Here is a 72089-nt window from a genome sequence, read left to right as displayed (position 1 = left end):
TCCTACTTTGTTAACAGCTGCTTAATTTAGGATAAATAATTTGCTAAGTGTAAACTCACAGTTTTCTATATTGCTTTAACTACCTTGTTGGGAGGCTATTAAAATAGAAACACTTGATTCTTATTAGCCTTTCATTTTTTTCTTGGTAGCTTCCTAAAGAAACCCAATAATTTCCTAGAAATATTGTTACTATAAAAAAAAATCTATGATTGTGTGCTAAGAAGTAACAGAAAGGAAGGCCCATTCATAGACTCTGAGCAAGTGAAAACAGGCATTGCGTATCAGGCTTTGTACTGCCTACCTGTGAGATCATGAACAGCTTGGCTTAGCCTTTCTTAAACTTGAATTTTATCATTTGTAAAAAGGGATAATGGCTCCTGAATGACTCTTGATACATAGTATTTGCTCTTTTTAAAAAATTATAGTTCTTTCCTCACTTTTCAGCATTATGTCATCTGTGGCAACAGAGAATGAATCAACTTCCTCTTCTGCAGGACAGCATTTTCAAAGTTCATTCATTCATTTATTCATTTGAAAATATCCACAGAACACTTAGTTCTAGGGAATGCACCATATAGAGAAGCTAAATATATGAATAGGTACAATTTTTAATTTGCAGTTAAGTAGGGAGGTATATGTATAGAGAAAAAATTTTAACAGTGTTATCTTGGTTCAAGCTGCTATAACAAAATACCAGGCAGCTTAAACAACAAATCTTTGTTTTTCTATTTTTGAGGTTAGGAATTTCAAGATTAAGGTGTTGGCAACTTCAGCATCTGGAGAAGGCCTTCCTTCTGGTTTTCAGATGGTTGTTCTCTTGCTGCAGCTTCACATAGTGGGAACAAAGCGCTCTGGTTTCTTCCCCTTCTGATAAAAGCACAAATCTTATCATGGGGGCTCTACTTTCAACTGAACCTAATTTCCTCCCAAAGACTTCATATATAAACACCATTTTATTGAGGATTAGGTCTTTAATATATAAATATTGAGGAGACAGAAACATCCAGTCTATAGCAAAAATTAAAATGCAATGGTAAAGTTATGTGTCAGGTATTATCAGAGCACAGAAGAAATGTAATTCACAATAGAGATAGGAGAAAAATGCTGTGATGGTTAATTTTTGTGTCAATTTGACTCAGCTCAGGGATACCCAGAGAGCTGGTTAAAAAAAAAATAATAATTAATTAATTAAAAAAATATATATATAATTTTTAACTGTTTTTTTAAAGATTTTTTTAAATTTATTTTTATTTATTTATGATAGTCACACACAGAGAGAGAGAGAGAGAGAGAGAGAGAGAGAAAGAGAGGCAAGAGACATAGGCAGAGGGAGAAGCAGGCTCCATGCACTGGGAGCCCGACGTGGGATTCGATCCCGGGTCTCCAGGATCACGCCCTGGGCCAAAGGCAGGCGCTAAACTGCTGCGCCACCCAGGGATCCCAATTTTTTAACTGTTAATATCTTCCAGTAGCACATTCACATTTAATCTATAGACTAAGCAAAGAAAATCAATTTCATCAATAGGGGTGAGAATCATACAATTGGTTGGGGGCATGGATAGAATAAGGCGGCAAAGAAAGAGCAAATTCTTCTTTGCTTGAGCTGAGACATCCATCTTCTGCCCTTGTACATCAGTGCGCAGGTTCTCTGGCATTCAGACCCCGGTTGGGACTTACACCATTGGCTGCCCTGTTGTTAAGCCCTTGGGTTTGGACTTAGAACTACACCACCGGCATTATTGGGCCTCCAACTTGCAGATGGTAGATAGTGGGAGCTTTCAACCTCCATAATCAAGAGTCAATCTCTCTTAGTAAATCTCTTTCTATATATCTGTATCTATCCAAATGGTTCTGTTTCTCTGGAAAACTGATTAATAAAAAGTCACTCCATGCAGAAAATCAGAAGAGCAATATTATTTTCTATTGTCAAGGCATTACACTCTGCACTTTACTAGCATGATCCCATTTAGCCTCCAGGTCACCTGGAGGAAAGATACCACTAAACTTAGTTTACAGATGAGTGAGCTAAGATTTTGTAAGTAAGTGAATATTGTCATATGACCAGTAGAGCCAGGATTTGAAATAAGACTCTTTAATTCTAAAGTCCAAATGTTAGTCTAGTACAATATACTTTAAGTTCAAGACACAAAGTTCTGTAGGCTATGTGCAAAGAAATATAAGTAGTTGTACATTTCTGGGATATAAGTTAGAGACCCAACATGGGAGCACCCAAATATATAAGACAATAACAAACACAGAGGAACTAATTGATAACAATACAATAGTAGTAGGGGACTTTAACTCCCCACTTACATCAACGGACAGATTATCTAAGCAGAAAATAAACAAGGAAACAATGGCTTTGAATGGCACACTGGACCAGATAGACATAACAGATATATTCAGAATGTTCCATCCTAAAACAGCAGAGTACACATTCTTTTCAAGTATACATGGAACATTCTCCAGAATAGATCATATGTTAGATCACAAAACAGGCTTCAGTAAATACAAAGAGATTGAAACCATACCACCCAATTTTTCTGACCACAAAATTGAAACTAGAAGTCAACCACAAGAAAAAATCTAGAAAGACCACAAAGACACGGAGCTTAAATATCATGCTGCTAAACAATGAAAGGTCAATCAGGAAATCAAAGAAGGCATTTAAAGAATACATGGAAGCAAATGAAAATGAAAACACAATGATTCAAAACCTTAGAACTCAGTGTCCTAACAAGGAAGTATACAGCAATCCAGGCCTACCTCAAGAAGAAAGAAAAAAATCTTAGATAAACAACATAACCTTCCACCTAAAGAAGAGAGAAAAAAAAAGACAACTCTTAAAGCCAGTGGAAGGAAAGACATAATAAAGATTAGAGCAGAAATAAATGATACAGAAACTAAGAAAACAGAAGAGATCAATGAAACCAGAAGCTGGTTCTTTGAAAAAATTAATAAAATTGATAAACTTCTAGCTATACTTACCAAAAAGAAAAGAGAAGGGACCCAAAAAAAAATCACAAATGAGAGAGGAGATATAACAACCAACACCACAGAAATTCAAACAATTTTAAGAGAATATTATGAAAAACTATATGCCAACCAACTGGGCAACTTGGAAGAAATGGATAAATTCATAGAAACATGGAAATTACCAAAATGAAACAGAGAGAAATAGAAAACTTAAACAGACTGGTAACCAGAAAAGAAATTGAAAAAAAAGAAAAGAAATTAGTAATTTTAAAAATCTCAACAAATAAAAGTCCATGGCCAGAAGACTTCACAGATTTCTACCAATCATTTAAAGAAAAGTTAATATCTATTCTCCTAAAACTATCCCAAAGAAAAAAAAATAACTTCCAAATTCATTCTATGAAGCCAGCATATTGTGATACCAAAACCAGATAATGACACTATAGAAAAAGAAAACTCAAACCAACATCCCTAAATAACACAGAAGTAAAAATCTTCAATAAAATACTAGCAAGCCAAATTCAACAATATATATTTTTTAACAATATATTTTTAAACAATTCACTACTATTGAGTGGCATTTACTCCTGGGATGCAAGGGTGGTTCAATATTCACAAATCAATCAACATTATACATTACATCAATAAGAAAAAGGCTAATAACCATGTGATCACTTCAATAGATGCAGAAAAAGCACTTGACAAAGTATAACATCCATTCGTGGTTAAAAAAAAAAATTTTTTTTCAACAAAGTAGGTTTAGAGAAAATATTCCTCAACATAAACAAAGGCCACACATGAAAACCCATAACCAACATTATACTCAACAGGGAAAAACTGAGAGCTTTTCCTCTACAGTCAAGAAGAAGACATGGATGCCCACTCTCAGCACTTTTATTCAACATGGTACCGTCCTGAAAGTCCTCGCCACAGCAATCAGACAATGAAAAGAAATAAAAGGCAACCAAATCAGCAAAGCAGAAGTAAAAATCTGTTTACAGATGACATGATACTATATATAGTAAACCCAAAAGACTCTACCAAAAAAAGCCTGCTAGAACTGATAGCCTAATTCAGTAAGGTCACAGGATACAAAATCAACATAAGGAAATCTGTTGCATTTCTATACACCATAATGAAGCAGAAGAAAGAGAAATTGAGGAATCAGTACTATTTAAAATTGCACCAAAAGCCATAAGATACTTAGGAAATAACCTAATCAAAGAAATGAAAGAACTGTAGCCTGAAAACTGTAAGACACTGATGAAAGAAATTGAAGAGGACACCAAGAAATGGAAAGACATTCCATGCTCATGGACTGGAAGAACAAATACTGCTACAATGTCCATACTGCCCAAAGCAATCTGCGCATTCAATGCAGTCACAATCAAAATAACACCAGCATTGTTCACAGAGCTGGCACAAACAATCCTAAATTTGTATGGAACCACAAAAGACCCCGAATACCCCGAGCAACCTTGAAAAAGAAAGAAAGAAAGAAAGAAAGAAAGAAAGAAAGAAAGAAAGAAAGAAAGAAAGAAAAGAAAGAAAAGAAAGAAAGAAAGAAAGAAAGAAAGAAGAAGAAAGAAAAAAGGAAAGAAAAGAAAAGGAAAGAAAGAAAGAAAGAAAAAAAGAAAAGAAAAGAAAGAAAAGAAAAGAAAGAAAAGAAAAGAAAAGAAAAGAAAAGAAAAGAAAAGAAAAGAAAAGAAAAGAAAAGAAAAAACAAAAAACAAAGCAGGAGGCATCACAATCCCAGACTTCAAGTAATGTTATGAAGCTGTAGTGATCAAAGCAGGATGATACTGGTACAGAAAGAGACACCCAGGAGAATGGTTTAGAGAACCCAGAAATGGGCCCTCAACCATATGGTCAACTATTCTTCGGCAAAACAGGAAAGAATATAAAATGGGGGAAAAAAGTCTCTTCGACAAATGGTGTTGGGAAAACTGGACAGCCACGTGAAGAATGAAATGGACCACTTTCTTACACCATACACAAAAATAAATTTAAAAAGTCGAAAGACATGATGTGACGCCTGAAACTATAAGAATTATAAAAGAGAACACAGGCAGTGACTTCTTTCTTCCAATGCCATCCTTTTGGCCTGTGCCATCAACACGATAAAGAGAGAGCAATCGGGGACAGGATCAAGAGTTCAATTCTGGATGTGTTAAGTTTGAGGCAGAAAGATGTTTAGCAGGTATCAAGCAGGGTTTAGGAGACACAGCTCTTTGTTCTTTCTTGCAACTGCAGTCTTGCTCGAAGTAAATGCATAGTGATCACGGTCATCTTTCCCAAAGTGTATCAATCACACGTTAATATGGAAAATACCAACAGGGAACACCAGCAACCTTACAGAAATTTCAAAAAGGCATGTCCCGTCCGTCAACATATGCACATTTTCTTATTCCTAGCTTTCTGTACTTCCCCATAAGTCTTTCAGGAATCACTGACAAGTTTCCTCTATGCCTTCAACTAATTCTTACAAGCCCCTGGTCCTAAAATAGTTCATCAAGGTACTTGATGTCATCTTACTACCCCTCAACTTAAGTTTCATTCACTCCTTAATGAAATATTTTCTGCTCTTTAGGTCTTAAAATTGTTTCAGTGATAAAGTAGGAGTTGTGTCCTGCTTTCCTTTTCCCATCTTTTCAGTACCATCTTCCCACAGGCAATACACCCAATCTATGCTTGTTCCTCTTCTCACTTAAGACATGAGTTCAAAATATCTTCTCATTTGTATCATGCAAAAAAAAAAAAATCAAATTCTGCCTCTTGCCATCTAAACACTTTTTATTCAAACTCCTCCCATATTATTAAATATTTGACTCCTTCCAACTCTATGTTACACATTTTTTAAAAGATCTTATTTCCCTTTGCATCAAACTATACACATATCAATAACAATTTTTTCTCAAATTTTTAAATACAGCTGAACACATTCTCTTTTTGTGATTCCTCTCATCAGAATGCAGCTATTTTTTACACTTTACATTTTCACAGTGTATTTTGAGGAAGATGAGAATATCTTTTGTAATGATTAAATAGTTTCTTCTTTGCTATATGTTTCTCCAAAATAACATGACTTCTTTCTTTTTTTTTTTTTAACATGACTCTTTTCTCCTAAGAGCTGTGTCACATCTACATTTCTATTCGTTTTGTCTTTGGCTGTCACAATTACCCCAAAACAGCTATTTTCTCAATGTTCCTATTATTTTCCAGGAGAAGTTAAGGATTTATCAAATCCTCTGTTTTTAGTAGAACGACACATGCAGCATATGTTTAAATCCTTGATTCCTACTACCCCTTGCTTCTGTGAAGCTGCCTTTGCAATCCTTGTTAGAAAAGACTTGAGCTTATCACCCACCTGATCAAGCAGACCACAAACCACTTCCTTAACAATGCCATCTTTGTGTCATTCTTTTCATCCTGTTTCGTGTGTGTGTGTGTGTGTGTGTGTGTGTGTGTGTGTGTGTCTGTGTGTGTCTGTGTATCAGCCATATTACTCTTAGGTGCTTAGAATTCCAAACAGGATTATGATAAAATCACTTAAATTTCTGGCCATGATCTCTCATTTCATCTCTTTGGTAATATCTTATTTTCTATGGTTTCTGATTTTCTGAACCACTCTTGAAAAACCTCCATTTAAAGAAGGAAAAAACATCCTATGCATTGATGTGTAGTTATCCATAAGTATTCCAGTCACTCATGGGAAGTCATGACGCCTAATGAACCTCTCTATCATTGGCTTCCTTAATATGTCTTTTCTTTCTTAATTTCTCACTTCTCTCTACTTTTTAGTCTATCTCTAAGACCTCACGTTGATAGCATGTTCTTGAAAATGCTCCATTCACCACATTCATACCAGTCATGTCCATATTGCTTGTATTTTACTTGTTTATCTCATGTCTCCTATTGAATCAAAGTTCTAAGGGGAAATACACCTAGTTTTTCCTTCAGTATCCTTAACAGTACCCACTACATATTCCAAGTGCTTTGCAGTTATAAACCAAATGAATAAATAAATCTGTAAGAATATCCCTATCTTTTCCTGTCCAACTATCAAAATGATTGTATTAGAAGTGAAAAAATCAGCAGTCCATTTTATAGTGGTCACTTACTAATTCACATGCACTAAATCCAGAAAATAGCAATCAGAACAATCGATTAAAAGGAATGAATTGGACTCTGTTACTGTGCTTTAAAGTAAAATATTAAGCATAATTTTTCTGTTTCTGGCACACTTGGGTGGCTTAGCAGTTGAACATCTGCCTTTGGCTCAGGGTGTGATCCTGGGTCCTGGGATCAAGTCCTGCATCGGGCTCCCTGCATGGAGTCTGCTTCTCCCTCTGCCTATCTCTCTGCCTCTCTGTGTCTCTCATGAATAAATAAATAAATAAATACTTAAAAAAATAAATTTTCTGTTTCCTGTATTGAACGTCAACACAAATCCAGACAGATGTAATCATGTTAATATCTTCAACATATCAGCAGATACAAAGAACTGCTTGAGTCACTTACTTTAGTCAATACTTAAATAGGAAGCTGACTCCTTAAAATATACTCCTTCAATTTTCTATTTGCATAATTAAAGCTATGAAAGCAGCTCATTTGCACAGTTTGTTTTCCCAAGATAAGTAGTTACCATGACAATGGTTATTGTTTGAGGATGATCAGGATATTAGTATGAGTATTATTCAGTGCAGAATGATCAGAGAATGATCCTACTCAATTAACTCAGTGCATCTAAATATATATATATATATATATATATATATATATATATATATATTCACCATTCTGAGCTTTTCTTAAGTGAGATTTTTAAATTACATTTTAGGAAAGATGGATTTTTTTTTCCCAAAAAGCACAGTACTACTAATTTATTCAAATGTCCCCGAACACCAGCTTAGATCAGGTGATGCACAAGCTCTGTTCTCTATAGAAGGACAATGTCTTCTGTTCATAATTACCTGCTGTGACAGTGTCACAAAAAGAACATTTCAGCAGAAACTACATCATCAAGAATAATTCACACTTAGAATTATGATTATAGGATTAGGAATGTGTTCCTTTTTTCCATAAATAATTGAATTGTATAAAATGAAGTATATAGTATGTAGCAGGTAACAGGATTAAAAACAACATCAACAACCTAGGGGTTTCTGAGCTTTGTTTTAATATCCTACTTCTTTGCTACTTTGAGCATTTATATAGAGACTGAAACTGAGACTTTGTACCTCTAAATTGAGGAAAATAATTCTTAACCTATTCCACAGATGTTTGTGCTACCTACAACATATGCTTAAAATTGTCGATAAACATCTCTCACGTCTATGTCACTAATTATATCTTCTCTTATTGACAGGCAAGGCTGCCAAATATGGTCACTCAAGAGGTCTGCTGAAAATCACCAAATGAAATATATACATAGGAACAATGTGGTATCCCTACAATTTGTCCCTGTACCACTGAAGTTTGTTATCAATTACAGGAGATCTTTATTTACTAGGATAGAAACTTGTTTCAAAATGAAAAAAAAAAAATAAATTCTAACTTACTTGCTCTTTGAAACGATTACAATTTCCAGAAGACATATTTCTGCTATTTCTTGAGTGGTGTGTATTATTTCTACATTTCAAAATAGCTGGTTATCTAGTTGCATTCCTTTTGAATTACATATACTTTTTGACTATAAATAATTTGAAGCAAAATTAGAAAAATTTGAATCATTACTTTCAGATTATAAATACATGTAGCTCTGTTACATAATAAAAAGAAAATGTCAACCAACTTTTAAAAGTAAAATTTATTTTTCAAGAAATGTCCTATTTTGTGGTAGGTTTTACTGCTCTCTGCCCCACCTCACATCATCCCAAATGGACTGGGTGTGCCCCTTTCTATAGCAAGGGACACTTTGGTTGTAAAATCAGAGCCTTTGTTTCACCTTTAACTGCTTAGACTTGAATGGCTTTGCTGTGACTTCTATATCGCCCATTCTAAAGAAACTTAAAATACTACTTAAAAAATAACTTTCCTTTTTGAAAATGAGACACCAGCTTTGCCTCAAGATAGAAATAAGTTTTTTTTTAAATGATAATATTCAAGTCTAAAAAAATTTGCATAAGAAAGATCAGCCCATACATCTCCAATAGAACTAAAGCTTGCTCATCTAGAAAGTAATTGTGAAATGCGCATCAAGGGTCTTAAATATATTTTTTGTCCTACTAATTCCATATTTAAAAATCTCTCTCCCATATAAGAATTCTATTACTAAGAATCTCTTACATCTCTTTAGGGAAATAATCCTGAAATACAAAGAATGACTGCTGCACAAAGACATGCTAACATTGTCAATATATTAGAAAAACCTAAAGTCTTACATTATTATTAAATTTAAATAATTGACTATGTAGAGTTCATGTATCAAGACACTTTCCATAATACAGAAATCCCCACTCAAACTTAAACAAAACCAAACATACGTACATCAACAAAAGAAATCAATGCACATGGGTAAAATCATCAAGGACGTATCAGGAAGACTTGCAAGTACCGGGGAACAAAACAACCTACCTGTTCAGCCTCATCTAAGTGACTTGTTCTCTTGAAGTGTCAACATGGCTCCTATTAGCACCAGAAAACTTTTATTTGCTGTACACTCAAAAGGCATCTCATGCTATCACATCCGTTCGCATATGTCAAAGTCCAGCATAAGAAATTAAAGGACCTTTTGTGGCTTTTATATGGGTTCTAGAATGTATTCCTAATACACCATATTGTTTCAGTGAAGTATTCCTGAAGCAAGCAGTGTGAGTAGCAAAATTACCCCAGCTGGCCAAACTTTGATCACGTGCCTCCCCTGAATGAATTTTTATAACAAGGGACGCACTGTCATTTTTTGTTTGATTTTTGGGTTCTCAAAACTCTCTGCCATTGGAAAAACATACTAACCTCATAGGAATTAGTTTCCCTTCTATCTAATGGGAAGTTTGGACCATAGATTATTTGGATCATTTTGAATCCCTTCTAACCATATCTATGATATTATAAGGTTGGCTATGGACTGAGTTGTGACACGAAAACATTTCCTGGTCAGGAACTAGCATTTCAGAATAAACTATAAACCTGAAGCTTGTGTTCTGTTACCCAACATGTCTTGCAAAAATATCACAGTTAACTTGAAAGACTTGTGCCAAGAAGAACAGGAACTACGTTTTTAAAAGTATTTTAAAATACTGACTTAATCAGATTAGACCATACCATTTTTGGTGAGAACACAATGGGGAGACCTATCAAAGCCGTAGATAGATCCAATCTATAGATCTTATATCTTGAAGAAATGTTATTCTTTAGATTTGTGTAAATGGCACAATTTGTAATGCAGATAGCTTTCTACCTGGATGCTGTGTTATAATCATATCAGCTCATGTTTCCATACGTTGCTATGTAACTTGGGAGCTGAGTTTTTAGAAGACACCCAGGCCAAGAGATTTCTCTGCTCCTCTAAACTCCATTCTGTCTCTTAAATAGGAAATGTTAAAATTAAGATATATTGCTAAGGTCCTATCCTTTGGATACACAAGAATGAATGAGCTCTTGTACTGATGTGAAAGCTTTTTCCCAAGAAATATTTTTTAAAAAATATTTTCATTGTGTCAATAATCCATTTCCCCTATTATTCGCATACATCAAATCTCAAGTTTCCAAGAAATGGGGGTACTGGGGTAAGGTGGGAGATACTGAAGCAAAGAGTAAGAAAAAACTAAGAATTTAATCTTCCCTATCCTAAAATTCACTTGCTAGTTTAATTTTTTGGTGCATAGTGTACTGTGTGTGAAATGGTACAGTTGGCACCTTTATTCCCTTTTTTTAGACTATGTGATGTTTTATATAGTTATGTATCATGATTTACCAAAAGTGGAGTCAGAGATATAAAAGGAAAATGTCTGAAGTGAAAAATTGCAGCCGGTATCAAATCTACGGGGGCCCTATTTTTAGGAATGAGGGTTTCTTCACAAGCTTTTGGATGACAAATGACTCATCACACGTATACTACATATTTGGCAAATCTTTCTAGAAACTGTATGGATAATTAGAAACCCTTATTAAAAAGTCACTGTAGTTTATAAAATATTTAAAATAATTACATATGATTATGAAATTACTTCATAAAGCACAGAGCAAAATCATAAAGTTCCTGCATGAGTCACTCATGCCTAAACCCAGTTTTTTTTGAGGCAAATGATTCTTATTCACTGATTATAAGTTTTGATTAAGTTGGATGAATAAAGAATGCCTTGTGAGTCTATTGGTTTTGCCAAAGACAGTTTTTTTTTTTTTTCCTCCTGGCAGAAAAACAAGACTAGATACAGAAGTATACAAATTTCATTCTACTGATGAGAAACATGACGAGCAGAGAAATATATCACTTAGGAGAAGCTTTTGGTGCAATATTTATAGGAAAATTTATACTTCTCTAGGGATATATATTTTTTGCCTGCATTTAATGAGATTTTTATCATATGTGTCTGTAATGTAATACAGCTAATTTTATACCAGCTTTTTAGTATTGACTCAGCCAAAGGAAACCAAGCCCTTTGAGGTAGCCATCTTGGTAGGCTACACATGGATTCCAACAGCTCTGCTCTTACAGTGCTCCTGGGAAGAGGAGAGAGTTAGCAAGAAGCAACAGGAAAAGAAAAAAGAAAAATAGACAAAAGGAAGGAAGGAAAGGTGAAGAAAAAGGGAATAAACATATTATCCCTCTTTGAGAATTTGCTATATGCCAGGCGCCACCACATAACAACGCTGAGTCAGTTATCACTAGCTTTGTCTTATAGATGAGAAAGTTGATCAAGGGGGTTACATAACTTCCCTTTAGTCATTTATGTCTGTCACCTGGTCACTGTGTAACAAATGTTTACCTCAAAATCTAGTGGCTTACAATGACCACCATCTTGATTGACTCATAGTTCTCCGATTAGTAATTTGGGATGGGATCAGAGGGGCAGGTCTTCTGTTGATCTTGACTGAGGACACTAATGTGGCTGCAGTCGTCAGATGGCTTGTCTGGGCTGAATGGTCTAGGATAATGAACTCCCATGTTTGATTGGTGGGGATGGCTATTGGCCAGGCCACATTTCTCCAGCAGGGTGTCTTAAATGTCTTGATATAGTGGCCGCATTCCAAGAGAGGAAGCTCCAATATTTGCAATATTACAATATTTGCTCTTTAAGATTCTGCTTGTGTTATGTCTGCTGTAACAGCACCTGGTGTAAGTATTACACATTTAAAGAGTGGTAAGAGTAAGATTCAAATCCAGGCTTTTCTGGTAACAATCCTGTCTGTTCTAGTGTCCCATACCAGAAGTTGTTGCTAACGTAGGCAAGATGTGCTTCCATTTTTTTCAATAAATGTTGCAGAGACCAAAATCAGGAAGGATAGCTATGCATGGTTTGGCAGTAGTAAAAGCCCATCTTATTAAAAGTCTGCTGTTTTAAAAAATATTTTTAATATTCCTTGCATTAGTTAGCTAATATAACTTTGCTATGGCAACAAACAACTCCAACATTTTAACAGAATACAGTTATTACAGTTCTCAGATGGCTTTCAGAGTACCACACAAAATCCAAGGGTCCATTTATATATCTCAAGAAGTCGTGGTCTGCTTTAATTCATTCTAGCAATATGATTCTCAAAAACTTTTTTTTTTTTTGGTGTTTTTTTATTCTATTCATCTCCTCTGCCAGGAATCACATCAACAACCCTTCTTCTGCCATTCCTCATTCTCTAAAACTCTGCTTCCCAGTATAGGAACCATTAGTCACATATAGCTCTTGAGCATTTGAAATGTGACTTGTTTAAATTGAAATGTGCTATAAATGTAAAGCATACACCTGCGTTTAGACACTGAGTACAAAAAAAAATGGAAAAGGTCGCATTTTTATATCGATTGCACATGGATACTTATTCTCTACATGTTGTAGTCAATAAAATGTACTTATTAAAATTAAACTTACTGAAATTAATTTCATCTGCTTCTTTTAAAAAAATAATTTCAATTTCTTTTGGACAGTGCCATTCTATTGTTAATTTGGGGTGCCTCAAGATTAACATTATTCCTTGGGATAGCAAGCCCTATACATTTTTTAAGACCTTTGGTCCGACTGAAAAGATTTTCTGGTTCCATCTTAAACCACAGAACGGTCTTGGAGGGTGTAAAATCACACCCTTGAGTGTCTTTATGTCCTGAGATTATCTTAATTTGAGGACATTTTACTGATGGAAGATAAGAAAGCATTTCATCTCTTAACCCACTACATCTCTTAACCCACCTAGAGTGTGGGATCATTCCTCTTTCTTCATTCTTGGAAATAGGCCAATATATTCTTATAATATCTAACCAAATATAGCTAAAAACAGCAAAATCATGCTATGAGAATTCTTCTCAATATCTCTTTGCCCAAAGTCACAAGATTATTAGATGCATTTTGTGCTTCCAACTTATTGCAGGCAATCATTTTATAAAATATTTTACCACCGCCTAAGATACTGTTATTTTCCTTGCCTCCTATATCCGTTTTCCTGCTATCTACTTCTCATTCTGTATTTTGTTCTTTTTTTTTTTTTAATTTTTTAGCATAATACCCCTTTTTAAACCATTTATTTTATGGTTCATCTTTGTAGTAATTGACAATTCTTATATCTCAGAGGCTTACAAAATAATAATTCCTTGCCCATGGAACATAAGAGCAATGGGCTAATTTTAGCTCTCACCCTTTCTCCTGGGCATGTTTGGACTCAATTAGATTGCATGTTTCTTCTCATTCTGGAACACAGATTGGAGGGACAGCCACTATCTGAAAATGCAGTTGTCTCATGATAAAGGGCAGGAACAAAACAGAGCCAAATCACGAAAGCCCATTTCAAGCTTCTGCTTAGATATGGCGAATGTTATTTCTGCTTATACGCCATTAGCCTGGACATGTCATATGACCAGGCTCAAAACCAATGCCTACAGGGAAGGAAGGAAAGGGTGGAGATGAAATAAATTTTCATGAATTTATAATTCAATCTGCCACATTACTCTTTCAGAATTATCCCCAAAACCAATTTTCATGCAACAAAAGAAAATCAATATTCTTAGAATCCACCATTCATCCCTACACTAGTATTCCCTGCCTTAATCGATCTCTTTATTCAACTGTGAAGAATTCATCAACATGCAAAAATAAAATCTAACTTTAAGAGACAAAGATTTGCTGCCAAGGACAATATTTCAAAGAATGTACCACAGACTGTGAGGCCAAGCCCCCCAGCCCCCCAAAAACATAGATAGCATTTTGAGCATTGGTGATAATATGGCAAAGAAAAAAAAAAAAAAACCTCTCTTAAAAAGTTTAGCTCCATTAAAACAATTATCATTTTGCATACATCCAGTTAACATAAACTTTTTATTTTCCAGACTACTTCCTTTCTCTTTGACATGTACCTATTAACAAAATGAAACCATCTCAGTCTGAAACTCAGATAATGCAAAGTAATTTTAATGATCTCACAATAAGACTGCTTGTGTCCTTTGGAAAGAATGAAGAATATTATTTTCTTCTTCATTGTTTTCCTGATAAAAACATATTTTTTTTTCCTAGAAATGCCTGTACTACTTTACAATCTTTTAAATACTTCATGTATTTTTACTTTATTATTTCTAACTTTAGATATTCAAATACAAAAGTGTTTTGCTTTATGCATTGCCAATATGTAATAAAACTTATTCAGGTCTCAATTTCAAGCCTGAGGATTTAGAAAACCAAAAATTAAGCAATGCCACTGTTTATTATGACATCTTACTGAAGAAGACAGGCAGCTGGCAAATAAGCATGTGAAAAAAGTGCTACGTACCGTATGTTATTAGGGAAATGCAAATTAAAACAAGCTACCACTATACACCTATAAGAATGGCTCAAACCCAAAACACTGATTACACCAAATGTTACCAAAAGTAACAGTCACACAATGCTGATGGAAATGCAAAACGGTACAGCTAATTTAGAAGACAATTTGGTGGTTACTTAAAAGAACAAACATACTCTTTCCCACACAACCCAGCAATCATGCCTCTTGGTATTTACCCAAAGAAGTTGAAAACATATCCACAAAAAACAAAACAAAACAAAACAACACCTGCAAACAGATGTTTATAGCAGCTTTATTCGTAACTGCCAAAACTTGGAAGAAACCAAGATATCCTTCAGCAGATGAATGGGTAAATGCCCAGACAATGAAATATCATTCAGTGCTAAATAAAATGAGCTATCAAGCCATGAAAAGACCCTGAGGAAATTTAAATGCATTTTACTAAATGAAAGGAAACCAATCTGAAAAGACTACACATGCTGTGACTCCAAGTATCCAACATTCTAGAATAGGCAAAATTATGAAGACAATAAAAATATCAGTGGTTGCCAGGGGTGTGTTTGGCGGGGGGGGGGGGGGGGACAAATAGGCAATGCAAAGAGGATTTTTAGGGCCGTGAAAATACTCTGTATATTATAATGATGGATATGTATCATCATACTCTGCCCAAATACATGGACTGTACAGCACCAAGAAGGTAAGGTAAGGTAAGGTGGAGTAAGTTGCCCTAAGGCAAAGTATGAGTGATTATGATGTTCATCCTCAGTGGAAAAAAAAAAAAAAAGGGACCATTCTGATGTTGATAGCGGGGAAGGCTACACATGTGTGGGATGTGTGGGGGCATATGGGAAATCTCTGCACCACCCTCTCAATCTTACTATAATTCGAAAATTGCTCTAAAAATCATCTTATTAAAATATATTTACATCTTCATTAATTTTAAACCTGTGGACAGCTAAATGCTGGTTAGTATTTAGTCAATATGGCCCTTGTATATTTGGGAAAAAATTAAAGTCTTAAGAAATAATATTATTTTATACCAACAAATATGATTATCACTTATTGACCTCTTACTGTCTGGTAGGCATTTCCTAAGGCATTTATATCGATTAATTCATAGAATTCCTATAACAATCCAAATCTCCAAATGGCTTGATCAGGTTATAAAATTTATTCAAATCCAATGGAGAAAATGGATATCATACAAGAGCTGAAAGAATAAAATTAACAACCAAATTTTACTACTTAGAAATCCGTTAACTTATTAAATTATATTGAGCTTTTCCTTATGTGTCATCCTTAATATGATTTAGGCCTTTCTTACTGTGAGATCAGACACATTTGCTTCTATTTTAATATATCATTTTCGCTTTACTTATCACTTAACTATATGTTGTTACGTCTTGAATGTTTTGTGTTTCCTGAAAATGTATATGTTAAACTCCTAGTCCCTAATGTGACTATATTTGGAGATAAGACCTGTGAAGAGGTGATAAAGGTTAAATGAAGTCTAAAGGTGAGACCTTCATGTAATAGGGCTCTGTCCTATGGGGAAAGGAGGAAGCACCAGAGCACTCTCTCCACCATGTGAGGACACAGGAAGAAAGTGGCTCCACGTGCCAGGAAGAGAGCTTTCACCAGAAATGGAATTGGCCTGCCCCTTGCTCTTCAACTTCGCAGACTCAAGAACTATGAGAAATAAATCTCTGTTATTTAAGCCACCCAGGCTGTGGTATTTTGTTAAAGCAGCCCAAAGGAGACTAATAAACTAGATGTATTATTTATTTTTTTATGATTAGCCATTTTTTCATAGGATCATTTATTCAATAAGCCTCCCATTCCTCCCTGGTTTTGGTTTGACAACTTTTTTAAGGTAACATACTTTCATGTGTAATAAAATGCACTCTAAATTTTTGAATTTATTTCTGTATCTAATACACCCCAATTTAATTATGATAACACTTGTTAACATATTATAAAGTCTACTGCTATGAGCCTCTTCCATCAACCCCACCCCCCTGTTATTCTTCTTTTCCAAGTATCTCCAGGATATTCTTCCAAACTTCAGAATATTGCCATTAATTATAACTGATATTGATTTCAAATCACAAGTAATTATATAGTGAATAAAACAACTTAAAAATACTGACTTTTTCTGTTCAGGAATAGAGCATTTATTGATTAAAGGTTTTTGTTTTTTTGGTTCTGAAGCTTTCTTTATCTCATCCAATATCTTTCTTAAATGCTATTCTTTGTACTCTTTATTTTGGCTACTATTGAATAAGAGCACTTCCTTCCAAAAATCCAGTTTAATATTCTAGCAGCAGCTATGAAGATTCAAATAGCTGTTGGGATTGGAAACTTCATTTTCACATGGATTATTTTCTGTACTTGTTGAATTTGCTCTTCCAAGGGATTCCATTTTGTTTGGCCTCTAATATTCATAAATAGTGTAGTGCATATATCATTTTTCTTGCTGTTAACTCAGTTTTGGAGAAGAAATCTAGATAATAAAGTAAATTTGAGAGAGAGAGGAAGAGAGAGAGAGAAAGTCCTACAGTTACAGCGATCATTTATCATTTACAGTGAGACACTTAATGAAAATGACAAAGAACGTTATTAAAAATTATCCTAAAACAACTAAAACAAGGCTATCCCAGGCAAACCAAAATGAACCTACCCATAGCTCAGTGGCTCTCTTATATGTACAATTGTTTTAACCTTGAACTTCTCAGCCCAGGTACTTCTTGATGGTGATTTATAGAGACCTTAAAGTAGCATCCACCCATGGGGTAGGTGTCTTGCTTTCCCTTAGATCTAGTTGTAAGAACTACCACTACGACTGCTACTGAACTTCAGACTTCCACAGCACCTGGCTTCTGTCTGCATTAGACTTCTGGGAGGCACAGGCAAAGCAGGTTGACTACAGAAAAAGGGGGTCTTTGGGGATATTTCTACTCTTCCCTTTCAGCCTCAGGTGGCAACTCTGTCAGGGACTGCACTCAACAAATGGTTCCAGTTCCTTCCAGAAAGTCCTGCTGTCATCTATCTTTTATTATTGTCCTTTGGTACTATTGACATGGGGTGATATTATCAGAAGAGGAAGATGCTACCTTTAGAACAAGACCTTTATTAAAGTTATGAAAAATAAATAATCTTCTTCCAAGTATTTTATTTACTTTAACATTAATAATCCAGGTTCTTTATTGAAAGAATTTAAAACACAAAAAAAGCAAAAGGAGTGCCATAGAGTATATATGCTTTTTTATTTTTCTCATATTATAATTGAAGCATCTTTTTTTTCCATCTAAAGATGGCATATATAACATCATTTTGAATATCTGCAAATTATTTCATTAAAGGATGATTCATATATTCAACAATGTATTTAATGTCCCTATTAGAACACTTAACTTTTTCCTTTATTCCTATAAAGAATACTATGCTAAATGTATGCTATAATAAACATGTTACTGTACATCTGTAAAAGAAATTGAGAGTAAATTTTTAACTTAAAAATCATTAGTTTTTAAGGCCTTTAACTCACCTTGCTAAATTATCCTCTAGCAAATTTATGCCCATTTTCACTACCACCATCAGTAAATCAAAGTATTCTCGTCCTCATTCATCACTAACACTCAATGTCATCATTTTCCTTTTTGTTGATTTAAAACATGAAAAAATGTATTCTGTTGCCTTATTTTGGAATTATTTTGTATCTAGTAAACTTGTTATTTACTACTATGATTTATTTACTACTATAAACTACTACTAAGTATGTTAATTGGCTATGCTTCTTCTTTTATGATTTGCCTATAAATGTCCTCAGAACATCATCTTTCTTATGGTATTCATGTTGCTCATGTTTTTCTTTTATAGTTAAACTAATTTTGTGTCTTCAGCTGTCGTCATACATCTTATGTATACTATTCTGTTTTGTCATTTGTCTTTCAACTATCATTTTAGTATTTTTATGATAAAGATTTTTATTTTTATAAGAAGAATAGTTAATGACATTTAATTTAACCTGTCAACAGGTCCTTGCCATCTGTCTAAACTTGGGTAAGTTAACTTCCTAAACTCTAATTTTCTCTTCTGTAAATAAAAGAAGATGATAGTCTATCTCATAGAGTTGTTATTGTGATTACTATATAAATTAGATCTAATAGGTAAGTGAAGGTAAATAAAGCATGGCATGTACATTTTTCAATCTGTTCAAATAGAGACCTTCTGCTTTAGTTTTATGTTTTTGAGTCTAGCTCAGATTTTTCTAAATATATCCAACTTGATTTTGCATAGTATTATGTCCTCTTACTCCAATGAGACAATTAATGGAGTTCTTTGTTATTTTTCTAGCAATTCTTTCTTATCTATTCATTTTTCAATTTATAACTCTTTATTTCACTTTTGTCCTTCATTTTATTATGTCTGTTATTGAGCTTCCCTAAGGCTATAAAACATATTTTCTTTGCTATCTGAAATATATTATTTTCAAAGACATCTATTTCCTCTTTAGTTTTAAGGTACTATTTTATTTCCCTTATATGGCATTAATTTTCCTTCTAGTTCCACATTTTAGTTTATTTTTCCTTATACTTCTCTTTCAATAAAATAAGTTCTGCCCAGACTAAAAAAGTTGTGTTTGCTTATAGGATTACTCGTCTCTACATCCTGTGCCTTTGGGTATTGTTTGGATCTTTTTTCTCAGTTCTACAGCTCAAGGGCTAGACAATGTAAACAATTAGCTGCTTCTGGAAGATAATTTTCTAATGCAACTCTTATCTGTTAGATAACTTTCATATCTACCTGGTTCTCTGATATTATGAATAGATGGAAAAGTTAAAAACAAACCCAAAATATCTAGATAAACCATTACCAGGGATTTTTTTTAATTTTTTTTTTTTTAATTTTTGTCACACTGACAGTATTCTACTTGTGGAGAGTTCACTTGCCTGAATATAAATCACAAATCCTATTCATCTCCACACTTTCAATGATGTCCACCTGCTTTCTTCCCAGTTTTGACCAGGAAGTCACAATCTTTGGGGTTAGAAATTTTGACCATAAAAGGAGAAAGAGAAGGGATGAATTGACTTTGTAGGAATTGCCTTACAAATTTGTTCCTCCTCATTTACTTTGCAAAGGGATTCCACTGGCTCTCAGACTACTAGAGTCTACGGTACTCTGTCAGGGAGTACTATAAAGGACAGGTAAAGGTTTCTCCTTTCTTTCCTCATGTAGCATTAATTTCTTAAATTAAAACCAGACTATGTTTTGGCAACAAAAGTTGTCTTACAGATAAGGAGAGTCCCCCAAGTATCTGGAAACAAAGGGGAAAGGGAGAGAGAAGTCTATTAAGTACGAAAGAAGAAAGGGTGCCTGGGTGGCTCAGTCAGATAAGCATCTGCCTTCCGCTCAGGTCACGATGCCGGAGTTCTGGGGTCGGACCCCCTCTCAGCAAGGAGTCTGCTTCTTCTTCTGCCCTTCCCCCAGCTTGTGCTCTCTCTTGCTCATTCTCTCTCTCTCTCTCTCTCTCTCTCTCAAGCAAATAAGATCTTAAAACATGAAAGAAGAGGAATCTGATGAAGGAGGTTCAGAACAGACTGTAGAAGGCCTTATATACCTACTGATTTCATTTGTATTTATAATGTAGGTAACGTGGAATGGTGGAAGATTTTAAATAAACCTGTCAATTATATTTGAGTTTTACAATGATTACCCTTTGGAACTATGGTATATGATAAATTTGAGAAGAACAGAATCTAGAGTAAAGGAGATAAATTTAGAAAGTATACCCTATCTAGGTGAGAGATGATGAAGGCCAGGACAAAGACTTCAAAAGTTGGTACAAAGAGAAGGAAAATGGGGATTTCAAAAATTATAAGTTCTCAAGGTGAAAGGAACAACTGGAGAGAAGTCTCCAATGCATTTTTTCCCAACTTCACACTAAAATAACAAACAGGACACAAGAACACAAAAATGACAATGCAGACCTCCAATAGAAACTGAGAGGTAGTGATGGATCAAAACAATTTTCATTCTGACAAGGGAAATCGGCTTTATGAAAGCACAGACATCATAATGAGGGGATCAGTAGCAGAATTCACTGCAGAGGAATGAGATGCAGGGCAGAGCGGGAAGCTATGGATGCAGAAAGGAGACCAAAGAGGATCAAAGGCATATGTGGTCTCCATCACGGCTTGACCTCAGGGACTTTTATGGAAAGAAATACCCTTCAATATTTTAAGCATTATCTGACCTAGCCTAAAGCTCTCTGAAAATATGATTTATTGGTACCAAAAACATACACGTATATAGAACACCTATGTTATATATGTATTATATATGAATGTAATTTATGTGCATGCTATACACACACACATACACCACATATATATATATATGAAACTATATACATATAGTGAGCAACATAAATACTTTGAGAAGCTGTCTGAGGATGCTCCTAAGTAAATCATAAAAGGCACATGGCCAATAAACATACTTTTAGTAATCTTCTATTGGGATTATTTATACAATGACTAGAGAAAAATAAATCATATATAGGAATTTTTGTAGGTATTAGACAATTCCACAGTAGATTAATTATTGTATGTGCCTTTTAACCTGAAATCTTAAGATGCACACAAGAAGCTCTGTTGGACCCTTTGTCCACTAACATCTTCATATATGTTTAGAAAGAAAAGCAAATCTAACATTTGGGTCTAATTTACACACACAACACACACACTTTGATTTCTCCTTGAAATTATCCTCCACAATTATGCCCTATAAAGGCCCCAGTTCCCCAGGTTGTACGTGATGCAGGTAAACTTTCCCTCCTGAAACTGAAGGTCCCAGGCACCTTTTTGAACAGTCATTCTCCAAAGAGAAATGCCAACTATTCTGGGTTGCCAGATACTTTGAAGTCATTGTTCTTAAATGTAGTATAGAGGGTGTAGGCGAATAAGAGGAGATTTAAAAATCTATCTTAAACATCCCATTCTTCAAGCTCTGTTCTGGCTCCTCATCTTCTAACTAGGACTGTCCCCTGCAAGTGAAGCAGGCTTTCATCTAATTCTAGCTGAAACTTGACAGTCTCATTAGTTTTTTGATGACATTTCCTGTCCCTTCCATCACTGAGGCCTTTTGCATGACAGACACTGTCTGGCTGGGGCCCTGAAGTTTTCTTCAGAACTTCAACCCTCTGGTTTCCAGATGGGAATTCTTTTATATGCACATCAGCTCTCTGCCCAATTGATCTGTTTGAGGTTTTTCTTTTGTCCTGTTTAACTATTTTCATGCTCTGTGTCATTACTAGTACTCCCTGGAAATAATCTCTCCTATTGTCCTAAATCCTGCACCGTTGAGCTTTACAATGACTTACACAGAGCAGAGAAAGGAGGCAAAGCTTCCCTCCATGACTCACATGATTTCAGAGACATTTCTGAGAAGGACTGTGAAGCAAGAAAAAAAATTTCTTCAGGTCCTCCATCTTCCTCCTACTACTCCTCACACCTCAAGAACAAACTACTACTGCACAAGAACATGCATTTTTACATATTATAATTTGTGGTACCAGATGTTCTGGGAGTTTATTTATATAGTCATTTGGTGAAGACATGTCTTAGGAGAAAAGATTCTCTTCTTTAGCTCTTCCTACGACTATCACACTGTCAACTGCAGGGTTACCTCTATCGCACCATTCAAGTCTGTTCCAAGGCTTTACTCCTCCATGAAGTCTTCCAAAATTACTCCTGCCTGAAATAATATCTCCTTGCTGAGGGCTACTTGTTCCACTCATGGTATAGAACATCCAAGGCACTGTTTTGCCAGTTTTTTCATGAATATTTTTAAACTACTCCAACTATGAGATTTGCTTTCTACTTGGAAAAGGAGTTGAACAGAATAAAAGTGTTGAAACATACTAGGTGTTCAATTAATGTGAGTCCTCTGCACTTCCCATGTTTCCTGCCTAGACCCCCCCCCACACAGCCATACACATGAATTAAATGTTTGGAAATCACACCGTAACTGGTATATGGACATATTACATTACACTCTGTATAAACGAAATCATCATGTACCATATTCACATTAGCCCAGAGCTTCCAAAACAATAAACTCGACCTCAGAAAGTTAATGAAGGGCATAAGTGAAGTGAGTATGCTCTCTCTCCAACTAGACAGATGTTTATATTCCACATACAACTTGACTTGCACAGTCTCCCACTGAGACTTAGTATTATGTGGCCCTACCAAGAAACATGTCATTAGGAGAGCTGGTAAACAGTGAGAATTTTTCTCCAACCTATGGGTGGGAAGGTAGGTTTATATATGTGTGGGGGCAGAAGGAGACACAGATACTCACCATGCAGCCTTGAAAAGAAAGAGGGATTTTTTTTTCTTCCTTTTACGAATATCATGCTCCAGAATAAAGTCACAAAGTTGAAGCCCACAAACCCCATCAGGCTGCAGATTTATTTCAGCCAGTACAACAGTGATTTTCCTTTAATAATGAGAAGGGTCATATGAAAGGCTCCCATTCAGCTTCTCGAGGAGGAGGAGGAGGAGGAGGAGGAGGAGGAGGAGGAGGAGGAGGAGGAGGAGAAGAAGAAGAACAACAACAACAACAACAACAACAGCAACAACAACAACTCTGCTGATCTCTGTCAACATGAGCTCTAATGTCCATATGGTGATCAACTTAATCCCCTTTCATATTTGAGCCCAAACCAACAATGTAAGATACTAACTTATTTTCAGCAATTAGCCTGCCTTGGATGGAAACTTGGGAAGAAATAGGGAACTGACGTCACAATCGTTAGTCATTTCTTTTATGTGACAACAGCAACAAAAAGAGGATTTACATTTAGGACACAGATGATTCCAGTTTTGATTGCTGAGATTCCTAAATTCTGGACATCATAAGCAAAACCCTCAGCAAGAATACTTGCTAATTATAATTAGGAAAAGTGAGTCTGTGTCTCTACTTTCTGTTATTTGGTTGTTATAAGTAATCTTATGATTGTGCTATTTCCAGTCAGGTTTTTGTATGTAATTTATATGGTAAACACCACCACAACAGCTTTGCTCTGAAGATTTCATTTTTCAAATAGATAACGAGAATTATGGCTGCTACTGTCCAAAGTCTCACCTGACAAGGAATGATTCATCCCAAAGAAGACCAGCTGATCTACAGTCATCTCCAACCCCTTAGGTTATGACTTAGAACTTATTCTAAATAGCATTTTATAAACTGCGTTGCCATATGCAGAGCTTTTCCCACTCTAAGGACTGAGTCTCCTCAGCCAGAAGCATATTAAAAGATCCAGCGTGGTGGTACTAAACACCCCCCCTCCCTTTTTCTTTTTTTTTTATACTCCCCTTCGAAAGGCAAAGTCTATATTCCCTGGCAATTAATCTGTGTGAGCTCGTCTGCTTTGACCAATGGAGTATATATAGCATTAAGTGGCTTCTGAGAGAAAGTCAGAGAAAACCATGTAACTTGATGCTGTTGGGATGTTAGCTCTGAGTAAAGCCAGTTACGATGTGAGAAGTCCAACTACACCCTGAGACCACCATGCTAGAGAGGCCACGTATATTCGCTCAGAGTGACAGTCCATTCATCCCCACTAATGTAACTGACGTGTAAATAATGCCATCTTAGGCTCCCCAGACCAGCCCACCCACCATCTGGATAACTCTGACCTCAGCAGATGCCACAGGGAACAAAAAGCATGCCCAATGAACACTCCTCGAATTCCTAGCTCAGAAAACTGCATGCAAAATTTAATGTCTGTTTCACACTGTGAAGTTTTAGTGTAGCTTGTTAGGCATTAATAGTAACCAGAACATATATGGACTACTATTTTTTGTGTGACTGCAAAAAAGGAACTATGAGTAATTAGTGCAGGTTATGAATAACCATACAATAAATCAAAATGCAGAAAAATTTTCTAATATATTCTATACTGGAATAGGTTGGTGGGAAGATTCTTGACCCTGGAAGCAGCTAAACAGAAACCATATGACCATACACTGAAGATGCTGTCCTAGGACTGAAATTAGAGGAAATATGAAAGGTTTCCAATCTGAGAATAGTTGTTGTATGCAAAGCAAGACAAAAATGATACTATTTCATTTTACTTGGTACTCGGTTTTTAAAGTGGCTTAAAAATATATTTATTTAATTTAAATTTCAGGATACCTCTGTAAGGTAAACTGATGCATCTATTGTCCCTAATTTATAATAGCCATAGCTAATATATTTCCTGAGCCCAACAAACTGAGCAATCTGAAGAAATGGATACATTTCTAGAAACATATAAACTACCAAACTGAAACAGGAAGAAATAGAAAATTTTAACAGGCCCATAACCAGCAAAGAAATTGAATCAGTAATCCAAAACATCCCAACAAACAAGAGTCCAGGGCTGGATGGCTTCCCAGGGGAACTCTACCAAACATTCTAAGAAGAGTTAATACCTATTCTTCTGAAGCTATTCAAAAAAAAAAAAAAAAAGAAAAGAAAAAAAAAGAAAGAAAGAAAGAAAGAAAGAAAGAAAGAAGAAAGAAAGAAAGAAAGAAAGAAAGAAAGAAAGAAAGAAAGAAAGAAAGAAAGAAAGAAAGAGAAGGAAAACTTCCAAGCTCCTTCTACAAGGCCAGAATTACCTTGATTCTAAGAGCAAAGACTTTCCTAAAAAGGACAATTACTGAGCAATATCCATGATGAACAGGATATAAAAACTGTCAACAAGGTACTAGTTAATAGGATCCAACAGTACATTAAAAGGATTATTCACCATGATCAAGTGGGATTTATTCCTGGGCTGCAGGGGTGGTTCAATATCCCAAATCAATCAGTATGATTCACCACATTCATAAAAGAAAGGTTAAGAATCATATGACCCTCTCAATAGATGCCAAAACAGCATTTGACAAAACAGCATCCTTTCTTAATAAAAACACTCAAAAAAGCTGGGACAGAAGGAACACACCTCACCATCATAAAGACTATAATATACAAAAGACCCACAGCTAATAGCATCCTCAATAGAGAAAACCTGAGAGTCTTTCCCCTACAGCCAGGAACACGACAGGGATGTCCAGTCTCACCACCGTTGTTCGATGTGGTACTGCAAGTCCCAGCCTCAGCAATCAGACAACAAAAAGAAGTAAAAGCATCCATGTTGGCAAAGAAGAAGTCAAACTTTAACTTCTTGCAGACGGTATGATACACTATGTAGAAAACCCCAAAGACTCCATCAAAAAATTACTAGAACTGGTACATGAATTTAGCAAAGTTGCAGGATATAAAATCAATGTACAGAAATCCTTCACATTTCTATATAGCAATAATGAAGCGGCAGGAAGAAAAATCAAGGAATCGATCCCATTTACAACTGCACCAAAAACTGTAAGATACCCAGGAATAAACCTAAGCAAAGAAGTAAAAGATCTGTACACTGAAAACTATAGAATATTTATGAAAGAAATTGAAGATGACACAAAGAAATGGAAAAACATTCCATGCTCATGGATTGAAAGAGCAACTATTGCTAAAATGTGTATACTGCCTAAAGCAACCTGCACATTCAATGCAATCCCAATCAAAATAACACCAGCATTGTTCACAGAACTGGCAAAATAAGACTTGGTCAAGTGTAATTAATAAAATTATGCTTAGTAATCAAAAATAGAAACATTTGAAAATTCAGAGAAAAATGCTTAATTTCACCACTTCTGTTTAATATTGTTCTACAAATGGGCCTATCTATTGGAAAAAAGAAAAAAATGAATATATTGAAAATCTAGACAAGAATCATATTGTTAGCCATTAACAGATTTTGGGGGGGCTTGCGTATTTCGAAAACTCGAAAGATACCAAATGAATGAGTTTAGCAACATTGAGCGACATGAGATCATTTTCTCAAGTCAATTATCTTACTATGTGAGAGCAAAAAAGTTAAAATGCAATTTTTATTTAGAAAAAAATTCATATGAATAAATACGTAAATATTAGGTACAAATGAATGAATCTAACAAATGGTGTACAAGATCTTTATGGAGAAAATCTTAGAACTTTAGAGCAATAACAATAAAGATACAAAAATATGATTCATTACTTTTTGATCACCTAAATATCATAGTATTACCAATTCCCCCTACAATGATCTCTAGGCTAAATGGAATTCTAATAAAAAATTCAATGCATTTTTCGTGGAAATTAAGATGACCAATTAATTTATAAAACCATGGTACAATTGAATAGTTGGCAAAAACTAAAAGCATTAACAGCATCACAGCTGAATGATGGGAATGTTCACAAACTGTCGATGGAAATACCAACTAGTAAATGTTAATTTGATATTTTCTTGTAATGTTGAACATCCGCATACCTCGTTGCCCAGCAATTGCACCCTACAGATGTTCACACATGCAAAGCAAACCCTGCACATGGACACCGACACCAGATACTTCAGAAAACCAGTGTTCCCAAAACAAAAGCAAAAACTTGGCAAAACTCAATAATTCAAAAATTTATGTAGGAAAATAAATAAGCCAATCATGGAATCAGTCCTCATCCATTTCACACCTCAAATGACACTTGTACATTAACATTCAAGAATCTTCCTTCTGAGTGGACAACAACAGCGATGACCACGACGCATCCCTCTTTCGGGCTGATGTTTGGATGTGATGAGAGGTAACTTAGGCAGATGTTCAGTTCTACCCCCGCTGGCCGGGCCTGACAACCTTATACATCCCTACCAACCCACAGTCACATGTGGCAAAACTAATGAATATCATTAAAAATATGTTGTTGCCTAAAACAAGCGTCCTGTGGACTATCACGAATATATTTTCATTGAGGTCTGCTTACCTACCACACTTGATGTGGGTTTTGTGCATGTGGCACCTCTTCAGTATTGATAAACCCTGTGAAACGGGGGCAACCACCACAGCAAGCCTAGTTCCATCCATCACCACACAGCTGATTTGCTTTTCTCATGGTAAGAACTTTTAAGGTTTGCTCCCTTGGCAGCTTTCAAATAGGCACCTAGTATTGTTGACCATAGTTACCACGCTCTGTGTTGCATCCTTATGGCTTCTTTACTTTATACCAGCGAGTCTGTAGCCCCCGATCCCCCTCACTCATCTCACCTACCACAGAACCCCCTCCCTCCGGGTAACCACCCTTATGTTTTCCATGAGTCTTGTTCTGTTTCTTAGATTCCACATATATGAGAAATCACACAGTATGTGTCTTTCTCTGGCTGACTTATTTCATTCAACATAATACCTTCAAGGTCCATCCATGTTGTTGTAAATCGCAATTTTTTATGGTTGAGGAGTATTCCGTTGTGTGTCTATACAGCCACGTCTTTATTCATCCACTGACCGGCCCTTAGGCTGTCTCCATACCTGGGCTATTGGTTTTGATTTGCATTTTCCTGATGACTAGTGTGATACTGAGCATTTTCCATGGGTTATCGGCCATCTGTAGGTCATCTTTGGAAAAATGTCTATTCGGGGATTTATTTTTGCCCATTTTCTAATTGATTATGTTGTCTATTAAGCATATGAATTCTTTTTACATTTTGGATATTAACCCTCCATCAAATATATGATTTGCAAATATCGTCTCCCATTTGATAGGTTATAGACTTTTTTTTTTTTTTTTAGTTTATTTTTTCTTTTGTTGCCTTTGCTCTTGGGGTCAGATCCAATAGATTGTCAGCAACAGTAATAACAAGGAGCTGACCACCTATGTTTTCTTCTAGGAATTTTATAGATTTAGGTCTCACATTCAAGTCTTTAATCCACTTTGAGTTAACTCTGTAGAGTGTAAGATAGTAGTCTGGTTTCATTCTTTGCATGTGGCTGCCCAGTTCCCCAGTGCCACTTACTGAAGGCTCTGTCCTTTCCCCATTGTATGTTCGTGGCTCCTTTTTCATAAATTAGCTACCATAGAGGTGTGGGATCTCTTACATATTGCTGGGCTCTCTATTCTACTCCATTGATCTATGTGAATATCATAGTGTTTTGATGACTAAAGCTTTGAAATACAGTTTGACATCAGGGAGCATGTTTCCAGCTTTGTTGTTCCCTCTCAATATTGGTTATTCAGAATCTTTCATGGTTCCATACATATTTTAGGATTGTTTATTCTATTTCTATGAAAAATGCCACTGGAATTTTGATAGCTATTGCGCTGAAGATGAAGATTGCTTTGGGTATGGACACTAACAATTGACTCTTAGAGTCCATGAGCATAGGATATTCTTCCATTTATTTTTATCTTCGTCAGTTTTTTTTCATCAGTGTCAGTTTTCAATGTATAAATTTGTCACCTCCTTTGTTAAATTTACTCCTAGGTATTTTATTTTGATGCAACTATAAATGAGATTTTCTTAACTTCTCTAATAGTTGTTAATGTACAGAAACAACCATTTTTTTAAAGATAGATTTTGTACTCTGTAATGTGACTAAGTTCACTTATGAGTTCTAACAGTTTTTCGGTGGAATCTTTAGGGTTTTCTATAGTTAAAATCATTTCATCCACAAATATTGAGTTTTATCTCTCCCCCTTCAAGTTGGATACCTTTTATTTCCTCTTCTTTTTTAATTGCTGTAACTGAAATTTTTTTTTAATTTTTATTTATTTATGATAGTCACAGAGAGAGAGAGAGAGAGAGAGGCAGAGACACAGGCAGAGGGAGAAGCAGGCTCCATGCACCGGGAGCCTGACGTGGGATTCGATCCAGGGTCTCCAGGATCACGCCCTGGGCCAAAGGCAGGCGCCAAACCGCTGCGCCACCCAGGGATCCCCTGTAACTGAAATTTTTATTATTCAACATCATAAAAGTGGGAGTGGGCATCCTTGTCATGTTCCTATCCTAGAGGAACTCCTGATCCTAAAGTAAAAGATGTTAGCTGGGAGCTGGTCACATATGGCCTTTATTATGTTGAGATTCATTCCTTTATACACATTTTGTTGAGACATTTTATCATAAATGGATATTGAGCTTTGTCAAATGCATTTTCTACATCTATTTAGATGTTTATATGATTTTTATCCTTCATTTGATTAATGTTGTGTGTCACCTTAATTGAATTGCCGATGTTGAACCATCCCTGCATCCCTATAATAAATCCTGTTTATCATGATGTAGGCTTCTTTCACTGCATTGTTGAATTCAAACATTGTTGAATTCAAAATATTGTGTGCTGATAGTTTATTGAAGATACCTGCATCATTGTTCATCAGTGATACTGACCTATGATTTTCTTTCTTTCTTTCTTCTTCTTTCTTTCTTTCTTTCTTTCTTTTTTTTTTTTTTGTGGTGTCTTTGTATGGTTTTGGTATCAGGGTACTGCCAACTCACAAAATAAGTTTATTTATTTATTTTTTATTTCATAAAAGAAGTTTAGAAGCATTCTCTTTTCTTCAAATGTTAAGAGTTTGAGAAAGACAAATGCAAATCTTCTTTGAATATTTGGTAGAATTCATCAGTGAAGCCATCTGGTCCTGGGCTTTTACCTGTTGGTAGGATTTTGATTACTGATGCAATATCCTTACTAGTAACCTCTCTATTCAGACTTTATATTTCTTCCTGACTCAGTTTTGAAAGTTATAGGTTTTTAGGAATATATCTTTTTTTTTAGGTGTCCAACCTGTAGATGTAAAATTGTTCATTGCAGTCTCTTGTGATCCTTTGTATTTTTATAGTATTACTGTAATTTTTCTTTGATTTTATTTGTATAGGGCCTCTTTTAACTGGGTGAATCTAGCTAAAGCTTTGTCAATTTTGTTTATCTTTAAAAAAAAAAAACAACAGCTCTTAGTTTCATTGACCCTTTTTATGGTGTTTTTAGTCTCTATTTCATTTATTTCTGTCCTGACCTTCTATTGCTTTCACTTTTCTGACATTGGGTGTTGTTTGCTCTTCTTTTTCTAGTTCCTTTAGGTGTATTGAGAATTTTCTTGTTTTTAGAAATAGGCTTATATCACTATGAACTTCCCTCTTAGAACTGCTTTTGCTGCATCCCATAGATTTTGGTGTGTTATATCTCCATTTTCATTCATCTCAAAGTGTTCTATTTCTTCCTTGATTTCTTCATGACCTATTACAGGTTATTTAGTAGCATGTTGCCATGTATTTGTGATTTTTCTAGTCTTCTCTTGTAATTGATTTCCAGTTTCATACCATTTTGGTTGGAAAAGATGCTTTATAGGATTTGTTTTGTGGCCTAATATATAATCTATCCTGAGAATGTTTCATGTGCATTACAAATATGTATTATGCTACTTTTGAATATATATCTATTATGTTCCTCTGGTCTAATGTGTCATTTAAGGCTGATGTTTCTTTGCTGATTTTTCGGTCTTGATAATCTATCCATTAAATGTAAGCAGGGTATTTAGGTCTCCTATGATTATTGACTTGCTTTCAATTTCTCCCTTTAGGTCTGTTAAGATCTGTTTTATATATTCAAGTAGTCCTATATTGGGTACCTAAATATTTATAAATAATATATCTCCTTGCTGAACTGACCTCTTTGTCATTATGTTTGGCCCATTTTTGTCTTTTATTACATAGAAAAAAAATATTTGAACACCACTGAGCACAAATTGGGGGAGGGGCAGAGGGGGGTGGGTGAGAAGCAGATTCTCTGCTGAGCATGGAGCCTGAGGCTCCTGAGGTCATGACCTGAGCCCAAGTTAACACTTAACCAACTGAGCCCCTCAGGCAGTACAATCTTTGTTTTAAAGTCTATTTTGTCAGATATAACTGCCCCAGCTTTCTTTCATCTCTATTTGCATAAAATATCATTTTCCCTCCCTTTATTTTCAGTCTTTGTGCCCTCTCATCTGAGTCTAGCCTTTTAGGCAGTTTATAGTTAGTTGGATTTTTTTTTTTTTTTTAAATCCACTCTGCCACTCTGTCTTCAAGAGTTCAGTCCATTTTTGTTTAAGGTAATTATACATAGGTACTGTAATTATTGCCATTTTGTTAATTGTTTTATGGCTGTTTTGTAGTTCCTGTTTTTCTTTTTCTCTTGCCCTCTTCCCTTATGGTTTGATGCCTTTCTTTAGTGCTGTTTAAATTCCATTCTCATTACTTTCTGTATATTTACCCCAGGTTTATGCTCTGCAGTAACCATGAGGCTTACCACGTATCAACCCATAGATGTGCTCGTCTATTTTAAGTTGATAGAAAGTTTGAATGCATTCTAAAACTCTACATTTTTACTTCTCCTCCCCCATTTTTATGTCTCCCATTCTACATATTTTTATCCTTTAATTGAAGTATAGTTATTCTTAATATTTTTTGTCTTCTAAGTTTCATACTAGATTTATAAGTGATTAGTCTATTGGTTTTAATATATACTTATCTTTACCAGTAATATTTTTACTCATATATTTTATTACTTTTAAACTAGTGCCCTATCATTTCCACTTACAGAAGTCCTTTAACATTCTTATAAGACCGATGTAGAGGTGAACTCCTTTAGTATTTTTTCCTTTTTTTTTTAAGTTTTTATTTAAATTCCAGTTAGTCAACATATGGTGTAATATTAGTTTCAGGTGTACAATATGGTGATTCAACACTTTCATTCAACACCCAATGCATATTACAAATGTGCTCCTTAATCCTCATCACCTGTTTAGTCTGTCTCCTCATTACCTCCCCTCTGGTAAACCATCAGATTCTTCTCTGTAGTTAAAAGTCTGTTTCTTGGTTTGCTCCTCTCTTTTTTTTCTTCCCTTTTGCTCATTTGTTCTGTTTCTTAAACTCCACATATGAGTGAAATCATATGGCTGGAGAGTGCAGGTAAACTCCTTTGGTTTTTGGTTATCTGGACAACTCTATTGTTCCTTCAGACTGAATGATAGCCTTGCCAATGAGAATAGTCTTGGTTAGAAGATCTTGGCTTTCGGCACTTTGAATAGGTCATGCCACTCTCTGGTCTGCACATTTTCAATGGGAAACTCTGCTGATAGTCTTATAAGAGGGTCCCCTTGCACGTAACAATAATAGAAAAAGCTAAGAAAATTTTTCCTACAGTTGAAAAAAATAACATTACAAATTTAAAGCATAAAAACACATAGATTGCTAAGAGAGGAAAAAGCCAAATACTTTAATTCCGTTGTAAAAATTTAACTATATCGTGAATAAAGAGAAACTACTACAGATTCACAATAGAACAAGGAAAGGGAGAAATAGATAGATTACATGTAATGGAGCGAGAATCATCTTAGCATCGAAATGATCATTAGCGGAACTGAATCCAAACGCGGTCACAGAGTTCTGAGAGCAAATGGTTTTGATTTAGAAACAGTGTGTAGTCAGCCTTTCAATCAAGATGTGGACAATACAAATTTATCTATAATTCACTCCTTATATTTTTACTTGAAGATATATTTAAGAAAATTAAAATGAATGTCATAAAGTGAAAGAAGTATAAGGGACCAAAACCAATGGGTTCATATTAGGAAAAGAAGAATAAGAACTGCCCTGAAATACACAACTGTCCATTTATCTTTCAGTCTTTCTACCTGGGTGACTTTCTCTAGTTACCTGCTCTCATAGCACACTGAATTTTCTTTTGTAATGGTGATAGCATTAAAAACTTAGAAATAAGGCCACCTGAGTGGCTCAAGTGGTTGAGCTTCTGCCTTCAGCTCAGGTAGTGATCTCAGGGTCCCAGGATCGAGTCCCACATCAGGCTCCCCTCGAGGAGCCTGCTTCTTCCTCTGCCTGTGCCTGTGCCTCTGCCTCTGTCTTTCATGAATAAATGATCTCTTAAAAAAATTAGAAATAAGTTACAATGAATGTAACTTTGAGAACTTGTCTCCTGAACTAGATATCAAGCTCTTTGAGGGAGGAATCATGCCTATAGTTTTCACCACAGCATCTTTAAAGCTTAGCCTAGAGCTGGTCAATTATAAATATTCAAAGGTGAGCAGAGCTCTTGCTTCTGTTCTTGGGCTTCCATGCCTCCTATTCCATAAACTCTTATATCCATTCCCATGGACTCAATAATTATCAACCCATGTAAGACTGATTGTCAAATTTCATTCTATAGTTCTAGGGTTGTGAGACACATATTTTAATTGCCTATTGTGTATCCCACTTAGATATCCCCAAAAGCATCTTAATATGCATATACCTATAACTCTATTAATTATATGTCCCTGTCTCAAATGTACTTCCTGTTTTATGTGTTGAGTCAATACCTTGCCACTGTCCACTTTATTACCAATTATTGCCATTTGTTCCTTTCTACTTCCTCATTTACTATAGACATCAGCTCTACTATAGAAATCATACACACATGTTGTGTGTGTAACCTACATTCTTACTCTCCTGGCTAATGCCTTCACCATCTTTTACCTCTATTATTACAGTAGCAACCCACTAGTTATACTGTTTAATGCACCCTAGCTCACTTTCATCAGAACTGTCTTTCTTAAACCAAAACATAATCATGAAAAATTTCTGCTTAAAATTATTGCATCATGCATTAGCATTTTTTCATATATTAAAACAATTCCCTCTCCAGGAGTCAGGGGATATGGTATAGACAGGTAACATTTTATGGTTGGCATAAATAAGTATGTTTGAGAAAGGACAATAAAGTGCGATGCCTGAATGGTGATTGAGGAAATAAGCAGGAGTAGGTACCAGGGACTTAAGACTGAAAGAAGCTGATGCCTAAAGGACAGACTTTTGTTCCTGAGTGAGCTATTTTTAACACAGCTGTCTCTAAGAAATGAGATTTGTAAAGGTGCCTAATAAATTCTATACGTGAAAAAAAAAATCATACCAATATAGTTTCCATGTTTCTGGATGATTTAGCAAGTGATATTTGCAAATCCACTACCTTTCAAGTTTTCAAGAGCATGTTATTCTACTATATAATAATAAACCAACAGAGTCAAGACAGTTACTTTTCTTGCTTTCTATGTACTATAAACATTTATTTGAAATATTTTCCATTCCTTTTTATTCAGCCCATTTCTGACTACTATCCAAGGAAGGTAGTTAAAATAGGCCATTGGCAGAGTGATAATACTTATTTCCTCAACAATGATCTTTGGTAGATGATAAACTGCTACTTTCCCTTGTAAAGAGAAAGGGCATCTGCCTACAAAACAATACTGAACTTCTACAGTGTGAGTGCAAAGAAAATGTATTGTGCAATAAAACTACGAAGCAGAGTTATTTTAGGACTACTGGGTGACGTCAAATGTGGTCTTTTGAAGGTCAGAAATTTTGTGATCTATGTTATTAGACATTTTAAGGAGCATTGCAATATCTTAATCTGAATGATTTTTTTGTGTAAATTATTTGGTTGGTCTTTGCAGCTAAGTTAAAAAAATAGCTTAGGCCCTTATTTATTAATATTTATCTTTGGAAGTTTCAGAATTTACTAGAAGACACAATAGAGAGAAATGAAGATAATGACCATTATGTAAAAGATCCCCCACAGACTACAGGATAAAATTCAGTTTCTTTAAGGTGGAAAACCAAGATGGTTCACAAACAGCCAACTAACTACCTTTCTAGGCTCTTCTCCAGCTCTCTTAGCACATAGTATCCTGAAAACACACATGCAATGTCTATCATACCAGAACATTATGAAGCCCCTTTGCATCATTATGCTACTGGACTGATGTCTTATCGTTACTCATTTTGTGATGAAAGTTTCTACTCATTCTTCAAAGTGCAGAAAACACGTAATCTTTGTAAGCTCTTCTTAGTGACTCTCCAGACAGCATACAACTTTGTTACCTCTCTGCCTTTGATATTGTTATTACCATAACATTCAGATATGTTCATGCTTTTGAAGGGTTTCTATTTCTCTTAGGATCAGACATACAATTCTAGAAATTATTTTCAAGTCCCCTTCCAGCCTAAACCACCTTCATCCTTACCACCTATTTGGAATTTATTTTATTTCTTTGACTATGCATTGCTGGTTCTCAAATGTCTCTTACCTTAATCTACTCATCCTCACAAGGTTCAGCTTAAAAGTAAACCTGACAAGAAGTTTTCCTAGAGCCTTAATCTGGATTAGCCAGTTGGCTCCCAAATTCCCAAAAGCCCTTTCAGTCCTTACTATCGTGCTATTTACTTATAATTGCTAGTTGGCTTTCTACAGCAGGCTGTAAATTCCATGAGAACAGAGGTGATTTCTCTTGTTCACTGCCATTTTCTTAACAGTCAGTTTGTTGCCTGGAAAATTACAGGTGGTTTATTAATATTAGTTGAATAGGATTTACTGCTTCATTACAATGTCAAGTGTCACAATCAGACACTTGACTTTCATGAATCCATGAATCCACTTCCTCAACATTTATTGAGAATCAACTATGTCCTTGCAATCATCATAATCTCCAGGTGTGCATGAGAATATGAAACACAGTTCCAGTACTGAATAAATTCACAGACTGGGTAGGTGAAGGTGTAAAATAAAGTGTGCTTCTTGGTAGAATAACTTATTCAAACGTAGGTTTTTCAGGTATGCCTGTTAAGTATATATATCCTTTCTTCTCACAGGCCACAGTGATTGCTTCAGGAATGGAGATGGGATACAAATGGATGTGCTCAGAGTAAATCTAAAGTCCTGTGTAATAGCTACAAGAAAGGGCACTGTTTTCGTGCTCAGTCATGAACTTTGCAGGCCCAGTGTTGTAGCCAGTCCTATTGTCACCTCAGGAGACTATGGGAATAAAGCAAATGAGGACGAGCAGAACAAACAGACACTGTTTGAGCCCTTAAAATACTGGTGTATTTGATCTATTATTGAATATTTCACTTTGTAGGAATCAACAAAGTCCCTCTATTATTTATATATTTTTTGTTTATTGCGTTAAGTCCATTTGAATTAGGCTTTCTGTGACATGCAATGGAATTTCTTACTAATAGAGTCACAAATAAAGCATTATCTTAATTGGCTCTTAAAAGTTTAAAAGTGAAGAGCAGTTTGCCAGGAATAAAATAATATTAATAAAAACATTCCATTAACTCTTACTTTGTTGCAGAACTGTTAGCACTGTTTTGAGTGATTTCCCAAATTAAGGAAGAATTTGCGCAAAAACTCAGATGTATAAACTAACAGGCTATATGAAGTATAGAGTGGCCAATTCGATATCTTCAATAAGATGCTTACTGGGAAAATGAGAATCCAAAAGCAGTGATGAAAGTGAAATAGGCTCAGAGTAGAGATGAAAATGAAGTGCAGTCAGATTGCTAATAATTCCATGTGCTAGGTTAATAGCAACTCTGATTCCATTTCTATTCAATAAAAACATACGAATGTAGTCAATCAAGCCAACTAGAATTTCTTATAACTAGGGTTCTTAAAAAGTAAAACTGAATTGCATCCAGACTTCATTTCATGAAAAGCTCCAAATGGTGTGTTATAGCAGAATTACAGGGAGGTTAAATGACTTGGTCTAGGTAAAATTAGGCAAATAAGTATGAACTAAAACAAAGTGCAATTTTCAATTGCAATCTGGAACTGTTCCCACAACACTGGATGTACCAACCAGTTTTTTTAGTCCCCACAGACACACTAGCATAGAGTTAAAGAAATACAGACTTTAGCACCAAACAAAATTGTTCCTTTTTTCAGTTCGATGACTCAATAACTGTGTGACCACCAGCAAGTGGCTTTACTTTACAAAAAGTCTCTTTCTCATCTCTAACATGGGAACTGTACATCTCTCTTCTTCATAGGGTTATTTTGAAAAGTAAATGACAAAGTGTTTAGCATAATGCCAAAAATGCACACCTTTAGCCCTTGCGTAGTAAGATAAATCTAATGGTAAAATATGAATTATCACTTGCTGTACTCAAGAAATCAGATGCAAATACTATTAAACTGGTTTGTTTGTTGATTCTAAAGAAACCATCTCTACAAGGTCCTTTGTTCCCCCCAGCTGAGAATGGCCACCCGTGGTTCTAAAGCCCCTTGATCAGAGGTTCGTTTGAAGTAATGAATCAGATATGCATGGATCAATTTCCAGAACCAAACAAAGGGGAAGAAATTGGTTACCACCATGTTGGTGTAAGCCTGCCAAGTGGCAGACCAGCAGCTGGACATACAGAACAAATAGCAAGACTGCTGACGTGTAAAGCAAGGAATGGCCAACAGCTGATGCACATTTACACTGTTGATTATTCCTTGGGCTCAAAGCCAAGAGTTAATCCCATGATGGAGAAACTACCTGTGGACCACAAATTTTGTTCCAGTAACAGGACAGGAAACAAGGAACTTACTCTGCTGGGATGGCCATCAGATCATTGAACTTCAGCTTTGGTTTTTCCATCCCATCTGTGTTTTGGAACCTGGCAGAAAAATAAGGGAATAGAGCTTTTTAAAGATCTAGAAGAACTAGCTGGAGAAGAAGGAAACGTAATTAAGCTGTTGTGTAAGGATCTAAGCAAATAGTAATCAATCTTCAGGGAACCTTGAGGACAGAAACATTAGGCCTCTTATATGAGGACCAAAGGTTGGGCATCAAATATTTTATGATCCCAGCCAGATTTAAGAACTGAAGAGAGAGGAGAGAGAAAGGATGAAGAAAAGCAGCAGAGAAACATGAAGAGAAAGGAAGAGTCAGGCATATCATAAAATGATCCATTTATTCAACATATTTTTTAAGACCCACCATATATAAATCCCTTGATTAGGCTCTGGTGGCAGAGAGCCAATTCAAATCTACACCTTTGAGGAATTCAAACTCTTGAAGACAAGAAAGCTAGCAGAACAGAGACGTTCAGTACAAAATGATGTGGGATCAAGACTTAACTAGCAGTAACAGGCAAGTGTTAGGAGTAATGACACATGAAACAAAAGAATAAAATGACTGGAGAATCTAAGCTACTCAGAGTTATTCAAGAAAAATAAGATTTTATAACTTGTGGATGATAATATGCAAGGTTTATGGATTTTTAGTAAATATTATGGCAGATTTTTCTTGCTTTTAGTTTATGAAACGATGTGTACTAAGGCAATAGATCAAAGTCAGAAGTTCTTTTTAAGTACAGTTTATTTTTAAATGTAAGCCTGAAATGCATCCAAATATCAATTATCAGATTTTCAAATGGCACCTTATTGTGACATTCCCACTGACATTACATCTGGTAACATCTATCACAGGGAAGAGCTAGCAATGATGCAGTTTTTTAATGCCTGTGCTTTTTATTTAAATTTGCCAACATATACTCTAACACCCAGTGCTCATCCCGTCAAGTGCCCCCCTCAGTGCCCATCACCCAGTCACCCCCACCTCCCACCCGCCTCCCCTTCCACAACCCTTTGTTTGTTTCCCAGAGTTAGGAGTTTCTCATGGTTTCTCTCCCTCTCTGATTTTTGCCCACTCAGTTTCACCTCCTTCCTTTATGGTCCCTTTCATTAGTTCTTATATTCCCCATATGAGTGAAACCATGTGATGATTGTCCTTCTCCGACTGACATACTTCACTCAGCATAATCCCCTCCAGTTCCACCCACGTCGAAGCAAATGGTGGGTATTTGTCGTTTCTAACTGGCTGAGGAATATTCCACTGTATACATAAACCACATCTTCTTTATCCATCATCTGTCGATGGACACCGAGGCTCCTTCCACAGTTTGGCTATTGTGGACATTGCTGCTATAAACATCGGAGTGCAGGTGTCCCGGCGTTTCACTGCATCTGTATCTTTGGGTAAATCCCCAGCAGGGCAATTGCTGGGTCGTAGGGCAGCTCTGTTTTTAACTCTTTGAGGAACCTCCACACGGTTTTCCAGAGTGGCTGCACCAGGTCACATTCCCACCAACAGTGCAAGAGGGTTCCCTTTTCTCCGCATCCTCTCCAACATTTGTGGTTTCCTGCCTTGTTAATTTTCCCCATTCCCACTGGGGTGAGGTGGGATCTCATTGTGGTTTTGATTTGTATTTCCCTGATGGCCAGTGATGTGGAGCATTTTCTCATGTGCTTGTTGGCCATGTCTATGTCTTCTTTGGAGAAATGTCTGTTCATGTTTTCTGCCCTTTTCTTGACTGGACTGTTTGTTTTTTGGGTGTTGAGCTTGATATGTTCTTTATAAGGCCGCACTTTAGGGAGAGAAAAATACCTTGGCCTACTAGTTACTAACCTGTAGGTAATTTATGAATCAAGAATTGACTTATGCCTCGGTATCTATGACAGATGTAATCCCACAACTGAACCATAAGAAAAAGTCATTTCAAACTATTTCAATTTTAGAGCACTCATAGTAATCTTGCCTCTGGACTGACTTGGAGGGACCAGTGGTGCAAAAAGAGATAAGAACAATAGAAACAAGCTTCTGGAAGTAGAGTGGTTTTTGTTTTCTTCTGGCTCTGGGTTATCAGGAGTTATGTGTGTCTTATTTTGGCTTGAACTAAAATCATTAAGATCAGAAGTATTTATTTTGGCAAAGAGAAAAATCTATAAAAGTTTAGTTTTTTTTTTTAACACAAGCTTAGATAACCCATTAGTTGTGTCATATTTACATATTTTGACCCACTATCAAGTGAATCAGTAGCACCTGACTTTACAGCGTGGGTCAGGCAAAGGTCAGTTTCAAAGGAGAATTTTATGGAAGAAAAAAAAAAGGTGGTAAGCCTGATAGGAATCAGAAATTTTTGAAGTTTAAATTTTAATACTGGTACAAACCACCTGACATAAAATGGAGAGAAAAGAGGGCTTAAGAATAAATGATAAATCCATGCAGGGAAAATAAATGCACTTTCCCCCAAAAAGTTGTGTTGCTTAATTGGAGGGTAGTTGGGAGTAATTTGCATCTGTCAGAGATACTGCTTGTGGACATTAGAAAGCATCCTAAATTGTCCGAGGCATGCTCTGTACGGGAGATCTGAGAGTGTGAAATCACTCTGCGAAGAGCCCTAAGTGAATAGAGTGTTGCCAGATTAATGCCCCAAGTGATCTGAGAATTATTCAAGGGCTTCCTCAGTTGGTTTTTTCTTTGAAACTTGGAACTCTATTTCTGGTACACTGCAACCTAGTGGTTCAGAACCCAGGTTCTATCAGAATAAACCTGAATTAGAGGCTAAATCCTGGCCACTTCCTCAAATGAAAAGTGGTGACAATTAACAGTACCTATTTCATAGAGTGGTTGGGAATTTTCTATGAGCTAAAGTGGACAAATCACAATGTATGTCAGATACAAATCCCATCCATACAAGCTTTATATTTCTTCTTATTAACAGAAATAATGATATTTCAGCCCACTGGACTCCAGGTCATGTTTTGTTGCACAGCAATGGATATTTTAACAATACAAACCATGTAAGATTCTTATATTAAGTTGATAATAGGAAACTTGGTTTAGGACAAGAGTTCTGCTTTAATACCATAAAAGCAAAAGCAGTAACAGCTAATATTTCAGAACTTACAATTTCATATTTATTATTACACTTCATCTGTAGAAATATTCTACAGATAAAGAAATTGAAGTTCAGAAAGATGAAGTTAGCTATCCAAGGCCACACAGCAAATGCAGATAAGATAAACCCAGCATTCTAAATATAGGTAAAATATCCTTTATTTGCTAATTCTTTTAATAGCAATCATATCAGTTGACTCTTGTTCTGTAACAAATCACCCCAAAACCTAGAGGCTTAAGGAAACAAACATATGATGCTTTTTCTTGGGACTACGGAGTTGGATGGGATATTTTTTCTGGTCTTGGCAACTTTAACTTAAGGGCTAGACGGTTTTGGGTAGCCTCACTCACAGGTTTTCTGTGATTGGTGTAGGAGGTCTCAGCCAAGACGACTCCTCTCTGCCCATCATCCAGCATGCTAGTCTGGGCTTTTTCATAGGGTGGTTTCAGAGACCCAAAGAGCAGGAAGTGAGCAAACCACAATACAAGCATTTTTCATGCCTTCATTCATACCATATTTCCCACTGTTTCATTAGCTAAAACAGATCATACGGCCAAGTCTAGATCCCCTACATACAAATAGGTATGAATAAATTAAAATATTGGTAGTAAACTTGTCAATGGTATAATATTCCTTAACTCTGACTGGCAGGAGTCTGGGGTTTGTTTTGTTTTGTTTTGTTTTTACTTTTCTTCATTTTCCAAATTTTCCAAAATGATAATTTATTTTTATAATAAAAGTCTTAATAACGAAATTAAATTATTAAATTATTTAATTAATTAAAAATAAATAAATTCTTATTCAGAAAACCACCATTTTCTGGAGAACACAAGTCCTTGTTGTGAGCTCATTTCTTTTTGAAGTGGGAATTAGACTTTGATCTAAACCACAACAGATGTTATTATTAGTGTTTCTTAGGGATCTCTTTTGTCCTTCTCTCTTATTGCTCTATACACTCTTCCAGTGTGAGTACATGAATTCTTGTTCCTTTGACTGTGATTTACATGCTGATAACTCCCAAATCCATACACCCCAGCACAGTCTTCACACAAATGTTTCCAATTGAATTTCCAAATTCATAGACTACATATCCCCTTGGAGGAGGACCATGACCTTCTCTTCCACCTTATCTATTCTGTGTCTCACTCACTCATCTTGTTATGCCTAAAGGCAGATTTCTTAGTTTGTTTGCCACCCCCACCGCCAGTTTTTCCATAGCTGTGAGCTCCGCTTTGCTACACAAGCTTTTGCATATGCAGTTTCTCTTCTTTGAAGCACCAAAAGTATCTTTCTCTCCCTTTAAAGGAAATTCATCTTCTTGATAAGCTTTTCAACATCCTCCAAAATAAGGAAAGTAGAATAATATTTGAGAGAATCTAAAGAACGTAGCACAGTACATTTCCTCTGTTGATTGTAGAAGGCATGATCTCTCAGAGAATTCCAGAAAACAAATATATCTGAATTCTTAAGCATTTTATCCTTCATGTTTTTAAAGGGGAGAACATAAATTACTTTATTGGCATTTACCTTTTATTCATTCACGTTAAAGACAAGAGTAGACATTTTACAAATAATTTTAGAATTCTCTCTTAAATGAAGCTAAGTAACTCTAAAATTAAATTTATATATATGCATATATATAGTTTATAAATATATCTAGTCATATGGCCCTCCATATCTTAATAAAAATAACTTAAAGCAACAAATATGTTTAAAATAATACCAAGAAACCGCAACCTTTTAAACCACTTATTAACATAGGGTTTATCTGGAACAGTTGCAAAGCACTGTGAATGCTTTTACTTAAGGAAAGCATTTTAGTAGGTTACTGTTTCATAAAACAGAAGAATTATGTGTTAGTAGAAACTTTTTCCCCCACAAAGACATTAGTAAATCAAACTGAGAATCCTGTCCAAAGTTTGCCTCTAGTGAATATTTCCATCTAATTATAATGTAATTAAACCCATGGGGTTTGGAGTAAGGGTAAACTTTGGGAGTTCTCAATCTCCCAAAGTCTCATTTTGTTTCATTTGCATAATGAAACAATTCCATCTATTTTATAAGGATATAGTGGGATTCAGTCCTTCACTCAAATAAAGTTTATTGAGTGCCTATAACAGGCATTATTAGTAAAAAGATACACACAGGCTACTACACTAAGCTTACCATTGAACGGAGGACATTTTATTAGTGAACGTGATAAAGTACTTAGTATAGCACTTTGCACATAATAAACACTCAATAATTGTTAATCATTATTAGTGGGTTTTATTCCATCTCAGAAGTAATAGAACATGCCATCATTAGACTAAAGGAAAAATAGAGGAAGTTGTCAAATCAGTTGTATTCATAGAAGCACACACACACAAACACTTGCGTACACACAAATGTATGTATACCAAAACTTCCAAATATACAAATGCACCTAGGTTTCTGCATCTCCACTCCAATTCTTTGTTTTGTTTTTTTTTTTTTCCAATTCTTTGTTTTAAAGGTATAAAGTCCAACACAATTTCTCTTAGTACAGAAAGCTTAGGATTCAAACTAATTTAATAAAGACTTTAAATGAAGTTGGAATAGTCAGTGACTCATAGGTCAGAAGTGGGTGGCAGGGACAGAAGAGAAGGCCTCAGGCAGAAAAGAGACTTTCAGTACCAGTTTCCCATTCAAAATGCTACGAGGTATTATTTCTTCTGTTATTTTAACCTATGGTTGATCATAAGTCACATTTTCCCACACTTCTATCCCCATGAAACTATTTGTTTAGAGAATTTCTAAAAAGAACACTTGTCAAGCACTCCCCAAACCCAATAAAATCAAAGATGAAGTAAAAGTTTAAGAGTCTTAAGCATAATCTACAGGATTCTTAAAGAATTGGTCCCTTCTTGATTTATCAAGAACTATGTAATTTTATGAATTTAGCATTACATCCAAGATTTTATATTATTAAAGAATAGTCATTCTGCCTTAATTTTAAGACATTTGTTGACTGTCCTTAGAAATTTAGAAGTAAATAAAGCAAACAAGAAATATACTTTTAAATTTGCACAATATCAAATCAAAGTTTTTCATAGTTTCCTCTGCTTTTCTAAGTATTATATTCATGGATGTATAAATATATGAGCAAAAGTTCGCTGGGCTATAATTTCAATACATAAGGGCTGGGTTGTCTTCTTTAACTGTTGTAAATTGTATGTTTTTAAAGAACACAAATTATCCCAATAATATATCTAAGCCTAATAACTTACTTGAAAAGTCTAGAAAGTCTTAGCAATATAAACAATAGTAATAAAAAACAACATATAAACCTCATTTAATATTAATTCATTGAACAAAAGCCTCACTCATTTCCAAGCTTTAAAAATCATAAATTAAAAACATAATTATGGGATAGTATGCTAGGCCAACGAACATAAGATGATATAAAATGTAGACAGGAACAATTATGAAATATCTCTGCCACTCCTTTAATAAAGGCAAGGATAGAGAATTAAATATCCTTCTTATGGATAATACATCTATTTCACAGGAAATCATTAAAGATAAACGCTTAATAAACTAAACATTATCATCATTATATTGGCAATTTGGTCATGCAGACAGGATATTACAGATATTTTGTAAATAAATAAAAAACAAGTATAAGTGTGGGTGTGTTTAGTATAAATCCACTGTATGAAGTGATACCAATAACAGATATCATTCACTGATTAAGATTCAATGAGTAAGAAGGACAGTTTGTATATTAATTAAACAGCCAGAATGAATAGAGGGCATTATACATGGCACTCAGTTGACTAGATCCTGTAGGTGACTCACTCCTAGGATATTTATTTTTCAATATATCCTGAGCACTTGCTAAATAACAGAAAGCTAAGCACTGAGTATATAGCAGGAAATACAACAAAGTCTTCGTGTACTATGGATCTGGTAAGACTGATGAATAAATAGGAAATTGAAATTTAATGAGATTTATACCATAGTACAGGAAAGGTAGGATTACACAGGGAAAATGTAGGAGCTAGAAATCAGGAAAAGAAGTTGGTATATATTTGAAAAGTTCACACAGGAAATGTGAGAACACAATTTATCTGGAACAAAGGTTAAAAGTTAGTGTTTAAAGAGAAAATACTAACTCGGTAACGTGAGGTAAGCTTACCAGAATATTAATCTAAACCAGAAAGTATGGACTTGATATCACAGACAATTCAACTACGACAGTGACAGATTTAAAGTTTCATTTAATATTAGTGATGCATCAGCATTGATGATCCAATGATTAAAAAAACAACAACAGTGGAATAGACAAGAAAAAAAACAATGTGATTTTAAGTCTGGGTGTTCAAACCCTGGGCTCTTCATTTTGGTGAACAAGAAGGAAAAAAAAAAAAGATTGGATGGGGGAGAGAGAGAGAGAGAGAACTGAAAGGCAACTCTATGATCCGAGTTCAGGGACCTAGAAATGTGAGAGCTGCTATATACAATTTTATCTGGAAGGGAAGGACAATTTGGGGAGCAAGACTCTAAGTTCATCTAGTATGCATTGAACTTCCATGTTACCCACAATCCAGTTCAATCTATACTATTGCTGTCTGAGAATAAACACAGGAAACATTTAGGCAGGAGGCACGAGTTGAAGATGTCCTTTGGGAATTATCTGCATAGAGATCAGAAATGAAACCGTGAATATCCTGTAAAACAGCAAAGACTCAGAAGATTCAAGAAGAAGGTGCTATCAAACAGCTAAGTGCATCCAAGGAACATAAGAGAAAAGGTACTGTTACTGGTTACAGGGACAGAAGGTCCCTTGCATTTTTTTTTCTTTTTAAATTTTATTTAAATTCAATAAATTAACATATAACATATTATCGGTTTCGGAGATAGAGTTCAGGGACTCATCAGTTGCATATAACACCCAGTGCTCATCACATCAAGTGCCCTCCTTAATGTTCATCACCCAGGTACCCCACCCCCCTACCCACCTTACCTCCAGAAACCCTCAGTTTGTCACCTGTAATCTTTTCATAGTACATTCAAGAGTTCATGGGGTTAGAAGAAAGGGGAATCCTATTTCTCACAGTTGAAATGAGAGAGTAGATAAGAAGTGGAAGCAATGAAGAAGTCTCTTTCATCAAGATTTTGGTGCTAAATGGAAAAATTAAAAACTAGCTGTAAGTAATAGGGTTAAGGGAGATGGTTTTTGATGTTTAAATAATGGATATACTAGAGTATGTTTGGAAATAGCCTTTAAAGAAAATTAGTTGGGCATCAAAGATACAAAGGGGAATAAATTGTGATGACTATCCTCAAGCTACTCACACAATAACGGACTCTTCTCCAAAGAGCCTGGACAGAAATGTGAGAGTATATTAAGTTGAAGATCAAGGAATTTGAGAGAGTTTTTAGCGAAATTCAGTTTGTAACATAAGCAGCAATATTTTCTCTAAGAATGAGGGCAGAAAAATGGAAGACGGTTGACTGTTTCAAAGAGTAAAGAATAATAAGTGAGAGAATAGCTTTGTGACATTTGAGAGGTGGATAAAAAGGTTGATGTGATGACAGGGATGATCACGATGAACCTGCGTAGAACGAATCTATAATTGTCACAACTCTTGTGCATTTTCTTTCATCAGCAATCCATGGCCTGACAGCCAAAACAAAGCAAGCAGTGGGGATAATAGATGTATGAGGAATGATGTTTGGGAAATAAGCAGCATCTTTGAAGATTAAAAAGCAGATATAGTGACATAAAGTTAGATTACACATACAAATAACGCGTAGCAATGCTAGTCCTGTGATTTGCCTTAAATACTAATGATACAGGAGGGCTAATAATACTGCTAATTGGCATCAATAATAAATATCAAAGATACGATTATGGTATAAATCTCAATGATTCATTTCTGGTAGGAACCTGCATGTGGTTTAATACAGAACTTGGGAAGTAATAAAAACGGCTCTAGGTTTAAGAGCTCTTCCTTATTCTTGTTAAATATCTGCCTTAGGTCACAGGGTAACTGTCTCTAGGGCTAAAAATGGATGACAATGACTAGCCAAGTATCAAAAGCCTGGAGCTGGCCTTGATACCATAACTTGGCTTTTGCCATAGGTCCTTCCGGAGAGAGGCCATGGACAGACTCCTCAGCGACAAGGTCAGGAGTAGGAGAGCTGTCATGCTAACAGGGTCTTCCAATACTGAAAAGCAGAATTGCTGTATTGGCTTTGTTTGCTTCACTCACAAGCTGCACACAAAGCTCAGGGAAGAAGGAACAAAGGATCTGGAGGGCGGAAGATAGAGTCACGTTCTTGGTAGATCTTAGACACGGATGGTGGCAAATAACAGAAGCACCAAAATAAGTTGAAAATACACGTCCTTGTTGGTGGAAGATAGCCAAGTGCACATTCATTCATGATCAAGAAATGAAAGGAGCTTGACGTGATAGGGACTGAGCGAGCGACCTGAAAATTCACTATTGGATTTGTTTCTTTCTCTCTCAGAATCATTTCCTGTCTCTGTCTTGCTGCTGATCTCTTTTCGCTCCGGTCCTCTTTCTCTCTCTGCTGGCCAGCTTTCCCGTATTCTTGAATATGGTCAATTATGGGCACAGCACAGCTCCCCAGTTAACTAATTCACATTCTCTCTGTAGCTAGGAGAGATCTTCAAATTGATTTCCAGGGCTTGGGGCAGGGTGTTTCCTCAAGAACGGTCTGGGTGAAGAAAACATTTAGCATCTCCACTAGGACAATCCAGAGCTTCACCAAGGGTGTGTATTCCAGACCATATCGAAACAAAGCAACGGACTCCAGGGTTTTAAGCGAAGACATTTGCTTAAAACAGCACCAATTAAAAGGTTTTCATATACACGGTGTTTTACGTTCAGCTGGAGATACTAGCGTAGGATATCAGACAACGTTGTCCTGCGTCTTTCTGAGTTTTGATAATGAAAATCATAACAAGCTGGGAATATATAAGCTTAAAGACTGAGCGCACAATCTTTCTTGAGATAGCTAATAACCTACTTCTCTGAGGATTCTAATTTTATATTTTCCATTCAAGTTTATCATTAAACATGGCAGGAAAACAAAAATCAAGTCTCTTTGAACTTTCAAATGCGGCAGGTTGAAGATATGGAAAACACTGGGTATGCTTCCAAAGAAGAAACGAACAGAATATAGCAACATATACTGTAAGCTTCTCCCTACATCAGGGCTTCATTATTTAGGGTTTTATTTATTTGTTTGAGAGAGAGAGAGTGTGCAGGGGGAGGAGCAGAGAGAGAGGGACAAGTAGACTGCATGCGGAGCACAGAGCCCTGTGCGGGGCTCGATCCCACCACCCTGAGATCATGACCTGAACTGAGATCAAGAGTCGGACGCTTAACCAACTGAGACACCCATGTGCCCCAGGGCTTCATTACTTTATTAACAATTTGCATCTACATTTTTAAGCTCCTACTAAATCAAACTTAGATACAGCTCTCTTCAAAGAGGGTATGACTTGCTTCATAAAAGTCAACTGTACTGAAGAAAGCTCAAAACTGCCACCACCTCCTCCCCCTTTTCAATCTTGATCCAAGCAAGGAGCTTGTTTTAAATTGGATCCTCACACTTGAGTCAGATCTTTATAGGAACACAGCAAGACAGGAAACTTGTCCTGTGTGAATCATATCTTCACCAACTGTGTTAACCTGCAAAGATGGTGAAAAATGATTGAGTGCATCCTACTGAAACTACAGATCAAATCTCTTTAACAACTGATTTCAGAAATATATATTTTATGTCCTTTAAATATCCTTGCTTTGTATAGAACGTTGCTCCAAACAGGCAGCCCATTAACTATGGCAGGAAAACTTTATCATGTAAAAATTCGGTTTAAAATTTGTAATAAGTCTGGTACATCCCATAGTGTATGGACTGAATTGTATATTCCCAAAATTCATATGTCGAAGACCCAACCCTTTAATGTGACTGTATTTGGAGATGAGGCTTATTAGGATGAAATTAAGGTTAAAGAAAAAAAAGATAGGGTCTTAATTTGATAGGATTGGTGGCTTTATACGAAGAGAGAGAGTGTGTTCCTTTTGTCCATATGCATGCACCCAGGCAAGGCCATTGGAACCCACCCTGAGCAGGTAGCCATCTGAAAGCCAGGAGGAGACTTCTCTCCAGAACCCAACTCTGCTGACACTCTGACGTTGAACTCAAGTTACTCCAAAATTTGCTGCTAATCGCCAAAGAAGAGACTTCTAAGCATAAAGGAAATTGTGAATTTGCAAATTCCATTATGGCCTTTAATTACTGTATCAATTGTAAACATGCGCTGCATTTGGGCAGTTTGTGGATACACTTATTTTCTTGCAGTTGTGAAATAAATGCTAAAATACAGCTCCAGAGATAATTATATCTTAAGCGGACACTTAAGAAAATAATTTTGATTCGTAAGAAAACCCAATAGCTCTTAAAATAACTGACTTAATCAAAGTGATTTTTGTATGGAATGATTAAACATGAAGATGAAGTCATCATTTTATTATTAATTTATATACTACAAAGATGCAATTAATGTTTGCGATTTTTAATTTACAAGTTCCAAATACCAGTAAAGCCTGCTGCTAATTTGGGTCTTTGCTTTAGCACTTCATTTGCCTCATTTTACGTAATGCCACCTAACTCAGAGGAGAATTTCTAAGTATTAATAGAGAAGATAATTTTAGAAATTTAATTAGTGACCTGTCCCACACTGATTATGTTTGGCTTTGGATCATTGATTTACCACCCCCACCCCCCAAAAAAATTATCTCTAAAAATTGAGCCAAAATGAATAAAATAAATTACTTATTTATACTATTCCTATATACTTTTCTTAGAATAAGTAAGGTATATCTCTTAATAAAAATGTACTTATGGAGATATCTATATGGATGGCTTTTTAAATAGAGTGTTTCTTTTCAAGGCTGTATGATATTTCATTGAGGATTTTAATATTACCTCTGTGACAGAAAACATGAAAAAATTTTCATTTTTTGGGATATAAGTGTTTTCATATTTCCATGAGGTAGAAACACTTTGGGTGGTTGACAACTCTATTTTTCATTCTTTTTGTTAAAAAGAAATTCATGGAGCCAGAATGTTAAAAAAAATTTACCCTATGGACATGTTAAGATAATGTAGATTATGGTGTTCACCCCAGACTTCCTTTGAAAAGATAAAAAAGAGAAATAATATAGTATATTTATCCTTTTATACATTCAGAAAAATATTTGTTGAGTACCTATGAAGTCTTAGAGCATATGCACTAGAAATTCGAGAGTCTACAATGATTAAAAATAGACTTGATTTCTATTTTTATAGAACCTATTGTCTAGTAGGAGACAATGATACTAAAAAAATAATCATATAAATCATATAAATCAACACAAAACTGCACATGTGGTAAATGCTCTGAAACAAAAATTATATATTACTGAGAGTACTTTGGGGAAACAGAAAGGCATTGAGATGTCTTGAAGTTGAAAAATTGGGTGGGGAAGCTCCTCAGAGCTGGAAAAACAAGAGGGACCTTGGTGAGATACCTTACATGTAGGTTTGTCCTAAAAGTAGTGAAAAAAATTAAAGATTTTAAGTAAGTGGAGATAGAGGATGATGTAATTGAATTTGTGCTTTGAAAATACGTGTACTCTGAAGAATAGATTAATGGAAGAAAGTTTGGATACAGTCAGGCCAGTCAGAAAGCTATTCTGGAAGTCTAAAGAAATCTTATTACATGGACTGTGGTACTAATGATGATGAAGGTAAGGAAAAGTTAAAAGCCAACGGAATCCGACAGTGGATTGGCTGTAGAAACCATAAAAGCAGATGTTCTGCTATAAGAGACTATAGAATCAGTGTTACGGTAGCTACAGAGAAAGAAGTATCTACTCAGGATATGGTATGGAAACCTCTCCAGCTTTGCTGCCAATGAGATGAGCACCCGACACCATGGGTAAACAATTCTTCAGTATTGATATTTCTAAACCTGCAAGGGCTCCAAATATCAATATCCTTTTGCTGGTTCATTACAATGCTGCTTTAGTGGTCTCCAGGACTTCCCCTGGTTTGTAATGTCCATCTGTAATTTTGTCTCTGAATTTTTATTTATGTCTACTTCTGTAGAAGCTATTTCACTGCCTGAGTGAAAATCATCCCTAATTTGAAGGACGTCACTTAGGACTTATTCATAAGGGGACTGACATTTCACCAGGGAAAGACAACCCTTGAATGCTGAAGATCTCTGGTTGCTAGGCAACCCAGAAAAGTAGTCTAGAAATTCTTAGAAAATAAATTGTGTGTACTAGCCTTCTCAAGTGGTCATATATCCAAGCATGACCTAAAAGCCCTATATGTACATTTACAAGAAAATTCTATCTTAAATCTTTCTACATCACTTCCTAGTCAATACTGAGGAATTCTGATTTGAGATATAAATCCACTCACAAGCATTAAGAGGATTACAAAGTGAGTTAAGTAACTTTTCTAATATTTGAATCAAGTTTGTAATGGATATTTTCTCCTTTTAATAGAATAATTGCTACTATCAGAATTTAAGGTATAATCTTAATTCTTACATCACCTACATAATCTATTTTTCCATACAGTCAAAACTAGGTCCTCAATCATTTTTGTATGAATGGCCTGAGCACGGAAACAGTCTATGAATTCACAGAGACAAATTCTCCCATTCATTTTGAAATTGCTCATCTTGACTTTTCCTCTCAAGACAAAGCATCTTACAAAATCAAAGGAAATAATAAAACTGTCAGATGTCAAATTGGCTTTCTTGTCAACCCACTCCCCAGTGTCCTTTCTCCTAGGTTTGATTTCTTCTAAGAAATTTTGAATTTTGAAACAGAAAAGCTAAATTCTCATTGCAAGATTTTCAACTTGTCAGTTTGTAGATATGTGTGTAAAATAGAGAAGTATATGCTTTATGAACATTTTTTTTCCATTTGTTAGTCTTAAAAGAATAAGGTGTAAGTGATCCTATCCCAGTTTTCTTAATCTGTGTCCTCATCTGAGAACACCCACCTCCTGACACTGCTGCTGACAATGTATCCCCCAGCTTGACAGTTTCATTATTTTATCCATTGTCTGTAGGTTGGGCAAATTCAAAATATTCTAATTTTAAACAGACCTCACCTTAAAAACTTTAAGAGAAAACACTATTTTGGAGTAAAGTTTTAAATCAAAGATCTTACACACGATGCAAAATCAAACAAAAGGCCAAAAATACTGACACTGAAAGCCTAATATCGCCCCTTTTATATCAACTTTGGTCCCTTTTTTGAACTGTACATCATTTCTTTAGGCCTCTTGAAAATTTTCCTTTTTTTTTTTTTTTTTTTTTTTTTTACTAGCACTTGATTTCTTGCATTTCTCTTTTTTGGTATTTAATCTTTGCTTGTTAAAACTGGAATACGTCTTAATAGCTTTCTATTATAAAGATAATATATGATCATTATACAAACATGAAATATAGAGGAAAATAGTGAAAAGAAGCCATCTATTCTTCCAGCACTCAAAGATAACTACCATCGACCTTTTTCCTATAATTTCAGAATAACTAGGCCACGAAGACAATTAAGAAATTATTTCTTAATTGAAATGTTTGAAATCATTTCAAACATACTATCTTCTTTACAAAAGCCAAAAGCCGAAATCCTCCAACCACACCCACACATTTTCAAAAACAAACAGTGACCTTGGCCAGGAGAATCAGAATTTTAAAAGTACTCATCACTCATTTTACCAATGAAGAAATGACTCCAAGATAATTAAATGACTTGCTATGGTAAAACAGCTTGCATTGGAGACAGCGCCCGTGTATAGTTCTTCCATCATTTTTCTATAATCACATAGTGTTTTCCATGGTGGACCAAAAGGTAGAATCATCTTAGCAAATTGTCTATAATATAAATTTCTGGATCCCACAATTATTCAGTGAATCCGAATTTCTAGTGAAGGACATACAACTTTTATTCAAAGATTGCAAAGCATTGCTGATGACCGGCAAGTTTTGCAAACCACTGGTGTAGGTCAACTCTTCCTTCTTTGATAACGCTCACATTATTCTTTGGCTTTCTCCTTTGTGCCCTGCACTCCATTTATAATCATTAAAGTAATGTGTTCAGCAACATGCTGAGTGCAAGGAGGTATGTAAAACGTTAGGAAATGAGGCTTATTCTTGAAGGTTGGGAAGCAAGAGATGGTGGGAAGAGGAAACAAAAATAAACACCTCCTAAACTAGTAATTATAATTTAAGTGCTATAATTCAGATGACACGTTATGTGAGTGTTGTGGGATGAATTGTGTCTTGCAGAAAGGTATTTCTAATTCCCTAATCCTTGTGAATGTGACTTTATTTGGGAATTGGGTCTTTGCAGATGTAATAGGGTAAAATGCGGTCATACTGGATTAGGGTGAACCAATCACTAGTAAATCCAAAGACTAGCATTCGTATTCCTATGTAAGGAATAAGAGAGAGTCACAGAGATCCAGACACACACGGATGGATGAAGGCCATCTAAAGACAGGCAAGGAGGGATTCTTTCCTAGAGCCTTCGGAGGGACCATGGTCCTTGCCGATATCTTGATTTCAGGTTTCTAGCCTCCAGAACTAGAGAGAACATATTTCTGTTGTTTTAAACTACATGATTTATGGCAATTTGTTAAAATGGAAAACTACTACAAGGAGTCATTTAAGTAGCTTCATTTTTCAGGGAAAAAGAAACAGATTGGAATAGTAAAATTTATAAACTTTAGATAAATTGAAATCTTTTACATTTTCTGATTGCTATGGACAAGTCCTCTGGGAAAAATAATTATATTAAGGCTGTGTTTATCTTTGTTTTTCACAAATACGAAATAAATAAAACACAGAGGTATAAATCTTTGCAATAAAACATATTTTAAAATCTAGTAAATGCATACAAAATACTTGAAAAACAAAGATTTCTTTTCTTACTATATACAGTAAAAGATCTTAATAATTTCAATTCTTAGTGAGATAGATACTGTACTCAATTATGTCATAGTAATTTCTCTGTCCCACAGAGTTCCTCATCTTTGGGGAATATTTAAACAACCTCTAAGATTTAATAACAATAAAAGACTATATGGTCTGCATTGTGCTGGCCAAAATCCTATAGCTACTGTTAAGACCAGGAGACAGCAGAGTCTAGCACAGGAAAAATGTAAAAAGAATGGTACTAATTACAAAAATGGAAGAACTAAGAAACAGATATGTCAACAAAAATATGAATCTAACTTTAAGAATAAAGCCTTTGGATCAAGGTAAGAAGATACAGTTGTTATACAGTTTTTTATCATCTAAATTAAATATTACTTCTTTGCTTTTATCAATGCAACTATTGTTGTAAAGAATGAAACCTGAGAAAGACTCAATAAGTAGATGCCAATTGAAACTTGAAATCTGAATTGAGATTCAGTTGTTCTGATTTGGAGCAAGCAGCCCAACACTTTACATAGGTACGTAGCAATCTGTGTTGAGTGTCTTATTTTGTTTAGTTTCAGTTTTGAACCAAATGCTGAAATTACATAGAATAACCAGATTTATAAGTTACAGATGGGAAATTTATACATAGAAATATGGAACAGTAAGCTATTGTGGTTGCACTTATGTGTGAATAACAGTAGGAGCTACTATTGTGTATTCTAACCCAGTTCTCTGCCTCTATTTCCTAAAATAGACTGTTGACCATACACATGGCAAAATCATAGACTAGCATTTTTGTGTTCTTATTATACGCTAGGAATTACTTTAATTACATTCCATATACTATTTTATCTTCACATTAATAACAATTGAATAGGTATTCTTATGCTGGTTTTATACATGGAGAAACTGAGGTTCAGGGAGCCTAAGTCAATTGCCCTAATGTTGTTCAGTGGTAAATGGCAGGATTAGAAAACAAAGGCATGTAGGCCTAACACAACATTTCATGTTATTAACCACTAACTTATATGGTCTCCCTCTGTCTTCATCTCCTGTGTCTCCTGTATCCTCAAATTAGCCCAGGAACAGGGTCAGTGATATTCCATAGTCTACACTAGCAGAGTGTCCAAAATGAAATGAAAAGCCCTACATAGGCTTTGTCTGACCCCTCTCTATATCCTCAGGTGAGGAAGTAGATTGAAAAAAGTTTCTCATGAAGTCCTAGACCCATAAGGGAAGAATTTGGCTTATATCTTATATCTCCCCCCTTGGTGACAAAAGCCATATTATTCGTGGATCTTCAGCAAGTGGATGACTTCAATTAGTGACAGAACTGTGAGCAGTGAGAGCTGGTTCCTTTCAAATTTTGCATATCCCAGGTTCAAACTTTGAGCGCCCTTTCCCACATGGATAAAGATGGATTATAGTGAAAGAATGGCTTTCAGATGAAAAAGAAAGGGAAAATTCAGCCAATGGATGGAAAGATCAGTGATATACTCAGAAAGGTCACTAATAAGAGGCCCAGTGTTCTGCTGTTCCACCCATTTAGGTCAAAGCCCTAGATGAGTTGCATCTGAGCGTGTGGAAGTGCGAAAGGGTGGGTAGATAAAAATATTAGTGCCTTTTGTGTGGTGGAAGAGAAGGGACATGATCTAGGTAGCTAACTGTTTACTCTTTGTGTTTTTACAATTTTACAAGTGGACAGAACCATCCTAGAACCAGAGTAGAGAAGGAATTCAATGAATAACCTGTGTTATATTAATTTTAGTAATTTTAGTTTTCACTATTCAAATATTCATTTTTATCTCAGAAAAAGATAAACACAGGTAAGAACACAGGAAAATTTTAAATTCTCTATACAGAGATGACTTTTAATATAATACTCTTTTAATTCATTTGCATCAAATATATTTAATGTATATCATATACATATATCTATATGTTTACCTTTATAATACACTTATTTTTACAAAAGTAGAGATACCACACACAGCTTTCTGTAACCTCCTTTCCCCTTGTAAATTCTATAAACATGTTTCATATTAAAACCAGATTTACATACTTTTAATTGTGACATAATTTATTGTACAGAAATAACATCTTTAAAATCCTCTTATAGTAAAGTTCAATTATTTCACTTTTTCTATTATAAATAATATTGTGATGAACATCCTTGGCACGTGTCTAATTCCGTGGAACAGACTCCTAGAATTAGATTCTAGTTCAAAGACTATGTCATCTTTTAATACATAATGCCCTCTGGAAATGTTGTCCTAGTTTACTCCCACAGCAATATATGAAGATGTCCATTTTCCAACACTCGCCCACACTAGGCTTGGTTAATGGCTTATTTAAAACTATTTTATGGCAGGATACTTGTGTGTAGGAAGGAACCTTCAGTATAAGTGCAAATGTTGAGAGTATTCCCTGTTTGAAACTAAGAGACAAGTTCTGCGCGTTGCTTGATGAAGGACAGATTTGCTAAGGAATATTAACGGCAGGAATATTAGCAATTTGGATAGATTACCATAAATGCCTGCTCTCTCAAAACATTCTTGGATTACAATTTCCAATAGTCAGAAACTTCAGTTTTAATGACTTAAATGACATTTATTAACTTTCCTATTATTAGTACATAATAAACCAGCATCATTTTATGGCCAAAAAAATAATTTATCTGCACCACAGTTCCTATTTTGTGAGTCATCAAATGCCACCTACCTGTGACAAGCTTCATGAGCCATTAGAAGGGATTTTCCACCCTCAGCAATGGCTTAACAGCAAAAAACAAAAAATAAAAAAAAAACTTCTTATAGAGTGTACAAATCAGTTTTACTTTCCCAGAAAAGGGATCGTATTTATTTTAAAGGTGGTTTATACATGAAAGAACCATATGGAAAATCTGTATCTTTGCTTCCTTTTCGTACATATGGATTTGTTTCAATGATTAAAAGGCAAGCCAGATATTTTGCCTCAAACTTAAAAAAAAAAAAAGGAAGAAAATACAATATGCTAAGTGTAGTCATAAAGTGTTTATCAGTTGCTCAAGGTCAGTAAAAGAATAAAAATATTCTGTATAGTACACAAGGCAAACTATAATCCAATTTCAGCATTCCTACATGCTCGTGGATGATGTATACTGTCTCAGGTTCATCTGTGCAAAGATCGGCACCGATGTACTCTTTGCCTAAATGCCTTTGAGTCACTGCCATGAGATTATCAACATCTAAGAACAAAATGATTCTATTTTAGAATTCTGAATAGAGCTTTATTTTGTTTGAAATTCCATTTTTAGCATCAGCTGGAACACTTTTGCCTCAACTGTTAATTTAAGAAAAGTTAAAAGTCTTCAAACAATGCAACAATGCCAAGAAAAAGAATTTCATGTACAAAATTAAATGGTGGTTCCACCTCCCTGCACAGCATCACTTCTTAGAGGTTACTCATACCAACCCCAGTCAGGTCCATTTTATGACTGGCTAAGTCTGGAAAAGTGAGTATTTTATTTTGGTATGTTATCTCTAGAAATGTTCTTTATTTTTAATCACAAGATTTAAATACTACACCTAAAGTCTATAATCCAGTGAGTCCTCCCAGGGAGAAATCAGATAACTTTCTTCATGAGCATTTCTCCCTTTAAAAATTCACTAATAGTAAATACTACAACCTAGTGACAACTCAGGCTGACATAAAATCATGTGAAACTGCATCAGATATATCACCTCAATGTTTTGTTAGTAATAACTGGCTGTTTAAAAGTGGACAATTAGGTGGATGTCGTCAAGCATCTAAAGCAATCTAAGGATCAAACAGCTTATGGAGCAGCAGTCAAGGCCTTGGTTCCAATTCCAGAATTTACTAAGTGTATGATACTTGACTAATTCCTGAACCCATTTGGGACTCAGTTTTATAGCTTGCAAAAGGGAAGGGCTTTTGTAGAGATAAGGGATACACAATAATTCTTTGTTGAATAAAGGAGTAATTCTTAGGAATTTAAGAACTGACCATTTTCTTTCTATTCTGAAAGTGAACTGACCAATAATAGTTTTGTTTTTTTTTTTCCTGAAGTTACTTACATGATTTTTTTTCTTTTAACAAAGACTACTGAATGCTTCAGAAAACTGATGCCTAACAATATTGTTTCCCATCATCTCATCTGTGCCAAACTATTAGAGAAAAAACAAAAGAAACAAAAATGACCACACTCTTACTATATGAGCCCAGACCTTCTCTTTGATTCTTAGTTAACTGCCTAATAGTGAACTTTCCAATGGTCCTTTATTCCTTGAGAGCCAGCGTAACTTTAAGTATTGCCTGTGTGCCTAAAATCCCACTACGCATGAGAAGATGGGAAAGTTTCTGAGAACATATGACCTTCTTTAAGGTAAAAGCTAAAGGGAAGAGGCGGTGTCAAAAAAATTTACATTTGCATGTACCTTTTCATTAGCATTGTGCTGTCCTCCCAGAACATATCAGGCAGATAGATCTTTCAGGTGTGTATGGCAAGTCACAAAGGTTGACTCATTAAACACCCATTTCAAACCCCCTTCCCTTGCCTCCCTCTGTTTTATCATTCCAGACATCCTCAAACATAAGGATGAATACCTCTGGTCAATGAGGTATAGGTGGGAGATCGCTGGGCAACCTTTTTCCTCTTTTCCCTCTTCTATTCCTGTAATACAGACTAAATCCCTAAAGAAGCAATAGCTGTCTTGTAGCCAAAAGGACAAAAAAATAATAAAATTAAAACCAAAAAACACACAAAGGACAGCAGGAGCTGAGTTAGCCTGATATTATTGAGACATATACATTCCTACATTGTTTTTCTTCTGCTGAAAAGAAAGTCTTTACTTTAAGCTGCTGAAGAAAGGGATTTCTGTACTTGCTTTTGGATGCATCATGGAATAAAGTCTGACTTTAAACTTTCCCTCTCAGAGGACTCCGTAGATGCCCCAAATCAGGTAAATATTTGGTCTCTGCTCTTCCAACATAACTTTGTACGTACAAGTTTTCAACAATAGCAAAAGTTTTCATTGAAGTATAAATCAAAAAGTGCACAAATTAAAGGATTTGATGATCTACTACTTGATGATCCACTACAAAGTGAGAACAAATTTGGAACCAAGTCAAGAAATACAACATTCTCAGAAACCTAGAATGCCCCATGTGCCCCCTTGGGCCCCAGAATGCCCCTTACCATTCTCCTCCCTTCCCCCAAAGTTACCAGTAACTAAGTTTGGCCACCATTGATTATATAAATCCCCAAACAGGAAAGACTAAACATTACACACACAATATGTACTCTTCCATGACTGCTGTCTTTAGTAAAATACTATATTTATTAAATATATCAGGTTGTTTTATGTACCAGTAGTTTGTTTTCCTTGTTTAGCTTTCCATTGTATAAATATACCACAATTTATCTGATCTACTGTTGACGGATACTGGACTATTTCCAAACCTTGGCAATTAAGAATAATACTTCTATAAATAATCTTGTGCATGGATTTTGGTGCACATATGTATGGATTTCTGTTAAGTGTATACACAGGAGAGGAACTGCTGGGTCAGATTGTGAATATGTCAACTTTAATAGTACTACCAAATGCTTTTCCACAGAGTTTGTGCAAATCAGGTTCCAACAGCAGTGAGCAAGAATTCTAGTAGCTCGACATCTGTACCAAGAGTTGGTATTTCAATCAAATTTAGCCTTTCTTGGGAGTATGAACTGAAATTCTGTAGTATTGATTTTGCATTTCCCTACTACAACTAAGAGTCAAAATAGCTCACACATCTTGGTCATTTTTTTTTTAATTTTTTTTTAATTTTATTTATTTATGATAGTTACAGAGAGAGAGAGAGAGGCAGAGACACAGGCAGAGGGAGAAGCAGGCTCCATGCACCGGGAGCCCGATGTGGGATTCGATCCCGGGTCTCCAGGATCACGCCCTGGGCCAAAGGCAGGCGCCAAACCGCTGCGCCACCCAGGGATCCCGCATTTTGATTTTGTATGTGTGAAGTAACTGTTCAAGTCTTAAAAAAAAAAAAAAAAAAAAAAAAAAAAACACCTCCTCAAGTCTTTTGTCTACATAGAAAATTTTACAAGTGGGTTGCCTCCCTCTTTTCTTATCGATTTGGAGAACAGTTATATATTCTAGATATGAATACTTTTCAGTTATATGAAACATAAATAGTCTCTCCCATTTTGTGGTCTGCCTTTTTGTTTTGTTAATGGTGATCCTAATTTTAATGTAGTTCAATATAGTAATGCCCTTTTATGATTAATGTTTTTGCATTCTACTTGGTATTTTACTACCTCAATATCTGAAGGTTATTTTCCTAGAAGCTCTGTTATACTTTCCCTTTCATATTGAGGCCTACTACACACCTAAAGTGATGTTTGTGTACAATGTGAGATAGCAGCTGCATTTATAAAATATAATATCCATATAGCATGATTTTCTTATGAACAATATGTGGCATCTTAGATTCAAGGAAATATGGTAACATTCTAAATTAATCGTGTTATTTTCAATGATAGAATATAGGTTAAAATTAATGAAAAACTTATGATAGAGATGATAAAGATGATATATTCAAAACAAAAAAAATAAGCTTTTAAAATATTAGTAGAAAATGAGAAATGGCTTCAAAAATTAGAATGAGGAACAGCCGGGTGGCTCAGCAGTTGAGCGTCCGCCTTTGCCTCAGGGCATGATCCCAGGTTCTGGAATCAAGTTCCACATCAGGCTCCCTGCAAGGAGCCTGCTTCTCTCTCTGCCTGTGTCTCTGCCTCTCTCTGTGTCTCTCATGAATGTATAAATAAAATCTTAAAAAAATAGAATGATTTAATAAATAGATATATCAATAAGAATATATGACTTTCAATAAATGTTGCCAGTTCTATTACACAAACTAATGCATACTCCTAAAACATACAACTTTTATCCTTAATACTACTGGAATCCATGTTTTGGACATGTATAAAACCAAACCGTGCCTAGAATATCTTAATGCTAAACAGCAAGAGTGCTTTTAAAGATATCTGAATAGTGCTCAAAAGAATAAGGGTCTCAAATAAAGGACAAAAGCAAAAATAATAATTATATTTCACTGGAAAAAAATTGAACACTTAATGTGTCATGGGCTTATAATGCTACCGAAACGAACAAATACAAATTATACTATTTTAAAGTCATGCGCAACAAAGGAAACAATCAAGAAAACTAAAAGGCAATCTATAGAATGGGAGAAGATGCTTGCAAATAACATATCCAATAGAAGGTTATTATCCAAAATATATAAATAGGGATCCCTGGGTGGCGCAGCGGTTTGGCGCCTGCCTTTGGCCCAGGGCGTGATCCTGGAGACCCGGGATCGAATCCCACATCAGGCTCCCGGTGCATGGAGCCTGCTTCTCCCTCTGCCTGTGTCTCTGCTTCTCTCTCTCTTTCTCTCTCTGTGACTATCATAAATAAATAAAAATTAAAAAAAATATATATATATATAAATAATTCATACTACTCAATATCCAGAAAACAAACAATCCAATTAAAAATGGGAAGATGTAAACATACATTACCCCAAAGAAGACATACAGATGGCTAACTGACATATGAGGAGATGCTCAGCACCACCCATCACCAGGGAAATGCAAATCAAACTATGAGAGATCACCTCACATCTGTTGGAATGGCAAAAATCAAAAATACAAGAAACAACAAGTGTTAGTGAAGATGGGGAGAAACAGAAACCCTTGTGTTCTGTTGAGGTTCCCTAAAATGTCAAAAATAGAATTTCCCTACAATCCAGTAATCATGCTACTAGGTATTTACAAAAAACAAAACAAAACAAAAACAAAAACAGAAAAGCAACCAAATGATTAAAAAAACTAATCTAAATAGATACATGCATCCCTATGTTTATTGCAACATTATTTATTACGGGCAAACTATGGAAGCGGCACAAGTGTCCATGGATTGATAAATGGATAAAGAAGATCTGGTGTGTCACACACACACACAGACACACACACCCTGGAATATTATTCAGACGTAAAAAAAAAAAAAAAAAAGAAATCTTGCCATTTGCAACGACATGGATGAAGCTAGAGAGAATAATGCTAAGCAAAATCAGTCAGAGAAAGATAAATATATGATTTTATTCATAAGGGGAATTTAAGAAAACAAATGAACAAAAGCAATAAAGAGACAAACTAGAAATCAGACTTAACTACAAAGAACGAACTGATAGTTACGGGGCGGGGGTGGATTATATAGGTGATAGGGATTAAATAGTACACTTATGGTGAGCCCTGAGCCATGTGCAGGATTGTTGAATCACGATATTGTACACCTGAAACTAATATGACACTGTAGGTTGTTAACTCTACTGGAATTAAAAGGCTTAATAAAAATAAAAGTCAAAAACATTTTTAAATAAAGTCATGAGATAAAAATGGCATTTTAAATGTTCTATATGGATAAACCCAAGTTTTTAAATACTGTCTTCAAGTTTTTGTCATGGCCTAAGTTTAATATCACAAATGTTAATATGTTATGTGTAATACATTATATATTATTTTATATAAATATATATCAATCTATAATCACATACAAATATTAGTACATATTCAGAATTAACTCAAATAGGGTTTGTCACTTATGTTTTTAAATAAGCTGAATAGGAAGATCTCAAACAGCAGGAGAAAATAAAAGCATTTTTTTAAAGACTAAACATTATATAAAGCAGAGTTCTCAAAATGCAGGCCCCTAACCAGTAGCATCAGCCTCAGCTGGGGCCTGGTTAAAAAATGCAAACTCTCAGGCTTTCCCAGACCCACCAAAGCAGAAGCCCTAGAGGTGAGGTTCACACTCCGTCATCCTAAATCCTTCCGACGTTCATCACAATTGGAGAACCAGTTTGATCTAATGAGACTATGCAAGTTATCGCCTAGCCTGAGCTTTAAAGCTAAATTCTGTTGGACATTCAGCACTGACCACTACATCCATTAGAGAGGTTTAACCAGTTACAGGCCAACTAAAGAATTTATGTTTTCTCTGCAACTGCAGTTAGGCCTAGTCATCTGAGACCCCACTAGAGCCTAAGGTGCTCAAGTGTGGATTCAAATCCAGGTGTCTTACCACAAGACTGCAACCCACACTATGTCACTGTCTCTCCCAGAATTTCATTAGAGTGCTTTCCACGAAGACAAGGGTAGACGTAACTTGCCTAGGCTGAGCGCCTGCCGTGTGTCATGCTCTACATAGTGCTCTAATCCTCACGTCCACTTAGGTGAAGAGGAGACGGGCCGGATCTGACGTTCAGCAGGCCACACATGGGGCCCGAAGGCCCACAGCCTGCAGGGGCAGAGGCAGGATTCCACCCTCAACTCTTCCTGAATCCAAGGTCTAGGTTCTTTCCATTGGACGCTTGTTCCGCATCAGCACACACACACTTCTAGCACGTACACTACATGTGCTCAATAAAAGCCTATTGGCTGAATGACGAGTGAAGGAACGACCTGAATTTCCCTGTTACCGCATTTTCAGGGGTTCTCAGTGTCCAGAGAGCTTCCAGAAACTGCAGAGACACTTTGACCAACATGATGGTTCACTTAACAGAGAGACAAGAAAAACACTGCAGTCCCTGAAGAAGGATTACGTCGTTAGAACATTAGATCTTAGAGGAGACACCTTATGGTCATTTCATAATATCAAGCTGTGTGTCTCCCCAATGCTCCCTGAAAATATTTAAAACACACAAAAGATATTTAAGAAGTAACGTTTTCAATGAAGATGGGAACGTCAACACCTTAAAAAGTATATTATACTAACGTGACATGCCTGTGGTTCGTTTAGTTTAGCTCACCTTCCAGAAAACTTCTTAGAAAAACTTAGGACTCAGATTAAGTGTACAGTCATTTTGAAATTGCATGAAATGGCATAAGGAGATGAATGCAATAGTTGCTAATGTTTCTTGGAGGAGTCATGGGGCAAGGGAGAGAAAGAAACAGATTAAGAAGCTGCAGACATTTGTTACTTGAATAGCAGCAGGAATGGAAAACACATAGGGGTAACATTTTAAAGCTGTGTGTGGGAGGCACTTGCACAAAATATTTTGTCAACAGGATGTCTGCGTACACCTCTCACACACTGCTTAGGAAATTTACCCCAGAATAGAGATTCTCAACTTTTTTTTTTTTTGTTCCCCCTTACAAGCTGTCTAGCCCATGTAATTAAAGTCCGCCAGCAAAATAGTATTCAGGTGCTGACAAGATTGATCGTTCCCCAGCCCTCGCCATCGAGGGACAAAGCTAGGCATTTTCATTTCACTCAACTGTAGTTGTGAAAAATACTCTCCTCTGCCTCCTAGAGCAATCTCCATTGCTGGTTTCCTCTGAAGTCTCTCCGCCGGGTCCAGATAACATTCCCCCTCTATTTTGCTGATAGACATTCACGCTCTCAAGCACATTTTATAAATATTTGATCCAAGGTATCCTAGCATTCTGAACTTTTATTTATAGCCATAAAAAAAAATCTTGGTAGAGTTCTCTTAAGGAGCCCATTGTGAAGCAGAGTCTATTGCAAGATGCTAAGAATCCCTGATTTTCTATTTACAGATATGTACCCCAAATGTCCCAAGGCCTTCCCGTGTGTGTATCTACCAGATCACATTTAGACCCAAATCTGTACATTAATTAACTCAAATGTCAGCATATAAGATGCCAAGTTTCTTTTGGGCCATAAACACCAAACCCTCCCTGCAAAGTCTATCTCTGTTATTTCTGGGCATAATACTCTCTCTGGAAACCCTATACACATAAAAAGAAACTAGGTATAAATAAAAGAAACCTCCTGTGAAATGCAGCCTGGGAGCCCTGAAGGGGAGGCTCTCACACACTTACTCGCTATTACAGCTTATGTCACATTCCTGGGTGAGAAGTAGTTCATTTTATTACCCCAGCACAAAAAAAAAAAAAAAAAAAAAAAAAAAAAAAAGGAAGGTTTCCCCTTGTCAGCCTAGCCAGTGCGAAACTGCCACAATTCAGCCACTAAGAAGCTACCACCACCCTGGACTCCTGCCTTCCTCCAACAGACCCTCCTCAAGGCAGCCATTCCCAACTCCTCCCTTTTCCCTACAAAGCAATATTCCTCTCCTCTGTTCTCTGGACTGGTCTGTGGTTTCCCACAGTTTGCAGGTCCCAAACTGCAATTCTCCTATTCCTGAATAAAATCATTTTGCTGGTAAAATACCTATTTCTAAGGTTCACAACACACACACCCAAGAATATAGTTGGTTGGTCTTAGAGCAGAAATGGGTAAAGTTTCCTGAGAATGGCCAGATAGTAGACCTTCTAGGTATTAGAAGCCGGACGGTCTGTGTTGCAGCTCAGCTCCTCCACGGTCCCATAAGCAGACAAGGACACCTGTGTTCTTATAACACTTCATTTACAGGGAACTGGGCGCCTCGATCAGGTAAGTGTCTGCCTGACTTGGGCTCAGACCATGATGTCGAGGCTGTGAGATCCGGCCCTGCATCAGGCTGCACACTGAGCCTGGAACCTGCTTAAGAGTCTCTCGCTCCCTCTGCTCCTCCCCCACCTTAAAAAAATAAATAAATAAAAACTGTATTTGCAAAAAAAGGCTGGAGGTAGAGTTGTCCTAAGAGTTGCAGTTTGCCAACTCCTGTCTTAGGCTGTGAAGAGGTTACCTTCACTTTCCCCTCGTGGGGTAATCATGGGAGAAAATCTTCACTGCTGTATAACAAATGCATTAGAAATGCACTCTTTTTCATAACATTTTTTTTTGTTGTTCCTAGAAACTCTGAATCCACTTCTTTAGAATCAATGGATCCCGATGGTCAAACGAGTCTATAGATGCTGATAGGATTCCACAGTCCTCGGTAGCGCCTGAGCCGTTAGATCTGACCACAGATACAGTTCATGGACCATAAACAGGCATGAAAAGTTGTTAAACTTCTAAGCCACAGTAGTTACTATCAGGCCAGCTTTAGAAATGTTACAATCTTTATACTTTTAAATATTTTACCTGTATAAGCAAACACATAGGCAATTGATAGAAATGACAGTATTCTCATTTATAGAATGTTTTTCCTAGTATCTAACTACTCAAGTAAAAAAGCCCTGATTAATAAATATTCTCAAAATATCAAATTACATTCTCTTTAAGTTTATGGGCATTCTTTATTCGGTAAACACTTAATGAAAAAAAAAAAAACTATCAGCGTCAGGTAGCCGATTAGATCCTAGATGCAATTATAAATAACACAGTCTGTATCCTGAAGGGATGTCAGGGGCGGTTATTAGACTTTGTGTAGATTCTTTAATCTTGAAATACAAATACCCTTTGTATGTCACTGGCTTGAGTACTCAAGTGGATTTTATGACCAAATTAAAATGACTCAGGGAACAAGCAGCTTTACTGACAGAGATTTCAGCACTTCCTAGGGATCTCCTCACCCTCAAATCCTCAGCGCTGCTTAAATATATACATGAACTAGTCACTATTCCTGCTCATCTTCATTTATTTGGTAGAACATATTCTGAGGCCCTTCTTTTAGGGCCAAAGTCTGTAAATGCAGATCTTTGAGTAACCCTGTCTTTGGTGGAGGTTTCCAGGGCTGCTGGCTGAAGAGGTTAGCATCCAGAGTTGCTAACGGCTGTGCCAAAAGCCCTAGCAGTTCTACAACGAAGTCACTGAAGTTATTGCATTATTAGCCCTGGAGTCTCACTCATGACTTTTATAGTCCTAATTCTTTCTAGATTTCTGCCAATTAATCCAAGTAATCACCTTACAATAAGAACATACACTTCCCCCTCTTCAGATGAAACTCACGAAAGAATGCTCCACAGCAAAATTGTTTCAGGTACTCAGAGTTATGACTCTTTGGTGGTTCATCTCCTTCCATATATAGTAGTATTTCTTTACATATGCCTATCATGCCAAAGATTAGATCAAGATGGTGTCCCAAACCATCTGTGTTGTGCCATAATCAATAATCCTCCCTGAGCATTCCCCACAATGCTCTTCCTCCCTGGCTCCAATAACTGAGATCTTTGTAATAAATTCAGGTATTGATCCAGAAACAACTCTCTCTGGAGGAGCCTCTATCAGACATGATTTTATATTTTTGAATTCCAACTTTAAAATCACCTGTATCAGGGCAACCCCGGTAGCTCAGCGGTTTGGCGCTGCCTTCAGCCCAGGGCATGATCCTGGAGACCCAGAATCAAATCCCACATCGGGCTCCCTGCATGGAGCCTGCTTCTCCCTCTGCCTGTGTCTCTGCTTCTCTCTCTCTCTGTGTCGCTCATTAATAAATAAAATATTAAAAAAATAAAATATCCTGTATCTATGGGTATTACAAATGCAAGTAGATATGCAGGGATTTGTTTCCTCTCAATTTCAAAACTCAAAGTATTAATTTTACAGAAGTGGGAGTCTTAGCTTCACCTACTAAGAAAAACCTAACTCTCCAGGTTCTTGTCTAGGCAGAGTCATTTTACAACTTATTTATATGATAGCATTCATTAATTACAGTTCAATTCACTATAGCAAAAATCTTCCACTTAGGATATAAAAAGCTTTCGAGAACATCATTCATAATCTAACAATGAGAAAAAGCTGCACAATCTACAAAATCATAACTTTTTTACCTCATCAGAAGGATAAGTTTGTGAAGCAACCAAGTAATCTGAAAGCCAAAAAGGAATAAGCCCCTCCAAGGATAAACAAAGCACAAAAAGAGTTGTACCTTTAGCACAGGATAGAAGACACAGATGGCTACCATATAAGCAGTTAAAATGTAATGCTAATCAGTTAAAAAGGTGATGTATTATAAAAGGCCACATGCAGATTAACATGTTATTTTAGAATAGATGGAGGCACCAGACATAAGTGAAAACTGCATTCATTTGGAAGACGTTTTCCATGGGCCTCAGTTAGGTGCTCAGAAGAACTAGAAGCCTAGAAAGAGTTCTCCTCAGTGGTACAGAATGCAAAAATTAATCCATGGCTGTTAGCAAGTAGACATGCAGCCCTGCCTGCTACAATAACCGTTTCTGCTACACAGCATTGTAACCACTTGAGGAAGGGCAATAGATTTGTCATCCTTGGGACACAAAGATCTATTATGACTAGAAAACAGTAGCAGATCAAAAAACCCTCTACTCCTGGGGAAGGAGCTCTGATTTATCTTCAGATAACAAGCAGAAGTCTATAACTGCTGGGGGAGAAGAGGAATGTCCTGTGCAAAGCTGAGTACAGATGTACAGATATAAGGAAGAGTTTGGTTATCCAGATAAGGTAAAACAAAAAAATTGAAAAATACTAATTTCTAAGACCCATATGCACAGAGGCTGCTCCAATTATGATGAAGAAAGAATAAGAGCACAGAGATAAACTCTCCCCATGGCAAAGGCACACAGGTACTGCTGAAAAAGGAGAAGGAACAGGAGTACTGATAAATACCATCCAGAAATGCAGCCCATACTCTAAATATAAGGGAAAAGCAGACCACCATCATAGGGATTTGAGGCCTGTAGAGCACTGAAGGTAACAATAAAACAATACCACAATTAGCTCAGCTGCTGACAGACTCAACTCCCCACACTCAGATTATGGCAAGAAAGTTGTGCCCATTTCAAGGGTTATTTATCATATATTGTCTTATATACTGTTCTACACAGGGGCATAGGCATTCAATCAAAAGTATGACAGAGAAAAGAAAGAGAAGCTCACTCAACTGTAAAGAGATGTAAAGCAAATGACACTATCAGACCCAAGGATGGCCTAGATGTTGAAGCCCTCAGAAACTTTAAAAAAGCTATAATTAAAGAATATAGCAGGAAAGATTGACAAAAATTCATAGTCACATGGAGAACATCAAAAGAGAGATGAGAACTCTAAATTAAAAATGCTAGAAATAAGAATAGGAAGAACTATCTTTTAATGGCCTCATTAGTAGACTCAACACCAAAAGGGAAACAAGGAGTGAATTTGAAGATAGGTTAATATAAATTACCAAAAAAAAAAAAAAAAAAAGAAAAAAAAAAAGAAAAAGAAAAAGGACTGAAGAAAATAAAATATATTCCAAGAGCTGTGGAATAATATTAGAAGATACCTATAATATTTAATCCCAGAGAGATAAGAGAAAGTAAATAGGGCATAAAATACATTTAAAGATATAATGCAGAAAATTAAATAAAAGTATAGAAAGACATCAAACCATACATTTAGGAAACTTTAGGAACTCTAATCAAGTTAAATATGTATATAAATAAATGAGAAAAAAAAGACATGTCCTAGTCAAACTTATAAACAAAGACAAAATAAAAATTCTCCCAGCAAAGATGAAGTTGTGAAGACACATTACATAGAGAAAAACAAAAATAGCTACAGAATATGTTTTGTTGGAAATCATGCAAGCCAGAAAACAATTAAGTTTTTAAATATCCAAAGAAAAAAACTAACAAAATTCTATACCCAGCAAAAATACTTTTTCCAAATGAAAGCAAAATAAAGTCTTTATCAGACAAAGCCTAAGATAACTCATTTATAACAGAACTCTAATATTAAAGAAGTTCTTCAGGCAGAAGAAATATGATGCTAGACAGAAAGTCAATCTAAACAAATAATGAAAATCAGGAATTATAAAAGTAAAATGAAATATAAAAAACTTTTCCTATATTTCCAATGTATTTTCAATACATTATTGTTATTCTTTTGTCTATTTCAAGCAAGGTATACTGTATTTAAAAGTAAAATATATGAAAAAGTTTAAAAGTAGAAGAGTAATTGGAAATACACTGCTGTAAGACTCAAAGATTACATATGAAGTGGTATATTATTTGAAGATAGACTGAAAAGTTATAAATGTAGCTAAAGATGTATATTTTAAACTTTAGAACTAAAAATGTAAAAAAAAAGCATATAACAACAATGGAGAATAAATCACAAAATACAAAACAGATAAAGGCAGGATAGGAGGGAAAATGGAACAAAGGATAGGACAGATATAAAAAGCTATCAAAATAATTTAAGCCCAACTATATAAATGACTACATTAAAGGAAAAAGAGTATGAAATTAAAAGGAAGAAAATCTCAGAACAAAGCAAAATTGAAGTATATTCTCTTATATTAAAAAGAAATAAAAACATAGGTAAGTTAATAGCAAAATGACTGAAAAGGATGGACATGCTATCAGTAATTAAAAAAAAAACTGGAAAGCTAAATTAATATCAAAGACTTCAAAAACAAGGAATCCTGCTGGGTATATAAACACATATACAAGGAATCCTGCTGGGTATATAGAGACATATTACACAATGACAAAGGGTCACTTCATAATAAAGCTCTAAAAATGCTAAATCAGCATGCACCTAAATCAGCATGCACCTAAAAAAAAAAAAAAAAAATCAATCACATCAAACTAGAACTACGGAACTCATGGGAAAGTGGATAGCTTAGTGGTTTAGTGCCACCTTCAGCCCAGGGCATGATCGTGGTGGTCCCTGGATCGAGTCCCCCATCAGGCTCCCTGCTTCTCCCTCTGCCTGTGTCTCTGCCTCTCTCTCTCTGTGTGTGTGTGTGTGTGTGTCTCTCATGAATAAATAAGTGAAATCTTTATAAAAATTTAAAAAAAGAACTCATGGGAGAAGCAGAGAAAGGCAAAATCACAGTTGAAGATTTCATAACTCCTCCCAAGTAAACAAACAAAAAAACAAAAATCAATAAGGACATAGAAGAACTGAACACTATCAACCAACTTCACCTGCTTGACAATTATAATACAATATACCTAAACAACAACATAGGACACTATTTCTAAGTGCACAATGAATGTTCACTAAAATAGTACATATTCTGGGCCCAAAAAATTGGAAGAATAAACTTCAACAAATGTAAAAGATTTAAAGTGAGCAAAATGGAATAAACTAGAAATCAAAAAGACAAATTTAAATAGTAAATTAACAAATATCCAAGGATTACAGAGTAAATCACAAGAGAAACTAGAAAATGTTTTCTGTTAAGTCACACATGTCAAATGTTGGTGAATATAGTCAAAATTGGGCTTAGAGGAAAGTACATAGTATTACCTGCTTATATCAGAAGACAAGAAAAGTTTAACATCAATAACAAATGCCCACCTTAAAAATGGTAACGCTCTTTCATTAAAACTGGGATCAATGCAAATATGCTCTCATTATTTCTATTCAACATCATAGTGGAAGCTCTAGTCAGTGAAATAAAAAATTTAATACAGAAAAGAAATGAAACTGTCTATATTTATAGAATATCTGATTATATTAGTGGGAAATTCAAAAAATCTACAAGCTTTTAGAACCAATAAGTGAGTTAAGGTAGTTGTTAGGATACATAGATCAATTGTATTTCCAGATAGGCAATGAAGAATTGCAAAGTAAAATTAAAACCAAATTTACCATTTATACAAGCCTCCCCCCTGCCATGATCATCAGCTTATTTTCCAGCGGAAACTGCAGGCAGGGCAGAAGATAGTAGCATGATATATTCAAAGTGCTGAAAGAAGAAAAATAAATCTGCAATCAAATATCCTCTACCTGGCAAGGTAATCATTCAGAATTGAAGGAAAAATAAAGAGTTTCTCAAATAAACAAAGCTAAAGGAGTTTATCGTCACTAAAGAGGGCTTATAAGAGATTAAAAGGAATTCTTTGAGTGGAAATAAAAGGTCATAGTTAGGAGTAAGAAAATTATGAATGGAAAGATT

General features: G+C 35.6%; 1 long non-coding RNA gene across 1 annotated transcript; it reads left to right on the top strand.

Moving 5' to 3' along the window:
- Window positions 1-15473: 15473 nt before the first annotated feature.
- On the top strand, window positions 15474-66456 carry LOC125753275 (uncharacterized). Its single transcript, XR_007404693.1, has 4 exons — window positions 15474-15592; window positions 54744-54850; window positions 57613-57810; window positions 66138-66456. It is a non-coding gene; the product is annotated as an uncharacterized LOC125753275 (long non-coding RNA).
- The last annotated feature ends 5633 nt before the right edge of the window (window positions 66457-72089 follow it).

The sequence above is a fragment of the Canis lupus genome, chromosome 21 (genome assembly GCF_003254725.2).
Source record: "Canis lupus dingo isolate Sandy chromosome 21, ASM325472v2, whole genome shotgun sequence".
Taxonomy (NCBI): domain Eukaryota; kingdom Metazoa; phylum Chordata; class Mammalia; order Carnivora; family Canidae; genus Canis; species Canis lupus.
The sequence above is the reverse complement of the archived record's forward strand: the minus strand, read 5'-3'. Positions and strand labels throughout refer to the sequence as shown.